Below are 72,089 nucleotides of genomic sequence, written 5' to 3' on the forward strand. Positions count from 1 at the left end.
TCCTTTCCAAAGGAATGCACAAGAAAACAATACAAAAACAAAACTAAAATGGGACTAAACCGATAGTCAATTCAAAATAAAATAAAAAAATCTCACAGGAAAAAAAAATATCCCAAAAAGGTAAACAAAACCACGTACCTGATGACAAAAAAAACGATCCGTGAACAGCCCTGTAGGCCAAAAGTCGCACTCCAAACAAAATCCAATTGGAATCCTTCCCAAAAGCAGCAGCAGCAGTCAAAAGCACACAAAACCTTCAGATGCGCTTGTGCATCCACAATCCAACGGCGAGTTCAACGGCAACAGCAGCAACAAAACGATGATGGCGAATCCAGCTGTAGCACAATCACCACAATCACAATGGCAAATTCTTTTTCTCCTTCGACGAATGGCTCCAGCAGTAGCAGCAGCAGCACAATACACACAATCCCGGTCGGCTGAACACAAAAATCAAACTGGCGACGGCGATTCGATGGTTTTCGGAGGAAACACCCGAGTTCGATGACCTCCGATGCACTTTCGATGCACTTTTTGTTGACACTTTCGCTTTCACCAACCTGCCGACTGGCTCCGTCGTTCGTCGTTCGGGTTGTCGGTATTGGTGTGTTCGGTCCGCTCTGCTTTCCACTCTGCTTCTTCGGACTAGTCAAAAATCAGCTTGAAATTCCCCTTTGCATTCCCGGTCGCTGGGATCTTCTGGGGATCTGGTACGCACACTGAGAAACTTGTTGCTGGTGGTTGTAGTCGTCGATAAAAATTTGCTGCAAATGTGTGAACGAAAAATGGTGTGTGTAGAAAAACTATCGTCGACAAAAATTATCCACGTTTTCACAAAATGGCTTTTCTTCAAATGGCTTTTATTTTACAAGCAGTTTCAATAAAATGTTGTCGCTTCACTGTTTCACCGCCAATAAAAAAGGACAAAGCAAGGTTTTGTTCTGGCTCAAAGGATTTTCACACACAAAAGGACACTCTCAGAACAATGGCAACCAAGCAAAAATTATGGCGAAAAATTCACAAGGAGGAAAAAAAATTACTTACGCCGCTCCTTGGATAAAATTCGTGGCAATTCTTTCCGAATACACTAAAATTGCACTAAATTCACACGCGAAAAAAATTAAACTTTCTAAAAAAATTCTATCCTCGTACGTCACTGATATGTCTAGTGACCGAGAGGTATTCTAGAGTTTTCAGTTATAACGAGATGTAATGAAACACGTCTAGTTTCAGTGGTAGTCACAAAACTTCTGCTCTCTGTATTTCTCCTGTTCCTTACATAGGCTCTGTTTCTCCCTAGTTCCCTTTTTCATTTCTTCTCACTCTCTTTCTAAGGGCGATGACATATTGCAGGAGTAGAGAAGGGATAAAAGGAGAGAAGAGAAAAGAGTCAAAGCTCTCTCAATGCAAACTATATGGAAAACGCGCTTACCTGGTATACTGAAGGCGAAGTGAAGAGGTTCAAAGAGATCTGTGGAAATCATTTGCTGCTTCGACGCGCAAGAACGCTAGTGAACGCTAGAGGAATATGATATGACTGCGCTCGTTCTTGGCGTAAATGGAGCACGGATCAGAACGTTTGCTAGTAAATTAAATCCACAAATAGGGAATTTTCTAATTAAATGAATTAACTTTTGTAACTTATCATAATTACAATCATAATTACAACTGATTATTGATAAACTGTTACCGTGATGAATCAAAATCCGGACAGGACCAATATCCGGACACTCTGGTGAAATTCAATAATTTCAATGTTAAATATCCTTCCTAGTGTGAGAATATTATTCCTACTATTAATGTTAACTATTGCTGACCATTGTAACATGAATCGACATCAAGTTAGTCTTGTAAATCATTAACAAAGACAAAAACAAAAGTCGGTTCCGCTAGGACGCGTTTGCTTTCAAAATTAACGATAACCAAAGAAATTCTACTCAATGCGCCATCGCGTTTCGGCGATTCATCACGCGTTTGTTACGTGCTTATCATATGTGATTTATGTTCTGTAGTGATTTGTTTATATTTTGTTCTCGGTAAAGTCAATAGTTTCGAAGAAATTAATGAAATGCATGTAATTCTGTGCTAGAAAAAGACTGTCCGGATACTTATATGTGTGGTTTTGAATCCTGACACAGTGTGTCAGCATACAATTTTTCAAAGTTCAAAAAGAAATACAACATCATAATTGTTCGAAAACCTGGAAAACTCGTTGAATGTTATACCGTTGTGATTTTAAATAGTATTAACTGAAAATGTTTGTAAATTATGTGTAATTATTGGGGGAACGACGCACATATCACAAGTAACCTACGTTTTATGATGTTTCTGTATAATCCAACAGAGGAACAACATTATTTTTACAAATCCATGAATCTTTGTATCGTGATATCAAGGTATGTTTAATGGTTTTTATTTTTTTTAAGAACAACTGCGATTTTTTGAATGTCCAGATTTTGATTCATGTGTCCGGATTTATGGACACGACATGATGCAGAATTAACTCAATTTTCATTAAATTCATTGTAAATTTGGTGAAAATTATCAAGTTCTAACCTAAAAGCTATCATCCCAAAGTAATACATAATAAAATAACGATTAACCAATAGTATGCAAGCATTTGAATATGTGTATCATCTTAGGTGTCAAGGTTTTGATGCATCACAGTAATCAGTATTTTTGTTTTCTATATTATTTTATTGCTTTCTCCAGTTGATAACTACTTCAGAACATCTTTTATCATTAAATGTGGTGGAAGAATCCCTACTTGGTATTGTTGGCGAAAATGAAAAACTGTTTTCGATCGAAATGGCATTTGAATATAAACAAGAACAGGGGTGAATAATATTTTGCTTGTTCAGCACTAATCTCTCTTTTAAATATCTAGATTTTTCAACATTTTTATTACAATCATGAATAATTATAATTCGTCAATCATATATTCCCTATTTCTATTTGTCTTGTTTCCTGTATACATTTTCCTCATAAATCGAGATAAAAAGATGTCGAGGAATATGATCAGTTGATCATGTAAGCTCAGGCTTTGATTTAAACTTTCATCGGTTTGAATATTCACTCTTGTATAATTTTCAGAGTACTCTTGGCTTTATGTGACTCCATTTTGCTGATTTGAAGAGCAGATTGTTCACTGTTAGATGATTTGACAGCAAATAAACAGAAATACAGAATGATAATACTGACATCTAAATTAGAAAAAAAAATCAGATGGATTTTCCATCGAAAATTGAAATTCAAGGTAAAAGCAATATTCTCCGTCCCAACCTCACCTATCTAAAATAATCTATCCAGCCCAATGTGAAACAAAACCAAAACAACGCCATTATGGGTTCCGGGCAATTCGATCGGATAAACCTTAAGTAACTGTTTGTAAAACGCCTTTAAAAACAGGGAATCTTCCTAGAGTTCTTGATTACGATTCAATATCAAGCACCAGTTCAATAAAATTTTGTGAAATATTGTGTGCAACACTATCATCCAAAGAATTGCTGTTCCATTACTCGATATTTCCATGAGTCGATGGTCCCTCCAATATCGACTCATGGAGGTTTCACTGTATCTAGATATTTTGTGCAACACTATGGCTTACGTAAAACAAACTTGCTCCTTGTGGATCACTTGTCAATACGGTATATAAAAAATCGACAAGGCATGTTTGATAAAATCTCAAACTATATTACTTAGTACAGACAGAAAGCGAGGATGTGAAAGAGGAGCGTACGCGTTGAAGGTCTCTCCATGCATGTTGTATGAAAATCGCGCTTACCTGGCATACTGAAGCGATGCGAAGAGGGATGGAAAGTGTGGTCAAGCGTGAAAGCAGTTCGTGTGGTGCTTCGACGCGCGAAAACGCTTGAAGATAATTTGAACTATTATTGGCAGCACTAATATTGCGCGTGAATTTCGAACTGATGAAAACAGTTGGGAGTAAACTAAATTAACAAACACAAAAGAAAAGTTCTTTTTTATATTTGAAAAAAAAAATGTGTGCTTTGTACCACTGAACTGATCTTATACATTAAATTCCCCAAAGCAAAATTATCACTCGGCCATTCCGTAGAAAAAAAAGGAAAACCACAATGTTCCATGACTTATAAATAAGAGAGTCGATTTGTTATCAATCATTAAAACCATAGCTTTTACTTCAATAAAACGGGAAATTTCTCTCAAATTTGATCGATTATTACCCGTTCGGAAAATCAATATTTACTTAAAAATTAACTGCAATTGGAACCATTCGTGATCTTGTTTATAATATCGATGATTCAAGTTTAGAAAAGATTCCCATAAACCATTTAAAGTACTCGTAGAAAAGGTATGCAATTAACATACTATTTCATTCCATAGATACAAACATGATATTATATCTATAACTAGTGTATTGTTTAAACTTCCAGTCGTCGCGCGGTTCACCACCGTCAAAACCACTACACTGCTGTTGAGGACGAAAAGCGAGTTTTTTTTTTCAAAAGTGTTGTACAAAATACAACAGCGCGACGACTGAAGTGTTAAGTGAATTTGAAGAAATTTTTCGTTCATAACAGCAGAAGTTTAATAATTTAATTTTGATTGGAAAAAGGAATTCAATTTCAAAATTCTCGAAAATTATAACTTTTTTTGAAAAAATATTCGGTAGGCTTGATAGATATCATTTTTTTAATTTCTTTATTTGTATCATTTCAAACATTACATTCATTTCTGTGTGTTCTGTGTTATTAGACAACACTAGCATCCCAATTCTGTAAAACAAATTTAAGATTTTATTAACAACATATTACATTTCATTTGCTGTAGCAGTTCAGATTTTTAACAGGTGAGTTGATTTCACCTGCTTATAAGAGAAAAAACGCATTAATCGTGCCTGAAATTATCAATTATTTTATTTGACATTTGTTCCAATATTTCAAAATTGGATATTTTATGTAACACATTAGTACTATACAAGGGAGGAAGCTTCAGAATCATTTTCAAAATTTCATTTTGAATTCTCTGAAGAGCTTTTTTAAAGACAATTTACACCGTCTTCAGCCATAGGCTGCACAGACTGAACATAACTAACATTAGACAACGGACACACGGAACAACCAGTGGACCAGTGAAGAATTTTTCGTTTGACGAAAAGTTTTCTCCGACTGGGGCGGGAATCGAACCCACACTCCATAGCACAATAGGCCTAAACGACTGACGCCGCTAACCGCACGGCTACGAAGCCCACATTTCCTGGTTACAATCACAACAGCTAGTCCATATTGATACAGCATACAGCATTGTTGGTCTGAAAATTTGTTTGCATATCAAAAGCTTGTTCTTAAGACAAAGTTTTGATTTTCTATCAATAATGGGATAGAGACATTTTACATATTTGTTACATTTGACTTGAATGACCTCAATGTGATTTTTGAAAGTTAAATTCTTATCTTGCATGAGCCCTAGATAATTACCTTCATCTGACAAATTTATTGGAACCCCTCTCATCGTGTCAACATGTCTACTTGAAGGTTTCAAATAAAGAGCTTTTGGTTTACGTGGGAATATTATTAGTTGAGTTTTGGAAGCATAAGGAGAAATCTTCCATTTTTGCAAATATGAAGAAAAAATATCCAAACTTTTTTGCAATCGACTACAGATGACACGCAGGCTTCGTCTTTTGGCGGAGAGGCCTGTGTCATCCGCAAACAAAGATTTTTGACATCCCTGACTCTGGTAAGTCAGATGTGAAAATATTGTATAATATTGGTCCCAAAATGCTGCCTTGGGGAACACCCGCTCTTACAGGAAGTCTTTCAGATCTGGAGTTCTGATAATTAACTTTAAATGTACGGTTTGACAGATAACTTTGAATTATTCTAACAATGTATGTTGGAAAATTATTTTTTTTTTAATTTTACGATCAAGCCTTCAGTGCCAAACACTGTCGAATGCTTTTTCTATATCTAGATATGCAAGACCAGTAGAATAGCCTTCAGATTTTTTGGAATGAATCACTTTTTTTATACACGTAAAAGTTGATGAGTGGTCGAATGTCCATTGCGGAATCCGAACTGTTTATTAACAAAAAATGAATGTTCGTTAATGTGGGCCATCATTCTGTTCAAAATAACTTTTTCAAAAAGTTTACTGATGGAGGAAAGCAAACTGATTGGACGATAGCTAGAAGCTTCTGCAGGATTTGTGTCTGGTTTCAAAATTGGTACAACCCTAGCATTTTTTCATTTGTCAGGAAAATATGCTAATTGAAAACATTTGTTAAAAATATACTTTCGGGAAGTTTCTTGATGAGGATGTAAAAAATTCCATCATCGCCAGGAGCTTTCATATTTTTGAATTTTTCAATAATAGTTCTCATTTCTTCCAAATCAGTATCCCAGGAATTTTCGAAAACGTTCTCTTGATTGAGAATATTTTCGAAGTCCTGAGTAACTTGATTTTCTATTGGACTAGTAAGTCCTTAATTAAAATTGTGCGCGCTTTCAAACTGCATAGAAGTTTTCTTCTTCCAATGCCGGTATTGGCTTCTGAGGTTTTTTTTTTTAATTTTAGATAATTTCCAAAAATGCTTAGAGCCAAGGTACAATTGAGAAATTTTATTTTAAAAATTTTTGTTTCTTAATTGAGAAAAACGTTTCTAGATTTCTTATTTATTCTGTTATATTTTTCTCCAATTTTTATGTTGTTCTGCCCACGCAGTTACGGATCACCCACAGTGACGGATCACTTTGGCGTTCAACATCGAATAACTTGCCCAAAACATAAACGTTTACGTAAAACATGTTTTTCCCATGTTATACTATTTGTCTTCTACCATTTGTAATGTTCAACCGCTAAATAACGGTGTATTTGACAAATGTTTAGTTGGTACCACATAGCTATCATTATATGGTCGTTTTCTGTAAGAAGTGCCGTCAGCATTCATAAGCTCCCACAGGTGGAAAAATTCAAATGTTATAGCATAAAACATGCTCGTTCGCTTCGATTCAGTATGAATTCATCATTGGAAAACATTTTTCTTGATTGTTGATTCTAAATACCAAATATTAGCACTTCTAACTAGTGATCCATAATATGGACCAGGAAATGATTGTTTACTACGGTTATGGATCACATCCAAAGAATGTAGATTTCTTCGCACGCCATCGAGAAGCAGTCTTCCTGCTTGATGAGAAATGATTTTAACAAACTTGATACATTCTACAGAGTCGCCTTTACAGGCCTCTGTTGATGCGAATGGGACATGGGAAAGGAGAAGAAACCGAATAGAGCAGCCGTGCGCGCTCTCTCTCCGGTCGCAGGCAGCATGCTGTTGCCGAAGCACAAAATCAATGAAAACACGGAGCGCATTGAAACTCTTTCGAAACCTCTTCCAGTATGCCATACCATTTTTACCTCTTCTCTTCTCTTTTCGCCAACACTTCACTTCACTTCTCTTCTCTTTCAATATGTCATCGCCCTAACTCTGAGCGAGTTCTCAAGCGTTCGCACTACTACAACTTCCAACCGTAAAAGCAACTCCTTTGTTGTCACTGTGAGCAGCCTTCGCCTTAGCACTTTCTTCTTTTCTGGATTTCGGCGCACTTTCACTTTCTTTCTTCGACGACAAAAACTTTCGGCAGTTGCGTCGAATATGGCCAGGCTTCTTACAGAAGTGGCAAACTTTCTTCTCACTTTGTCCGTATTCCGCGGAACGCATCGCTTTCTCACTTTTCGTAGCACCCCCACCTTCCCTCTCCAGCCGCCGATGGTACTCATCCATCAGCCTGGATTTGACGACATCCATCGAAATGTCATCATCAGAACGACTGTCAAGAGCCGTAACAAGATTGTCGAAAGACGGAGGAAGGCTTCGCAAAAGCATACAAATTTTTGTATCTTTGTCGAGTTCGGTACCGGCGGAATCGAGCCGTTCGAAAAGTTCATCAACTTCGAGCAGATGCTGCTCGAGATCACCACGTTTGGACATATTTATCGCGCACAGTTTCTTTAAGAGGGATACACGAACAGATCGCGTCGTTTTCTGGTGGTACACTTTCAATGCTTCGTATGCGTCACGCGCATGCACACACTTCTTCACCAGTGGCAGCTGGTTGTCTTCCAGCATCAACATAAGCGTAGCTTTGGCACGGCGGTCGGTCGTTTTCCACTTTTCACTTTTCTCTTCCGGAATGTCTTCGGCAATCGTGTGCCACACATCTTCACGGGATAACAGATTCTCAAGGCGGACTTTCCACGTCTGCCAGTTTGTGCCATTCAATAGACCATTTCCGTCAGACCTTACCCCCTATTTTTATATTTTTCTTCGAAAGACGATTATTTTTAATGATTATTGACGCTTTCAGATCTAATTTATATGCACTCCTGATTTTATTGTAAATTTTTGAAAATTCGAGAATTTACCACATTTTGAGTAGTGCGGCACAGTTGTTTCAACCCTGTGGGTAAACAAAGTGGAGATTTTCCCACAACTTTCAAAACCCCTGCGCTGAGTGTTTGTAGATATGACGAAATGTCAATGTCAAATCAAGCACACGAGACGACACGACAAAATGGAGAAATCTGAGGTCCGATGGGCAAGCTTCGTTGTAAATGAAGCCCATCCTTTACTATTGTACTTATAACAAAAACTTTTACCGGAAGACGACTGCTAATAGACCGTTTTAAGCTTAGCAAGTGATGGAATTCTCCTTGGAAGCATTTCTGCAACGCTGCGGAACGTTTTCTACAAGAGGGGCATATTGGCCGGTTTGTTTTGAAACGTCAAGAATTGGACCGTTTGCAGATAACGTCTTGTACTCGCTTTAGAAGCTACCTGGCAAGAGAAAGTTGCATGCAAAGCATGATTAACTAAGTAAATAACACTTTGACACCAAAAACTGTATAAGTAATGGATTTGCCACTGCGATAGAGCAGTTTTTCCTTAGGGGGGCCTATACCTGTTTACCCTACCGTTTGATATCTGCTGCTTATGTCGTCAAGCTGTTCCGGAACCATATGACCAATGGATTATACATACTTCCCCATTTTACCACTCTCGTAGGTCTCCCCGAAAAATCTGCAAACGGTCCAATTCTTGACGTTTCAAAACAAACCGGCCAATATGCCCCTCTTGTAGAAAACGTTCCGCAGCGTTGCAGAAATGCTTCCAAGGAGAATTCCATCACTTGCTAAGCTTAAAACGGTCTATTAGCAGTCGTCTTCCGGTAAAAGTTTTTGTTATAAGTACAATAGTAAAGGATGGGCTTCATTTACAACGAAGCTTGCCCATCGGACCTCAGATTTCTCTCAGATTTCTCCATTTTGTCGTGTCGTCTCGTGTGCTTGATTTGACATTGACATTTCGTCATATCTACAAACACTCAGCGCAGGGGTTTTGAAAGTTGTGGGAAAATCTCCACTTTGTTTACCCACAGGGTTGAAACAACTGTGCCGCACTACTCAAAATGTGGTAAATTCTCGAATTTTCAAAAATTTCGAGACGAACATTTCTAAAGGTCCTAACTAACATTTTTACTCAAATTGAGTTATCACTATTTTCCAAATCCTCAGCATAAAATATAACGATTTTCATTTAAAAGTTAACTTTTTTTTATTTATTAACCTTAAAATTCGAAAAGAACAAAACGACCCAACTGCATTATCGATAATATCGACCAGCTCTGTTGATGGGACTTTTTGCTCGCCGAAGGTCTCATCTGTCATTTTCGATTTTTGTTTTCAAAATTGCACATGGGACCTTTGGCATGCAAGCGAGCTCTCACAGTAATTTTGAAACTATTTTGAGTTAAATTAATAAAAATGGATCCTACACAAGACCAATTCCGGATGTTCATACGTAAGTAAAGTTCAGTGCATTGAATAAGATTAAAATTTAAGGATGAATAATATTTCAGAAGCAGCATCACGTCGAAGCCAAAGATCCGATGGCAGCAGTCACTATGGTAGTCAACCTACACCTCCGCAGATAGATGATTCGTGCGATGAAAAATTCAAGCTACGGGAGAGTTGCAAATGCCGAACCTGCACCTTCAAAGAAGGATAATTCAGTTTTTAAGCTCTCTAAGAGGAAAAGCGCTGAGTCACCACGGAGCTGAAAGAAGCGCACTGGAACTTTTCAAAATGGTACGGAGACTCTACCGAAGCAGCATGCTTGAAATTAACTGCAGGACAGGTCAACAATCCTTGCAAAAACAGCAGCATTCATCGTGTTCCGTTTCATGAGATGAAAATGTCAAGCTACGGGAATGTTGCAAATGCCCGTACAACGGATTGGATTTTGCAACAGAATCACGCAAAGTACGACAGATGTAGGTTAACAGATTTATCCAACACTCGAGTCAAAAGCAGTAAGTAATTTTCCCGATGTACAAATGGCACATAAGTATAACGATTTTCCTTGCTTGGTTGTAGGCAATCTCTCCTCTACAGTAGCCACGCCACCCATATATCGATCTTTGAAGTCTCACTCTGTATCCATCAAAGGACATGATAAATCACTGAGAAAACTGATCAGTGATTCAACGGGTACAGAAGAAATGATCGATCTTGATTCGATTCCCAGTTACTGTAAAGAAAATGTCGTTAAAGCAAGTCATCAGCAGTATCGAAAAAGCGTTATTGAAGAAAGAGAGCAGATCAGCCCAAGCCTGGCTTCTACAAAATGCAAAGAACAAATTATAATTTCATTGGATCATCCATACATTAAGGTGTTCGAACTCTTAGTGCCACCCTCCATCATGTTCAAAGATGCGAGTACAAGTCTAATGTCTTCTGCGAGGTCTGTTGATTGCAATCTTCTTTAAAGTATGCAAAAAAAACTGTATGTTCAGACTTGAAGTAGATTGAATATTATCCCTCAAATGCTTATATTTTGACAGATTCGAGAATTTCGACTACCACCAGTCTTCAACAGTATCGTACACTCATGTGCACTGGATAAGTTCTCCTTTTCAGCAATATCATAGACTGTACACTGCATGCCTTTGATACAAAAGAAAAAAGAAAATCTACCAAAAAATAATTTTTTTTTTGAATACCTCACTATTGCCCAATAATTTAAATAATATTTTACTCTAGTTGACGTAAATTTGATTTGAATCCATTATTCTTTACAAACTTAATCAACATTTACCAGTTTTTATTGAGTTTTACAAATATCCCAAGTAACAAAGGTATTTTCATAAAGACCCATTTGATAGGTCCCAACTGACAATAAAAGTGCAAAAGGTCTCATGTGATAAAAATATCCAAAAATAACGTAAACATGTAGTTTTCCGCAGAATGAACATCATTTTTTAATTTTTGAGCTTTTTTCACGTTTAGAAATGAAGTTCAATGTCTTATTTTATGTTTCTATTCTGATTGGCATTTGATTTTCATCACGATTTTTTCGAAGCTTATTTTCTCCGATAAAGGCAAAAGTCTGATGGGACCTTTTGAAATGTTCGTCTCGATTTACAATAAAATCAGGAGTGCATATAAATTAGATCTGAAAGCGTCAATAATCATTAAAAATAATCGTCTTTCGAAGAAAAATATAAAAATAGGGGGTAAGGTCTGACGGAAATGGTCTGTTTGGCAATCACGAACCGCGGATCCATTTTCACCGACGAAACAGTTCACTTTTCGACCCGATCGAGTTTGTTTACTTTCACACTCAACGATCGTACACCGAGCCGGTCGCGAATATGCTCTTCTTATTCTTCACCTCTTCCTCACTCTCGGAGGGGCCCACGAGGCGGATCACCAAACAAAATGGCTCTTCGACGCCAAATGTTTTCCAACACTTTTTCACTCCGATCCGGCTGGGCACATCACCTGACGGATAGTCACGGCTACGCAGCGGAAAAGTCAGCGAATGGATTCGGGAGAAAAAGTAAATTAAGGCACTCGCGATTACTTTAACGTGAACTTTTATTTAACCAGAGAAATATAAAGATTAAGGAAACGCACGTGTCGGTCGCACCTGAGACGAGACTCGCGAAGACGGTCTTCTTTTTCTGTGATTGCTGAGTTTTTTTCTTATTCCACTTTGTGTTTATACCAATTATGCGCAAGCCGTTCAATCCCTCACATGAGCCTCTTAGCAAAAAATGATTGAGTTTGCATCACATCGAATCATAAATATCCGTTTGAGTGAAATTTCATGCCAGCAAACGTAGCAGGCATTAGAAATAATTAATCTTCTGCTTAGATTTATCAGCAACTTTGGAAAAAACTGCTCCGCTGACTGAGGTTTTTAATAACAGTTAACTTTGAACACAATACTTTTCACTTTTTCAGCCATAAAAACGGTGGGCTGCATTTGACGTTTCGTGAGAGGGGAATCTGGGCTGCATATGACGTTGATATTTTTCCTCTTCGCGAGTCTCTCTCAGGGTCGCACTACGATGGCGGTTTGAATGACGCTGTTCGATCAGCTTCGGTCGATTGCACTGCGCGAGGGATCGGCAGCACACACAGGGTTCGGACGAGTGTGGCAACCAAAGTATATTGATGTGGTAAGGTGTGCATTGTTTCTCTCCACAGTTCTACGGCTGGGTGGTAGAATGGAATTGTCAGAGGAAATACCGTTTGATAAGAAGTTTGCTATCATTCTTCCACGCAAATATCCAACGACAGCTAATGTAATCCAGTTCTACCATGAGAAGTTCGGTCATGCAAACCGAGAGACTGTAACGAACGAGCTTCGCCAGAGATTCTGGATTCCGAATATCCGCACCGCAGTTCGCCAAGCAGTTAATGAGTGTGTTTGGTGCAAAGTGCATCGATGTCGTGCGCAAGCGCCCATGATGGCTCCTCTTCCAGTTTCACGAATGGCGGCGTACATCCGACCTTTCCATTCAGTAGGTATCGACTATCTGGGACCAATAGAAGTTACTGTCGGACGCAGGAAGGAGAAAAGGTGGGTTGCGGTGTTCACGTGCCTTGCTGTTCGAGCCGTACATCTTGAACTCGTTGCGAGCTTGTCGACTCAATCCTGCCTAATGGCCATTCGACGATTCAGCTGCCGACGAGGTGTGCCGAGTGAAATATTTTCAGACAACGCAACATGTTTCAAAGGGGCTAACAATGAAATGCAGAGAATTCACTGTGAATGCGCAGATGAATTGGTAAGTGCTACGACAGCGTGGCACTTCAATCCACCAGCTACGCCGCATATGGGCGGCATTTGGGAACGGATTGTGAGGTCCGTAAAGGAGTCAATGAAGGCGTTAGATGACGGGAGAACTTTGTCAGATGAAGTACTGTTCACAACCATTGCTGAAGCGGAAGATATGATTAACGCTCGTCCGTTAACATACATGCCACAAGAAGCGGCCTACGAAGAAGCAATCACTCCAAACCACTTCCTTCGCGGAACAGTGGTCAATGCCGATTTGATAGTAGACGGGACGGTGGATACGGCAGCATCTTTGCGGGATGCCTACAAGCGTTCTCAACAACTAGCAAACCAAATGTGGGAGCGATGGTTGAAGGAGTATTTGCCGACGATTAACAGACGTACCAAGTGGTTTGAAGAAAAGAAGCAGTTACAAGTGAACGATCTAGTGTTTTTGGTGGACGGAAAAAATCGAAAGAACTGGAGCAGAGGAATCGTGGAAGAAGTGTTGCCTGGACCCGATGGACGAGTTAGACAGGCGATTATACGAACAGCTCATGGTGTATACAGGCGTGCGGTGGCAAACGTAGCGGTGTTGGAAATTTGAAGGTAAAACCAGAAGTTCCGAGGAACAACAGGATGTTACGGGCTGGGGCGTGTTAACACCGCGCGTTGCCAAGTGTAGCTGACCAATACCACAAAAAGCAGAAACGCGATTTGGGCATACCTTTCTGTTATTAGCGAATTGCATCGTTCGCCTTCTAAGGCTGAATGGGGAAGGAGAGATAGTAGTGATAAGAAAAGGATGGATTGAAGACTATTGTAAATAAGAGTAGGACAAACGGCCATTGGGAAATACCCGTAGAAGTTGGTTGCTCCGGCTAATTAAATTTAAAGCATATTTGGTAGTGAATTTCGTAAATTGAAGTAGTTTCGGACACAGTAATTGATGAGCTAGATGAAACAGGTATAGTTTATTAACATTGTTTCAATTCGTTGAAGGTTTCCAAATCGTTGTATCCAGTACCCAGTTCGCATCGACGGTATCCTAGAAGGGAAGAAAATTGAAGTAAATTACTCTGTGGTAGTCGTAAGTAAACTTATAGATAGAACTAAGGAAAATATTAAACATGAATTTGATGTATTAGGAGCGAAAGTAGGCGAAGAAGTTGGAAAGTTGGAAGTGAAGATAAGCTGTACGGAAGTGGTCTAGGGCGTAAAGGAGAAACCAAATATTGTAAGTAAGATTGGAAAAGAGTTTGGTGAAATAACTAATAAAATTATACTTTTAGTTTGAGCTGCCACTAAATAAAGGTGTTTGCTACAAGGAATTGGTTCTAATCCGAACAACTATAATAGAAATGGGTACGAGAATACCCATTAATGAATACTTGAGAGTTGCGTGCACCTTGTTTTTTGCCAGCTTTTAAAACAACTGGACCACTGTGCGCATCTAACTTTCAGTGGGGCAAAAACTGTCAACCACTGTTTTCGTCTTCTTCGTTTTCTGCTGTTTTGACGTTTCTTTTCTTTCGTTTCGTCCGCGTGACTGACAGCTCGAGAATCGATTTCCCGAACGTTGCCGAACAGTCTAGAATCATTCCTTGTCGAGGACAGCGGTGTTTTTCTTCCCTTCGTTCGATCGTCACAAAGTGCAGTCATTTTTTGAAGAAAAATCCATTGAGCAAATATCGTCATTTAAAATACGTTACAAAACCGAAAAGTGAACACATTCGGGTGCAGTTCTGAAAAAGGTACAGTAGAAATAGAGATTTAATTGGATTTCTTGCAGTAAGTAGCAAAAAAGAGCCTCAGCCTGCGACGAAGACTAACCTCAAAAATTGATACACTTTTTTTTCTGGAAAGTTGCGTCTGGTGAGTGTTTGAATTCCTCTCGAAAAAATGGCCAAATGGGGTGAAGGAGACCCTCGCTGGATCGTGGAGGAGCGACCCGATGCCACAAATGTAAACAACTGGCACTGGACGGAGAAAAACGCCACCCCATGGTCCAAGGATAAGCTGAAAGCTCTGCTGCAGGATTTTGTCATCAGTGGCTCCGGACAGGAGTGCAAAATTGTAGAAATTGAAAAAATGGATGGCGAAGCCACTGCCAACAATCGGAAAGGGAAGCTCATATTCTTTTACGAGTGGAACATTGTCCTCAAATGGAAGGGAACGGTGGACAACGAAGACGTAACCGGAAAGGTGTCCATTCCGAATCTTTCGGAGGAAAACGACGTAGACGAAGTGGAACTGACCGTTTCCGTGGACGAATCGAACAATGCCTCGGAGAAGCTGAAAGTGTTCATGTACAATGTCGGGCGTGACAAATTGCGAAAACAGCTCGACACGTACATCAAAGAGCTGAAGAAGGACTTTGCCAAAGGACTGATCCTGCCAAAGAAGGGCACAGAACAGGACGAGGTCAAGGTAAAGCCAGACAAGGAAACCGTTTACGCCAGTGGTTTCAACAAGCAAAAAATTGAACTGCAAACTGTGATTAGCGAACCGAAGAACGTTGGCTGCAAGCTGGACGTGAAAACGCTGGAAACCGTTGAGCGGTTTCAGTGCCAGGCCAATGAGCTGTACGAGGCCCTCACCCGGACGGACATGGTGACCGCTTTCACGCGAGGGCACGTCAAGCTCGATCTGTTCAAGGGCGGAGAGTAAGTTTTGATGCGCGATGATCCTAAAGGCAATGAATTGTTTCAAATTGATTTACTGTTTTATTTTCAGATTCGTACTGTTCGGAGGAAACGTATGCGGAAAGTATGACGAAATTATTCCAAACAAGAAGATTACTCAAACGTGGCGGTTGAAGCAGTGGCCTGCCGGACATTACTCTAACGTTGTGATGGAGTTGGTTCAAAAGGTAAGTCGATCAAAGGGATGCTGTTTGGGTTTGGAGATAGCAGTCGGATAGTTGAACGTTCTAACAGGCTTGGGTGTCGGCCAAGACGCATCACGCGAAGCGAAAATCCTTTGTAGTTTTCATTATTAATAATTTTTATTCGTTCCCATACAATTTTCACTTCGCGTTTTGCGTTTACCCTGGCCGCGCTCTTACTATTTGATTATTATTATGATTTTAGTGTGATGCCTAACTGTGACTTGACCCGAATATTCAAGCTAACTAATGTTGCATGTATAATTTGAATCAAGCATGGCGTCTACTACAGGTCGGACTCGATTATCCAAGATTCGATTATCCGGAGTATTGGGTGCAGAGCTACTTGGGCACTTCCATGATTCAGTTTGGCATGGGGGGTTTTTCACGGCCGAATTGTCTGAAGTTTTGCAATAAGAAACGCTATAGTGCGACGCATATTGTGGCCAAATTTGAGCGCTGTAGCCTTCAAAACACCCCACTGCCGAAGTGAATCAAAAGTGTTAAGAATAGGATCCGGCTCCCTATTTTTTAATATTCTTGTTTTTCAGTATTTTTGCATACATTTGAGATAATTTAGTATTGCAACACATGTGATGGAGCGCATGAGTCCGCATTGAGACACATCTCAAGAAAAATGAGTCGCACCAAAAAAGGTCTCACAATGTACAGCGCACCCGTGCGCTAGCAAGCAATGAGCCTCCTACATCTAAGGCTACAGCACGTGCACAGTAACTCTACATTTATGTGCTCCTGAGAAATATGCAACTCTATAGTAAACTATTGACGTTGGATAACGTCCTTCGGCAACATATGGGGGTACAATTTCAAAAAACGAAAAATTGAGCATGTAACGAAAAGTGGTCAGGTTTTGACCGCTAATAACTCAGCCATTTATCGATAGATTTTCAATATTTATACATCAATCGATCGGAAATTTATCTACGCGTCGATTCAAATGGAGGACACTATTGATTATTGGCAACAAACTATTGAAAAATCGTAAAATGATGACTCCTTTCTTATCTAACCAATCACGTTCAAGCACATTTTTGGGTTCCGCTTCCCCCTATAAAAGCGCACCGGTCCTGCTTCTTCCCTCAGTCTTCTTTTTGCGGTCGGACTGTTCACACGGTCGGGCGAGTCATTTTCGCTTTGCGTTTGCTCCTGCCGTCACAGTTCAATTTGTGTCGTCGGAAGAGGAAGACGCAAGATTGATTTGCGGCGGCGATGACGATGGCTTGGGCGCTTGTCCGAGCGGCGAACTACTGTCGCTCGGAAAAGCGTCCAACCCGTCGTCATCGCCGCCGCAAATTTATCCGCTCTTGCAGATTTCGACTTTGAATTCAGCATCGGTGGTCAAGAAGCAAGCCCACTAGGAACGAAATACCACAGGCCCTCTGAGTTGCTGATCCGAGGAGCTGCTTCTAATTGAGAGTCGGACTTGTGAAATCGCTCAAGATTTTAAGAGTGAGCATCGTTTGCAAATTTCAACTTATGCCCGGTAATCAACAACCCGTTTCTCTTGTGCGCCATCCACGTCACGTCATTTAGCTGGTTCGTCGTATAGGCAAATCGGCGCTTTTCAGGGCCATCAAATGTGTTGAAAAGAGTTGAAAGAATAATATTTTCGACCTTATTACATCTTATATTTCTCAATCAATCTCACAGCTTCATACACAATTTAATTTGTCATGAATAATTGATGGCACGACAATTTGATACTGTATTCACGGACGCTGCTGCAGTGCCGTCACAACATTTCACAACGATTGTAAAACAGAGTGGCATTTCTAACAGCTTCTTAGACTTGCCATATTTTATGAGAACATATGAAACAAAATTGCGACATATTTAGAATGCTTCTGAAAAGAAATTCTCATTGAACAATTCTCATCATTTTGGCACCCATGGATCAGAAATTTTCCTTCATACAAAAGAAAACTATTGATTATCAATAGCGAACCATTGACCAACTATTGATTTTCATGAATAAACTTGAAAAATCGATAAATATCAAGGCATGTCTTATTTTCCATAGAAAAGCACATTTTTCTTGTGTATTCCTAGCACAGACATCATTGCTCGATATCTTAGCCACTTTCGTCATGCAAAGAGAAACGCCCCTTTCGGTCTTCTTCTTACTTAAGAGTTAGTGTTCAGTCGAAGCCAACCAAGCTTCAATGAGCCCCGCGTACATCAGTCAATCGTCGACCAGTAATTGGAGAAGGACTCCTATCGGAATAAATTTTACACATTCGTCGCTGCCGCTGCTTCTGCTCTTGTTTATTCCCAACCCAAGCTAAATGCTGCGGGTTCCGTGAAATCGCTCATCATGGCCATGGGCATCCAGCTAGACCATCAAATTCGTGGAGAACTCGTCTAGAAACCTTGAAAATTGCCGTCGGAGGAGTGAGCAAACCAACGAAAACAACGAAGCACAAAATTACAGACCGCATTTCGATCGTCTTCGGTAATCTTTTGGTGTGTTTCTGTCTAACAATGGATTGACAACCCAGTTCGATCGACTGTGACTAGCCCCAACCGTCCTTTTCAGGACGACCATTTCATTTTGAAAGAGTTGTGAGAATTTTCCACCGTGAAGAGCGACATTACTGGTGATTGGATGTGATTGATTCAGATTTTGGTCAGTAATTTGCATGCAATCATTTATCACGGCTAAATAATGCTTCTCGAGGATCACAGTGTCAAGAAATAAAATTCCCATTGTGCGCGCGCGGTCAGGTAAATCGCGAACGGCACTTGAATTAAGAATCCATCACGGTTTGCCTCGCAATTAGTGATGATTGAATGATGCCGTTGTCGTCGTCGCATGCTAGAGCGATCAGTATCAATTTGGCGAACAAAGAGCTAAAACTTATCAGCAACAGCTTTGTTGACGTTTTGATTTGGTAAGAAATGGTCGATCGAAACGAAATACACACACAGAGAAGACTGCAAAAATGCTACCGCCGCCCGACCCGAGCGACGGGAACCTAGATAAAACTTTGTTTGCCATTTATCTCCGTTGAAAACTTATCATTCGAAATTACAATCGATAACTAAATATTAATTTTTCAATTGTGGCCCTGTAAAGGGTTGTTGTTTGAAATTGTGCTTCAATGCAATTTAAGCGCCTTCGCCACGGATACGACGAGCCAGCTGGATGTACTTCGGTGACGGTCGTGCTCTGAAATCACAGATCGGTCTTAAGCTGACACGGGAGACCGTGTTATATAAGCCATTTTATGAGACGTTTCGAATCATATGGTTTCCTTTTGTTTACCAGATTTGAAAGTTTCAGGCGGGCCGATTTATTTACGTTTCTTCTAGCGCTACATTTGAAAGGAGCATATTCATCAATGGCGCTGGTGGCAATGAAACAAAGTTTTTGATTTTCGCATGTAAAATTTAAATCAGTGGGCAGGGAAGATATTTTTCATCTACGTTACCTGTAATTCATGTAAACCGGGTAGAAACAGGTAGAAACATGCGCTGAAAGAGACGGGGACGTCATCGCCAACAAAAATGTGACCAGCGCCATTCAGATATCATGCTAGTTTTTTGGACAACAACAATGAGCGGCCCGCCAGGAAACGTCACTAGAACATCTCGTAAAATGGCTTATTCCCTATCTTTTGTCTCACTCTAACAATTATCATCAAAACTTTGCAGACAAATCTCTAGTTTTAGTGAACCGATTAAACTGAAAATTTAATGGGTTGTGCACTACATATATATAATGCTAGTGATACATTTCTCGCATCGATATATTGAGTGGTACTTGAGATTAACTTTTCAAATGGAGAGGGTGATTAAACCCGTGGCCTTAATCAAGAAGTCCTGATCGATTTCACCGCCAGCAACAACGATTGCTGTGGCGCACAAGATTCGCAAACTCTGCACCTGTTATGATGTGGAGCTGGGCTTGTCAAATGATTATGGTGATATTTGCGCTGCCGAGATCACTATAATGAATTGTCGGGCACTACTGGTTTGCTTCTACATTTCTCCGGATACCACAATGAAGCAGAAGAAGTTCTTTATGGCGCGGTGTTGAAGTGTTAACCGAACCAACCAAATAATAACACACAATGTCCATAATATATCAGAATTGACATGCAACAAATAGTTTGAAAATTGATTAGATTTTTGTCAGTACCTAGAAATCTTTCATATGTTCGTGACGGTCCTAAATCAGGAAATAGAAGAAGCTAACGTTATCCAACGTCAACTTGGCGGTCGTATCTCGGAAACAACCTCTTACTTTTTTGAGTGTAATATTTACATAGGATTGCATAAAAATTAAAAATTGTATCGTTTTCTAAAAACTATTATGGATCAAATTGTGACATATTACGGATCAGTGCGCAAAATCAAGAGATTTTCAACTAAATGCAACTGTATTGCATAATTTGGCGAAAGTTAACAATGCGTCACATATTACTGTAAAAAATAGTAGTGTTAGAGCTAGAAACAAGGGTAAAATCCCTTTTTTTTGATACTGCATTGTAGTAACTGATACATGAACTGTTTTCACTCCACACCAAGTTTTCCACCCATTTTTGTCTGATAAAAAATAAAAATTTACAAACCTTGATGTTTTATAAGTTTTATCCTTAATGCTATTGTCTGAAAATGTCGAATCCAATGCTTAAAATGTGCAGAAATCTACAATCTTTGGAAGTGATCCATAACCGTGGTAAACAATCATTCCCTGGCCCATATTATGGATTACTAGTTAGAAGTGCTAATATTCGGTATTTAGAATCAACAATCAAGAAAAATGTTTTCTGAGTCATCGATAGGTGTGTGGTGTACGCACGGGCCTATCAATCGTAAGGTTTTACCCTGCCCTTCGGTCAGAAAGGGGTATGGGCGATCACATAATGCAAGTCACAATTCTTCAAACAAATCAAGCATTTAAGATGGCTAATATATCGACTTTCGACGTGTTTGTGACTTGTCAAAATTAATGCAGAAGTTCAATCCTTTAAAACCTCATGAGTCCTTAACACCCCATTTTACGGTACTTTGAAAAATCATTTGAATTTTTTTTCTTTCGTTCCAGGAGGACCACACCGAGCTCAAACTCACCCAAACACTCATCCCATCGGCCGAGTTCGAGGCTACGAGGGCCAACTGGAACCGTTACTACTGGGACAGTATTCGATCCGCCTTCGGATTCGGAAGTTTTCTGTACTAACACCGAGTGCCGCCCGAAGTGCGCGTTGGCAGGCTGAGTGTGAGCTGAGCAAAAAACGAATGTCGGTGATCGAGTGAGTGAAGGCCATTCACGCGGATTAACAATACACAATTGTTTTACACTAAACAAAGCATCAAAGTTAGGTCTACCAGCTTGTTCTGGACCGTTGGAAAATAGAGAGTTTCATAATTGGGAAAAAAAGATTGCTGTTCTTTGGAATGATTCTAAACGCGTTGGCGCTTCGAGGTTAGGATGGTTGTTCTATTATCATGGTTTGACTTTCCCAGCTTTTTCAATTTCGGTACTTCAGCACGAATTGGCACAACACGAACTTGATTAGTAGATTATTTTCCGTTTATTGTATAGTATACGTTAATTTATGACATGGTAGCGAAGCAGTAAATACTACTTTTGGCCAGGAAAGTAATGCTTAGAGTTTTTTTTTGTCTTGCTGGTACAAAAGGTTGCGATACTAATTCAGCGTTATTGCGTTTTATTAGTAAAGTGAGACATTTAAATTCTTAGAATAATAACCAAACCTTAAGCGCTACTGTATTGCCGCTTCCTTGCAAAAAGAAAGTGAGATAAAAATATTCGAAAACCAGAAACTATTGTTCTTTAGATAACAAAGAAATCTCCCTAGTCACAAAAAAACATCCGAAACGGGAATTACAAGTACTAACAAATAACGTGCAGATAAGCTTTTACGTTTGGCCGAACTAGGTATTCCTTCTTCATTCTTTCTTTCCCACAATTTTGATCGACTATTTCTTTAGGATAATTGTGTTTATTCTGCGCGGCTGTGAGTCGAGACTAGTGGCTCTCACCAGGAGTGAGGTGAGACGACTAATGTTAATTTTTGCTTCGCTGACCCTGACACCTTCTCCCCTTCTCAAAGCTAACTCCTGCGTACGCTTATGATATGAATAAATGGTCCAAAATGCCTCAATAATGATTTGTACCGTTTTCGCGTAATAAGATTGACATTTTAATTGGGTTTATTCTACGACTGGCGTGAGGTGACAATTGTCGGTCTCGTATAGCGAGGTGACAATTCTCGACTCGAGTGAAGTGACTCTCCATTTGATTTGCACGGCGAGTCACTTCACTCGGGTCGAGAATTGTCACCTCGCTATACGACACCGACAATTGTCACCTCACGCCAGTCGTAGAATAAACCCAAGTATTTATGCAATACCGTGACATGCTCTATTACCGTGAGGTTAAAAAAAACTCAAGTTTCAATCGATCAGATAAAAATAACGTATGATTATTTTCAAGTCTTTCATGTTTTATATTGTAGACCGTTTTATATACTTTGCATAAAAAATATGATTTGAACCATTTTGAAAATTTTAACCATAGTTACAGTTGATGTTATTAAACATACCAGTGTTCCAAATACCGTTCATCTGACCCCTACTGCTGGGTCACATTTTGAAACATCTCTCAATTAAACAAACGAAGCACATCAAAAATAAAACTTTTGTATCAAACAACGTATTAAGGTTTGCATGATTGATTCGGGAAATAACATACACTGAGAAAAATCTACACGTCAAGGTCGTGTGTTTTACTTATAGATTTGCGCAATGAGGAAAACCACATGATTTGAGTGTGGTAGCCATATGGATTTCATCATTGATTTCACGGTATAATAACATGTGTATCAACATTAGGTTGTCATGTGAAACAAACATGAATTTCCAAATATTAAATCATGAAAACCAACTGATTTGCTTATTGAATTCGAATGTAGTAGCTTTAGATAGTCATGTGTGATAAAACATAAATGTCATGGGACTGAAAGAAGAAATTTGGTAGAAGAACTTTTGCTCCCCAAAATATGGATCCGAGGCTCCTCTACTTGTCGCAAGCTCTCTTGATTTTTTTTCAAACCCGTGAGCCAGCAATAAGCGGGGCGCCGCAAATCCATAATTTGGGAAGCCAGGGATAAGCATATTTCATTTTTTTCGAAACTGAAAGCCAGGAAAATCTGTTAGTGGAATTCGATTTTTCTACTAAACTATACATTATAATCAATGTTTTCTTATAGAAAGTTAGAATTCTCGTACATCGGTCAACTTCACTAATAAAAGAAAAATCGAATCCACAAATTTTCATCTAACACTTTCAGCTTCAAAATTTACTTCTTCTCTTTGGAAGCATGATGATGACTGTCGTTCGACACGAAGTCCAACCGCAATTCAGTTCACTATGCATCCCATGTTGTTCACAAACAATTTAGAAGCTTTGAACATGGAAATCGATAGCATAGCTCATGGATTTCATCATAACAATCTCATTGCGCATATCAATGAATCGACCAACATGAACATGATGATTATGACACAAGATAACCATAAGCAAAACACACTGAATTCGTGTTGGAGTGATGATCTATGCGTCACAGGAACAAAGGAATTTAATGTGTAACACACACGAAGTTTGCAAGAAAATCATAGCAAATCGATATGGACGTTCATGAATCGATCCATAATTTTAAACAAACAGATCGAGCGTGTGGATTTTTATCAGTGTACCCACATTTGCGTGCAATCGTTCGCCTGAAGAGTCGACAAATGTGAGAAACCATGCGCCTCCATCGGTTGATTCGCTAAGAAAAGCATGTTATGTTGAAGCAAACATTTTATGACCAAATGCTCCAGTAATGTAATGCTGGCAATGCTTGCTTATTCAATCATCAGAAATGGAAAATAGTTCGTATCAACATGAGACAAGCTTATCAAAGTCAAAGATCCCAAGGTATTTCTCTTCCTGCTACCTATAGGTATAAGCATAAAGGTAAAACGGGAGACCCATGGGTTTATTCTACGACTGGCGTGAGGTGACAATTGTCGGTGTCGTATAGCGAGGTGACAATTCTCGACTCGAGTGAAGTGACTCGCCGTGTAAATCAAATGGAGAGTCACTCCACTCGAGTCGAGAATTGTCACCTTGCTATACGAGAACGACAATTGTCACCTCACGCCAGTCGTAGAATAAACCTGCCAATCTCGAGTTTTAGTGAACCGATGAAGCTGAAAATTTATTGGGTTGTGCACTACATATATAGAATCATAGTGATACATTTTTGCATCGATATATGGAGTGGTTCTTGCGATTTGCTTCTTGAAATGGATAGGGTGATTATGGGCCCTATTTTATAAGTTGAGTTGATCAAAATGACTCGACTGGAGTCACTTGGGTTGATTCTACGACTGGCGTGAAGTGACAATTGTCGGTGTCGTATAGCGAGGTGACAATTCTCGACTCGAGTGAAGTGACTCTCCATTTAATTTACACGGCGAGTCACTTCACTCGAGTCGAGAATTGTCACCTCGCTATACGACACCGACAATTGTCACCTCACGTCAGTCGTAGAATAAACCCAACTGTCGACCAAAACTACCGCTCGACATGGCTCTGTCACCCGAGTTTTTCGACAGTTGTCACTCTATGTGACTGGATTATTATGGCAGTCGACGGGTGACATCTGAAATATGCATGCTTACTTTGATCGACAGTGATTACAGGCGAGTCACATGAATCTGATGACGTCCCGTTCGGCCTTTCAAACATCTCTCACAAAGTTAACGCGTGTTAGCGCGAGGTTAAGGACTCATGCTCAAATTATGACCCCCAGGACATGGAAAGTGGGGCAAACTTTATAGAGGTCCCCAAGCAAACTGCCACGAACACCAACGCACAATCAATCTTACACAAGTCGATTTCCTCAGAATGAAAACGTATCGATGTTTGTTTGACGTCACTGAGCTTTCGGTAAACGGCAGGCCAACAAGGAAGTGGTTGTTTTGCAGCAATTCTGTTTATATTTGGATTCTCACAGCAAACAAAAGCAATGTTGTGACAGTTCTCACAGCAAACAAAGAAAATTTTGTCAACATTGCACTACTACGCAGGCAACTGGATTGGTCTATACAATTTTCGGATTACATAATTTGTGTATCATCCCTAAGTTGAAAGATTTTCTGACGCTTTCTTTGTTCAAGTAATAAACGTGGATGAATGAAAACGTTTATGCATGTCTTTCAAAAGTATAGCATAAAATTGGTACATTTCTATTGAGGAGTTCCTCAACTAAGTTTATTTAATTTTACAGAAAACCACTTTTCCGCCAACAGTCCGCGTCGGTATGAACTGCAAACATTTCATTACCAACTTATCTAATAAGTCAGACGATCCCAGACGGTCTTCTTTCCACGTTTTCCGTCTGCTTGAAGTGCTCGCATCCGCAAACCAAATCCCAACTCATCGCCCAAACTCATCTATCTTGGGGTATACTCGAGTGTTATAGATGTGTAGACAGACACTCAAGATCCCATCCTGCGGGTAATGTGGACGGAATGCACCCAACCCACCCCGTCATCATCACTAGGGCACTTTCTCTCTCTATCTCTGAAGATTTCCTTTCCGTTTGCTTTAACGATGTAATAAGTAAAGATTTCCTTCTCACCTGGCAAAAGGCGGTATGGTATGTCAATCTGCCCCCCACACCAAAGCCCAATCCACGCCCGAGCAAACTGTGCAGTTAGGGTGGCCCATCATGATCAACTGCACAAATCTTAAGTTACACCCTCCAAATTTGTTTATTTGGACCATCAGAAGTTACTGTGCAATTTTGAACGAAACGTATAAAGGCTAATTGGGGAGTCTAAACTGGATTAAAAATGGTACCGTAAAATGGGGCAAATGATTCTTATTGCAATTTTAAATCGATTCAGGTGAAGATGAATCGAAGCCAGAGATCAAATTTTCAAGAGCACGGATCTGGAGAACCAAACATCCGTTTAAGCTGAAAACTTAATCGATTGGTCACCACCAGCTAGTGACCAATCGATTAAGTTTTCAGCTTAAAAACGGATGTTTGGTTCTCCAGATCCGTGCTCTTGAAAATTTGATCTCTGGCTTCAATTCATCTTCACCTTAAAACCGTTGATGATCTTGTTTAGACCCATCCCCCTCTAATAATTTATGGATTTCACTTAAAATTTAGCAGTAGCTTTCGGGGGTTCATATGAACACATCTGAGGGTGTAACTTTATATGTTTACTGCTTGATTTTTTTCCATTTAAAAATGGGCCACCTTAGTGTGCAGTGCAGACCCGCAAGACGCTCATCGCTCTTCAGGATCCTCTTTCGCACGATTTGGTGTGTTTCTCTCCCGTAGCTTTAATGTATTTAGCAGTGCTTACCCAGCATCACCTGGCGCAGAAAAGTTTATATAAAGATATAGAACATGGACATCTGGCTGCATCAAGCGTGTCACCCGGTTATACGAAGGGATAAGATGGGTTGAAGATGAAACGGCAAGCGACCTCGTTGTGATGCATAATTTTTGAATAAAGTCCTTTTTGCACCCCCACCGATTCCTCAGCACCCCCCACTTTCTTTCCATACCAGTTTGTTTTTCTCGAGCTGGTGTTTCGCCATCATCTTTCTTACTATGATCATCATCGCGTGGGTGGAAATGGGGAAGGAAAACCACCTCATGCCTCATTGCCAGCAAAACCTGTCGCTTGGAGGTGAGTTAGTTTTAAATGAAATAAACAAGTTTCTCTTTGCTACACAACATGTTTGTTATATTCATGGGGTGTATTGTTTCCTTTTTGATGATACAGTGTTTATGATGTTTGAACAGAATGCGTAGGTAATTGCTGTCCTTATTTAAGGGGATATTGGACATACAACCGTAAAATTGAAATTTCGACCGTCAGGATGTTTATCTGGTAAAATTGGTACAACCTTAGAATTTTTCTTTTTGTTAGGAAAATATGAAAATTGAAAACATTTGTTAAATATATCAACTAAGAATGATAAGCTACTTTCTGGAAGTTTCTTGATGAGGATGTAGAAAATTCCATCAACGCCAGGAGCTTTCATATTTTTGATTTTTTTTAATAATAGTTCCGACTTCTTCCAAATCAGTCTCCCAGTAATTTTTGCAAACGTTCTCTTGATTGAGAATGTTTTCAAAGTCCAGAGTAACTTGATTTTCTATTGGACTAGTAGGTCCTACATTAAAATTGTGCGCGCTTTCAAACTGCATAGCAAGTCTGTGAGCTTTTTCGCAATTAGTTAGTAATTATTAGTTTTTCTCTTTCAAGCCGGTATTGGCTTCTGAGTTTTTTTTTTTCAAAATTTTAGATAATTTCCAAAAGGGCTTAGAGCCAGGGTCCGATTGAGAAATTTTATTTTCAATTTTGTTTTCTTCATTGTGAAAATCATTTTTGCAGATCCTGCCATATAATTTTCATAGCAGGATCGCAAGTGCGTTGAAATTGGCTTCTCATCACGCTTTTAAGACGGATCAAGAGTTTAAGATCATCATCTATAATCACGGATTCAAATTTCAAATTGCAATGCCCCTGGCTTCAACAATGGAATTTGTTAAAGTTTCATGAGCGTTGTCAATATCAAGTTTTGTTTGTAAAGAAATGTTAACATCAAGATTACTATCGATATATGTTTCATATATATATATATGTAACAGGGACGTGATCAGAATCAGAATCAGCATGAGTAACTAATTGGCTACAACAATGACTGGAGTCTGTTAAGACCAAATCAATCGTAGATGGATTTCTAGAAGAGGAAAAGCACGTAGGGCTATCAGGGTATTCAATTGAGAAATATCCTGAAGAGCACTCATCAAATAAAATTCTGCCGTTGGAATTATTTTGCGAATTATTCCATGACCGATGTTTGACATTAAAGTCATCAATGACAAAAATGTTGACCCTTCCTTTTGTTAGTAGTTGCTACCATTCATTTACTTAGTTAACATCTAGACAGACAACACTGAATCAACAATTTCACGCCACAATACTCGGTTCGTGGCCGCATCTATCTATCCTCGGTTCTGCCTCACGCTCGCCAAATCGATACACACTTGATCCACCCACCTAGCTCGCTGCGCTCCACGCCATTTTGTATCAACCGGATCCGAAGCGAACACCATATTTGCAGGGTTGCTGTCCGGCATTCTTGCAACATGCCCTGCCCATCGTATCCTTCCAGCTTTGGCCACCTTCTGAATACTGGGTTCGCCGTAGAGTTGGGCGAGCCCGTGGTTCATCCTTCGCCGCCACACACCGTTTTCCTGCACACCGTCGAAGATCGCCCTAAGCACCCGACGTTCGAAGACACCAAGTGCTTGCAGGTCCCTTACTCCGGCTCTTGAGCCCGGCTCTCCGCATAACACCATCTAGCGCAATTTTGAACAAAAGTCACGAAAGTCCATCACCTTTCCAGCGGGATGCAAACGAACTGGAGTGTTCGCCTGAAACCTTCAAACAATTTTGCACACCCTCCATCGTCGCTCTTATCAGTCTCGTGAGCTCCCCGGGAAAGCTGTTCTCGTCCATGATTTTCCATAGCTCTACGAGGTCGATACTATCGTATGCCGCCTTGAAATCGATGAAAAGGTTATGCGTCTGCTAAAGATTGAAATTCAAAATTTGTTCTTTTTTTATTATTTTTTTTTTACTTTTGTTATCTGCAAAGGCATACGTCATTTTATCCGACTAATCAGTGAGTTTGATGAACGATTATATGAATGAATTGACACTGTCACAGCAACCTGGTTTACACGCTAAACTATCGGAATTAACATTCTGTAAACCGGGTGTATCTTTGGATAACTTAAGGCCCAAACGCAATGATAGCGGAACGGCAACGGAATGCGGAACCGGTTCGCCAGCATGAATCACACCATCTCGACTGAGCTGACAACGAATGAAATTGAACCAACACTGAGTCGACAAGCTTGCTGTAGTTCATGCTGGCGAACCGGTTCCGCTTTCCGTTGCCGTTCCGCTATCATTGCGTTTGGGCCTTTAGTGTATGTGATCATGTCAATCCGTTTTCCTCTATAGTTCAAATATTTCAGAACACACAAGCGCTGTTCGCATGTCTAACCAGTGTATTATTAGGTAAAGAATGCATATCATGAAAAATGCATTTTCTTCATATTTGCGCGTACCTCGAACGGACAAGCATGCTACAGTGGCACAACTGTGAAACATTCCTGACGAAAAGTTTCAATGGCTGAAGCGGGAATCGAACCCGCACCCTATGACGGTACAATTTTGTGCTACACGGTGCGAAAATCTGCAGTGGGACTAACATGCGCTAACTTTTCATCATGGGACAATTCGATTTGGTGTTTTTTTTTCTTAATTTCACCGAACAAATAGTGTTGTCACATTAGTGCAGCTGAAAGATCATTAAGAGCTGAGAGAGAGGAGACAGCTCACTGACAACTGGCTTGTTTTCTTGGCTTCTTTGATTTCTTTTTCTCATGTTTGGGTTGTGTACAATGGTTCGAAAAGCACAAACTGGGTCAAAACCATTATCACATTCCATTTGTTATCAAAAAAAAATTTAAAAAAATCCATAGCAATCGACAATATTTAAATAATCAACGATTTTATTTGCGAGAGCATAGGAAAACAACCTGAATTTTCAATCATTCTTTAGTTATAGTTTGGCCAAATTTTGACGGTTTTTCATGATCTGCCCTTCGAATGTGCGGTTTTCCAGTGACAACTGATGACAGGTTCCCTCGACTTTTGTGAGCTCGCAATCTAAGCCAGCTGTCTCCTCTCTCTCAGATTAAGAGTTATGTTGAAAACTGATGTCAACTGAGTTCTGATGTCAACTGAACTGAACTGATGTCAACTGAGTTTGTATACACAGAGTTGCGTAAAGAGATTTCTTTGTATAGTTGGGCGTTTCAGAAATTGACAAGAAAATGCTGCGTCATTTATGGATGCTTACTAATGAGTATTTTTTGTCTACTCATATAAATCACCAAATCTGCATTATCTTTTCTGACCCTGTACATCCGCTGTCAATTATAACTAGAAAGAATAGCCTTCTTTTAAAAGAAGGAAAAAACACTGATTGATGTGTTAGCCATTTAAAAAAATAGTTTGTATTTTGCATCTAAAATAGTCAAATGTCATTTCCATTTGATTAACCCCTCTATCGACAGCTTCATTTTTTACTGCTAAAAAAAATCAAATCGCGATAACTTTTTGTTTCTTGTTATTTTTGCACCATTTATTCACAATATCTCAAAAAACTAGTTTAGGAATCCCTGTCGATATTAATCATTGGTGAACTAGGGGCCCAGTTAGCCGTAGCGGTAAACGCGCAGCTAATCAGCAAGACCAAGCTGAGGGTCGTGGGTTCGAATCCCACCGGTCGAGGATCTTTTCGGGTTGGAAATTTTCTCGACTTCCCAGGGCATAAAGTATCTTCGTACCTGCCACACGATATACGCATGCAAAAATGGTCATTGACACAGTAAGCTCTCAGTTAATAACTGTGGAGCTGAGAAGCAGGCTCTGTTCCAGTGGGTACGTAATGCCAGAAAGAAGAAGAAGAAGAACTAGTTTAAAAAATATTCCGATGTTCCTTGGGAGACCATATTCTTCATATGAAATGTCTTTGCCAGCCATTTTGATTTTGGTCAATTTATCAAAAAAAATAATATGTGTACTATACAATGCGAATTAGGTTCAGTATTCTTAGAGAAATCTGAAAATTACGATATGATGTTTTTAAGGGTTTTCAAGATTTTTATTTGTCCAGCGTGGTATCAGAAACATAAATGCTCATTACTCAAAGACGACTGCACCAAATTGCTTCATTTTTTCACAACATAATCGCATTAATGTTTCACTTCGTGGAGTGAAAATCAAATAACGGGAAAAAAATTGTAGCCTGAGATAGCTTTCGGCCTAACGACCCTTTCGGCCTAACGACCTTTTCGGCCTAACGGCATTCGGCCTAATGGCCTTCGGCCTAACGACGTTCGGCCTAACGACTTTCGGCCTAACGGCCTGCTCCCAAAACAAATAGACGTCATTTCGTCTACGCAAATTATTTGGAATCCCTAACATCTAGTCTAGTAACCTTAGATAATGGGCATATCGACTTACGGGGAGAAACTCGGGAATAAGAAACAGATCGAGATAGGGAGGTATCGAGATAAGGAGGATATCTAGATATGGAGAGTGAAAATGTACGCAGAATGAAGGGACCGTGATAACCATCGACAAAGAGAGAGATATCGAGATGTAGAACATCGAGATGTGGAGAGTCGGCTGTGTGCACTTTGATAATAAGCAGAAAATGGATCGAAGTGCAATACTTACAAGTAACGCTCAATCATGAGTAGAAACCATTAACATGTATATTCATTAAGGTGATTCAAAATATCGTTTTTGCTCCACACCGCTCATTCGATTTCAGATCAAATTCTGAGTATCCTCCCAAAATTTGAGCTCATTTGAATGAAAGCTGAGACTGCACAAGCCCTTCAAAGTTTGTATGGGAATGACTATGGGAAATGCAAGCAATTCATTCAACCGGTCATAGTGTTTGCCCATTGGCTCTTGAGAGTTGGAGCTACGCTGATATTGTTAAATACATTCGTCAGCTACAACTTTGCCGAAGATCGTATTCAAATCAGTTTTCTTCCAAATGAGCTCAAATTTTGGGAGGACACTCAGAATTTGATCTGAAATCGAATGAGCGGTGTGGAGCAAAAACGATTTTTTGAACCACCCAAATATTCATTCAATTCTATGCTATTTTTTTTTCTCTGTTCGGATGCGCCACTGCGACCAGTATTTAGATCTATTGTGGCATTACCCGTATCCTTAGTGTATAGTGCATGTCGCATTACTCCATTTCCATTGATAGGTAATGAAGCATCGATTTCTGTACAGTTCTTGTTTTAATTCCTCAGATATTGATGAACTATGATGAAAAGGTCCCGCTATTTACACCCTTCATAGAAATTTACATCTCAGCGAAGGCGCGCCCCTTAGCAAACATAATCGATTAAATTTCTGAGAAACCAAATCGGTAGGGTCGGTGTTCCCTTAGTGGACAGTCCCCTATAGTCGCAAAAGGTGACTTTTCACGGCCGTTTTGCTATAAATCTTTTCAAAACATTTTTTGACATGAAGGTCAGGACCTATTTATCTAAGTACCATTGATTTACATCTTGATTTTGCTCAAAAAATGATCGAAAAAAATATTTTTGCTTAAAATTTGAGCTCCCTTGCGCCTATAGTAAACCTATTGTTTCTATAGTAGCACAACTGAGAGAAACTATTTTTTATTATACGAAATAATTGATTAAATTATAACTTTTTTACATCAAACGAAAGCTTAAGATCCACATTTTGTAGGAAAAATATAAAAGTTTTGTAAAAATACGGTTTTGATAAGTATTTTTCCGACGCCGTGATGCTAGTGCTACTATAGGAACAGAAATTAGAAATAGTGCTACTATAGGCACATGTATTCCTATAGTGGCACACGCGATAATAAATACAAACATTTGAGTTTTCGTATGTTTTATATTTTTCCCACAAAACCAAGATAAAAATCTATCAGATGATGAAAAATTAAGGACGCTAGCATTATTTTTCGATTTTATACGAATTTTTGTTCTTAGCTATGCGGCTATTGGTACATCGACCCTACTACTGATATTTGACCATGCAACGGAACTCTAGTTCCATCCTTGTTTCGCTTTTAGCAGTAAAGTAGCAGTAAAACCGAATCAAGCTAGAAAATGTGTTTAGTAATCAGAATTCACGTGAGTCCTTGAATTACCAGTACATACAGTCCTTGTTGAGTTAATACTCATGATTGTTATCCTGGCTTCAAGTGTAGTCTCGGGACTGACCAACTCCGAGTCTTTAACCATCTGCTAGGTAAAATAGATTAATTTTCAGAAACTGTTGCCAGTAACAAGGACTTTGTACCGAAAAGCCTTGAATTACCGATGAAAACCATGGTTTCACCGAAAACACCAAAACCGACACGTACCAGAACCTCTCTCCCGAGTGAAAGTGAAATAACCAGCGACCAAGTCACACCTTCAGTGAAACGTCCAATCAGTGCCGTCTCCCGAACGGAATCGTTATTCCAACTACAGAAAAAGACGAAAAAGAAGGCCTCCGAAGGTCTTGGGACCATTCCCAAGAAGCGGTAAGTCCATCAACCTTTTTCTCTATTTTCTCACCGCCACCCCAACCCCCCAAACCTGACACCCCCGAAAGAGCCTTCCTCAATGGTACCGTAAATAGCAGCATACAGCCCAACACCGATTTCATGGCTTCTGATCGTCGGAGCACCGGCGAACTGGAAGTCTTGCCCCAACCAGCATCGCCGGATCGACTCCGGCATCATGCCCAACGTATCAGTCCTGTCACCTCTCTTGACAGTCGGGGCGCCAATGTACCGGACGCTCTACACCAACCGGAATCGTTGGGTCGACCTCGGCGTCTTGAAGGAGAAATGGACGATGAGCTCCTGCTTCTTTCTGTTCGTTGCCCAGCTAAAACTCCCGGTAGCCAGAGCCCCGTCGGTGCGGTCGTTTCCCACTTCGGAACTGGCGGACAACCTCTGGCGTTGGGAGAAGATCTGGAAGAGGGAAATCAAGCTTCTGAGCCATTTTTCCTGGACGACGTGGGAGGTGAAGGTTTTGAAGTAATCGGGACGCGTCGGGCTCTACCCGCTACCCCAATGGACAACGTGGGAAGTCAAGCCCTCTTTCTTCAAACGAATGCCAAATCAACCAAGACCAGCAATTTTGAAGCCTTATTACCCTCCAGTATCCCTGCCGGCTCTTTCGCGATGCAGCCTGGGCACCCCAACCCGGGTGGTAAGTCCCACCCCGTCAATAGCTCTTCCGGTACTCTCAGCTCGCCCAACTCCATGGTACCTGGAGTGCCTGTTAGACATCACATGCAACGCTACCCAAATCCCGTCGAAACTTCACCGTCACCGAATGCTCCTTCAATACCATCGTCAGGGTTTTCCGAAACATCCCTCTCGGACAACCGGTCCCAGCGGATAGACTCCCCCTCTGGGCTCCACGGGCACTTCAACCCGTGTGATAAGTCCCCCTCCGTCATTAGCGGTTTGACAACCAGGCCTTCCAAAACTGCCAGCTTGACCACCAATGTTGCAGCGGCAGCTCATTCTCAGCACATCAACCTGGGCGGCAGATCCTTTCTACGGCAAACTTCTCAGAACTCCAGCGGAACCTCATCGATTTCCCGAACTTCTTTTCCCACGCCAACTCTGCCAAAACCAATTACCATTCTCCTTCAATGGAACATGATTGGTTTCTATAATAACCTCGCAAACCTCGAACTTCTAGTTCATGACACTACACCGTGGTGCTTAGCTCTGCAGGAAGTGAACAGGGTATCGCTCGCTTCGTGGCCAATATCGTTGGACTATGCTCCGTGGCAGTAACTTGAGACACTCAGTCGCCCTGGGTGTATTAACGTCGATCCCTTTTGAGGTCCTCAGGCTCGACTCAGACCTACCCGTTGTCGGAATACGCCTTAACGGGCCTATCAGGGTTTCCGTTTTAAACGTCTATCTCCCCTGCGGAACCTTACCCAACCTGCGTGAGCGGATTGATCGAATCCTTGAGGTGATACCCGGACCCACCCTTTTCGTTGGCGACATGAACGCTCATCACCCTATTTGGGTCGGGCACCGCTCTGATGCCAGAGGAATCGCCCTACAAAATATTTTCGAGGAACATGACCTTATTGTCCTTAACAACGGTGCAAATACCTTCTTTAACGGGCATACCTCCTCAGCCATCGACGTAGCTGCAGTAAGTCGCTCCTTCGTTAACCGTTTTCAGTGGAGTGTGGACTCCGATATGTACGGTAGCGATCACCATCCTATTCGAATAGGCTCATGTGCCTCCCCGCCGGCTTTGGCCCGTCGGCCTAGATGGATGTACGAGAAGGCAGACTGGAACGAATACACTGAAAGCTTTCGCTATCTTTCCCGAAATCATGCACCCACCAACTTAACCGATTTGGCCAAAGTGATCCACAATGCCGCGGAATCATCTATACCTAGTACTAGCAATCGACCGGGCAGGAAGGCTCTACACTGGTGGACGGATGACACCAGAAAAGCAGTCAAATCTAGGAGGAAAGCACTACGCACGGTCAAGCGTATTCCCATTGGCCACCCTAACAAGGAGAATGCAATTAACCTATATCGGCGGCGACACATGGAATGCAAAAGGATAATCGCGGACGAAAAGCGTGCCAGCTGGGAAAATTTTTTAGACAGCATCAATCCAACACAAACTTCCTTTGACCTCTGGAACAAGATAAATGTTCTCAGTGGAAAGCGTAAAGCAACACCACTTACACTTCAAATTCAAGGCTCTGATGTTTCGGAACCTCCAGCAGTAGCAATGGCTCTAGGCGAATATTTCGCAAAGCTAGCAGCCATCGATAGCTACAGCGATTTCTTTAAACGCCGTATTCAACCAACTCTCAGTTCTGTGGCTGATTTTTCCGTTCCTGATGATCATGATAACGCGCCAATCAACAATCCATTCACTCTCAGTGAACTAATATTCGCAATCAAATGTAGTACCGGTAAATCTGTTGGCCCAGATGGCATCGGTTATCCTCTCATAAAAAATCTTCCTCCTTCCGGCAAACTACAACTCCTGGATCTCATCAACAAAACATGGCTCACGGACAGTTTTCCGTCAGAATGGAGCGAAAGCCTTATCATCCCCATACCGAAGACTAACAGTGACTCTCGTGGCCCATCCAAATTCCGGCCAGTTGCACTCACGTGCTGTATGTCAAAGGTGATGGAGCGGATGGTGAACCGTCGACTGAAACAGTTTCTGGAATCTCATGACCTCTTGGACCATAGACAACATGCCTTTAGAGCAGGGCACGGGACTTCAACCTATTTTTCCCAACTCGGTGATGTCCTACATACGGCTTACTCCAGTGGCTTGCATACCGAGATCGTTTCCCTAGATCTATCGAAGGCGTTCAACCGGACATGGGGTCCATTAGTTCTCCGTCAACTAGTTGAATGGAATCTATCAGGGCACATCATGCGTTTCGTGCAGAATTTTTTACAACAGCGTTCCTTCCGAGTCCTTGTTGGTGACTTCCTATCCGACTCATATCGGGAAGAGGCCGGCGTTCCACAGGGATCCGTGATAGCAGTCACCTTATTTCTGGTGGCAATGAACGGAGTGTTTAGCTACCTTCCCAGTGGCATATATGTATTTGTATACGCTGACGATATCCTTCTTGTCGTTAGCGGTAAAACACCAGTTCGTGTCAGAATTAAAACCCAAGCAGCTGTCAACGCGGTATATAAGTGGGCCTCTGCAGTCGGCTTCGAGCTGTCCGCATCGAAAAGCGTTAGATGTCATGTGTGTCCATCTAATCATCGTAACCCCGTCCCAATTATGGTCAATGGGGCAGTTATTCCTAACAAAAAAACCGTCAAGGTGCTTGGGGTCACTGTGGACCATGGGCTCACCTTCCGGCATCACTTTGACTCGGTGAAGCAGAGTTGTCAAACCCGCCTAAATATAATCCGGACGATCTCACGCCCCCACCGAACGAACAATCGGGCAGTGCGCTTCCGGGTTGCGCAAGCCATAATCGATAGCAGGCTAACATACGGGTTAGAACTCACTTGTATAGCGTTAGACCGACTCGTTAGCACTCTCGCTCCCGTATACCACGGGTATATACGCATAATATCAGGGTTGCTTCCTTCAACTCCGGCGGACTCAAGCTGCGTCGAAGCAGGTCTTCTCCCCTTCCGTTTTTTCATTTACACGGCTGTCTGCAGAAAAGCTGCCGCTATTACCGAAAAAACATCCGGAGACGACAGGATTTTTATCCTATCTGAAGCGTGCAGAATCCTCCAGTCGGCCGCCAACGTGGACCTCCCCCCAGTGGCCAAGGTTCACTGGTACGGAGATATTTGTTGGCACTCATCGAAACCAAACATAGACAACGCAATTGCAAATCAGTTTCGCGCAGGTGACAATTCATCGTTTCTTAGAGCTACCGTCCTCGATTGGCTACATAACAAGTATCCCAGTCACGAAAAACGCTACACCGATGGGTCACTCTCGAACCTTGGCGTCGGTTTGGGAGTTTCGGCCTCCGACATTTCACTAAGCCTTAGTCTTCCTCCTATATGCTCCGTTTTTTCCGCGGAAGCCGTTGCTATTTTCATAGCAGCCACCATACCATCCGACCGACCAGTATTAATCCTTACAGATTCAGCAAGCGTGGTTTCTGCCTTGCAATCTGAAAGGCCCACACATCCATGGATTCAGGGGACGCTAGAGAATGCTATGCCGAACACAACCTACGCATGGATTCCCGGACATTGTGGGATACCCGGAAATGTAGCTGACGATAACCTCGCCGGGACTGGCCATTCTTCTCCTCGTTTCGAAGAAACGGTTCCTTTCGATGACGTCAAAAGATGGATTTCGAAAACTTTCAAGAACGTATGGGGTACTGAATGGGCTCAGCCTTACTCTCCGCACCTGCGAAAAATCAAACTCTCAACCGAAAACTGGGTTGATTGTCCTCTTCTCCACGATCAACGAGTCATCTCCCGCTTAAGAACCGGGCATACGCGGGTTTCTCATAACATGGATGGACGTGGTCCTTTCAGACGGATGTGCTCAATCTGCGGCGTTCAGAACTCCATCGAGCACTTTATATGTACATGTCCGCAATACGAATCAGCCCAGAGATCCTTCGGAATTTCGGGAAGTATCCGCAGCTCCCTAGGAAACGACGCGGCCACCGTGTCAACTTTAATAGAGTTCCTAAAAGCTATCAACCTGTACGGACAAATATGACCCAACACTACAAGCCAGCTTAGTCCGGCTAAGCAGATGTCCACCGCCAAAGTCGGCGGCTATACGCAATTAGGTTATCAAATTTTTCAAAAACAAGGAAGTTTCGCATTATGCGGTGCGCATTCACAATTAGGATATTTCAATTAAAGACTGTCGGTGGATGTTACACGTAAAACAACGACAGGTCGACTCTCCAGTGAGTCAGCTAAAATAGCGTTACTCTGTGTTTGTCGAGACCCCTTGGTTGGGCTCGAAAGAGGCACCCCTTAAGGGTCCTTCTTTTTTGAGGCACCATTTCGGTGACCTCTTCTGACGAGTGTTGAACTAGCTTTATGTTAAAAAACACTAAAATAAAGAAAAAAAAAAAAACTTGAATTACCAAAACATATTACCCTAGCCCGACAAACAAGATGAGACTAGGGTTCAAGTTGGTAGATCTTACCCAGTAACGCACCACGAAAAGGTGATCTACTCGCGTTACGGGTAATTCTATGTTATACTATGCTTATTAGACTGGCCTTTAAACAAAAAAGTTGAAAAACTCTACGGAGCACCCCTTAGGTATGTGCCTTAGAGTAAGAAAAAAGCTCTCTCAAAATTTCAACTCATTTGGTTGTTCCTCCAGCTGGCGCATTCAATTCGAAGTTTGTATGGAATATTTGTTTCAAATATATTGAAAATTGTCCCTATGCCACTATTTCGTTCCGTAGACTAGTAAATCACGTTCAATTGAACCCAGAATGATAAATTCACTAGTCGATACCCTAATGAACATAGTTGCAGAAGGTTGTGTCTGGTTTTAAGCTCATTTTAATTAACCTTTCAGCAGTGCTGTAAAACGGTGAACAGAGTCTGTTCATGCACACCAGAAAAATGCTACCGCATCGGTTGTTCATTTTGTGCGATCGCGTTCTTGCTTTCTTTGCTCACGATCGCCCGAACACATATACTGTAAAAGCCATCGCATCATTTCATTTTGACATGCAATCACGCGTCCGATTCCCTGTGATATTTCTACAATAACACCACATATCGGTCAATTTTCTCAATACTGTCGTACATTAGTTTGTAATCGATCTATTATAATCATAATCCATCCAATTATTCACATAAATAGCTAGGAACGGAAAAAAGAACGGCTGTGAGCAGACTCTGCTCATCCAGCAATTTCGCTCTTTTTACATTTGTTTTGTTCTGGTTCTCCGATTCAAGAATCTGTGACCAAATCGGTCGCTGTTGGTTCGTGAGCGCGTGAGCGTGGATCCTGCTTAATATTGGTTCATTTTGCGTAAACGACATGATTCTTTCCACCACTGCCTTTCAGTAGCTGAAAGTTAGGCTTAGATCAGCACTCCCGTACAATCACATATATGCATGCACCTTGTACCGCAACTCGCCCAGCGTTATAGGTGGCTATGATGCGCTTAATAGCTACCACCCAGCTATGTTGAAGAAACACCAAGCATTATTGCAAATCTACTTCAGATAGTTAAAAAACCAACTTTCTCAATTTTAATCATCATACAACCTTCTAAAATATTGTTCGCTATGGTATCAAGTAGTGTTTTTGACATTCTGGGTTCAATTGAACGCGATCAACAATTTTCCTGACCCAAACAGGAGATTATGTGCAGTTTCCCATATGTGTGAACTGAAAATCCCATATTAACTTCAATTCAATTGCGCCAGCTCATGGAACGACCAAATGATCTGAAATTTTCAGGAAGTCTTCCTCTAACCCTAAGAAATAATCATAGGGGGTGCCCCGTGGAATTATACAACTTTATTTTTCTCCCATACTGAGCTGGGCATTGCTTATGATGATAGTGTTTTCCAACAGAGAAACTCTCGATAAAAGTAATGGATTTAATGTTTGTAATGATAAACAAATAAACACTTGAGGCCAACAAAGACTTCATATGCATCTGATTGGCATAAATTGGATGATATTTGTGTCACTTTTAATTTCTTCGCAAAGTCTAACTGTTAGCTGTTGGGTGTACCAATAAAAATGTTGATAAAATCTGTTTTAGTATTGTTTTTACGTAAAAGTATCGAACAACATTTTGATTCAAATGCCTAACACTGTGTTCATTCTGTCTCATATTCCGAACACCTTGATTCAAATTCCGAACAGCACGCATAAATTGTATTTAAATGAATTATTTCGCAAATAAATTTAACTGAGCTTGTTCATATGGTCTCAAAAGTAGAAGCATTAACCTAATAATGCTAATGTTGCTGCTGTTCGTGTTACCAACATCTAGTTTGCCACGAACTGACAGCGTGAGTACCGGGCATCAAAGTGTCGAATTAATTATAAAAACCAAAACGACGACATGGTATTGAACAAACAATGAAAAACCATAATTTAAGGTAATAATAATTAAAATCAGTTTTGTGCGAACAGCGCTTCTAGCGTTCTATTACTGATATTTCTATTGTCTCAAACTAGAGAATCATCACCACTCCCACGGTAAAAATATATTGGAGACGTTAAAATTGAATCGCAATTGACTGCCATTTCCTTGTTATTTGGTTACATATTTCAGCGAAATATTTCAACCAGATCGCCATACAAAAACCGAGTGTTTGGAATATGAGTCTGTTCGGAATTTGAGACAAAACGGTAGATGAACGAAACAAAAACTAAGGTGGTGTTTATAAACTATAAGTAAGCGCTGTCTCAGAAGAAATGTGATACCAAAAATGGACTTCATAATATTAATCACATTAAGGTCAAAGCTCCCAATATGTATAGAGGGGTCCAGATAGTCGTGGCGGTAAACGCGCAGCTATTCGGCAAGACCAAGCAGAGGGTCGTGGGTTTGAATTCCACCAGTCAACTATCTTTTCGGGTTGGAAATTTTCTCGATTTCCAATTTCATAAAGTAAATATCTTAGTTCCTACCACACGATATACGAATGCAAAAAGGGTCGATTAGCATGCAAAGCTCGCAGTTAATAACCGTTGAAGTACTAATAAGAACACTATGCAGAGAAACGGGTTTTGTCCCAGTTAGGACGTAACGCAAGAAAGATGGAGAAGATGAATTTTTAACCATCATCGCTCATCTTCCATTGCAATCCCATGGAGAAGCGTGGTTGTTTAATTTAGAGAAGGCTAGCATAACTTAGTACTCGAAGGTGAGAGGCGGAAGAAGCTTGTCGTTAAAGTGCCCTCCAAAGTCAGCATACGAGCGGAAAGGGCTGAGACGTAAATGAAGCGTTAAATCTCGTATGTGGCATCGAGTGGGCCTACATGGAGATGGCGAAAGCACCCTGCGGTGCTGTTTGAGTGCTAGATACGACCAGTTACAAGGAAATGTATGTAACTGGAAACCTATACACATGCCTAGCTAGATACCTGTCGGCTCGGCAGCAAAGTGAATGGACGAGTATAAAATCTTATGGCTGTTTTCTCACTGTGAGCTAAGGAAGCACAGTTGGTAAATAGTTGCTTGTAGGGTCCTACGATGGGGTGGAGGTTTATGGCGGGGATCATAAATATGGCTTCGACTAGCAAGCAGAACGCGAAAATTTGTTACGACGGCGGGTGGCACTCAATGCTTGGAATCCCTTAAAGGTATTTGGACGAGGTTGAAGGCATTCCTTTTCGATGTCATGTTTTTTTTTATCAGAAGATTATGTTTTATGTGCGGATTATCGGGTAACACACATTGAACACGAAATCCAGAGTCTTTTACACACTGTTAGCATGATGAGGATTTGTTGAATTGGGAACATTTTTCGACCTCCTTTATAATATCGTACATTTATTATGCTCTATGTTTTCCGCGTTGTTTGCAATGGAAAATGAAGAATCATTTCTATATTTTATATTTCAAAACGAAGTGATTAATAATCAAACCATTTGTTCACTTGCTCAACATGATGACAAATTCTTCATAGTTGATCTTTCCGTCTCCATCGATGTCGGCTTCCTCCAGCAGATCTGCTAGTTCGTCATCGGTCAATCTCTCGCCAAAGTTCTTCATAACAGCCGACAACTCGTCAACCGTGAGAAATCCATCTCCATCCTTGTCAAAAATTTTGAACGCATCCCGTAGCTCTTCCTGTGTGGAACCCTCCCGTGACTTACGTGCCATCAGTATGAGAAATTCGTTCAACTCAATCGACCCACTTCCGTCCAAATCGACCTCGTGGATCATTTGCTCGATTTCCGCAATGGAGGGATTCATACCCAAGGCCCGAACGACCGATCCCAGTTCCGATGTGCTGATCGAACCGTCGCCATTTTTGTCGAACATCTCGAACATCTGACGGAACTGGCGCTCTTGTTCCTCTGTTAGACTATGGGCGGACATTCTTGTTTTTTTTTGAGTTTATTGAATTACAATTTCGAGAACGAAAATTTTGATAAGTGTTTCTGAAATGATGTCTAATTCTAATAAAAAAATATGACTTTTAAAAGCATGGCTTGCTAGAATTTTTGATTTGTATTGCGGATCTTTTGGGAAATTTCCGTCTTGCGGTAGCCATAAAAATGTCTTTGGTTCTACCGCAGCTGTCAAAAGTTCTACCGCAGGTTTGAGAATTATTTTATCAATGTATTAAACCATTCAATCATGATATGCTTGTAGAGCACAAAGCTTATGAAAACAGCAGAAAACAAAAGACATTAACGTGGTTTCCATGGTATTATTGCAGTCATTGCATGCAGCAAATAAAATATATAATACGACTTTTTTATGTAAAGGCGTAACTAAGCATATCGTAAAGGTGTATTATTTTAAATGCTTGAAAATCATTTGTTCCCATAATGGGGAATAAGACTACAGTTCGAGCAATATAGGTATTATCTCACGCAAAATCTAGTGATTAGCATCGAATTTTTATGTTATCTTTAAACTTGGCGAAATATATTGAGCAAATTGCTCTGCGAAACATTTATTTTATCCCAAGTATCACCAAAAATATTGTCATTTTCGAAAGTATAATAGAACGTCAAGTTTCTGAGATATTAGCAGTTTGTTTATATAGATTCCAATCATCTTGCGCGTAAATTTTCCATCTTGTACGGCGATTTATTTACTTAATTGATCACAGAAATACATTTTTTATGTGTCAATGTATACTAATTAACAAAGTTCATAATAATTATGCTTCAGAAAAATATTGCATTTTGCCATATAAAAGAATCCTACAGCTTTGTATGGAGACTGCAAGCAAATTGAACAAATCTATTAACAATGCAATCGTGGACAGGCCTGGTGTAGTGGTAAGAACGTACGCTTCTCACGTCGAGGACCAGGGATGGGATTCTATCTCCGACGTAATGACGTAAAGTTATGACGTAGAGATTATAGCGCAGAAAAAGAGACGTAACATTTAGTATAAATCGCGAACAAAATCATAGTCGCAAGAAAATGCTATTGAAACGGCTTATTAGCATTACATCAGTATTATATTATTGGCATTATATAACCATAGTTATCCCATAGCCTCACTTTTAGTTGTAGTTTCATGAGTGATGGAAAAGTATAGATTTGAAATATTGTTGACAAATATTACAGAACATCTATAGGTCACACTAGTTTATACATCCATCAAAGACGTAATTTTGACAAAACGTTCGAAATTTTTCAAATCGTCCTTGAATTCGGGTCATAATGATCTACCGAGTCTACTGTCTATATTGCACTAGTCTAGACCCGTCCAATTCTCGAAGAACATTTTAATTCCTATCCATAAAGCATCATATGATATAATAATAAAGGCTTTCATGAAAATTGAAAATCTAAAGGTCTTCAGAACACAGTTGTAAGAAACAATTTATGTCTGCAGCATGATTTATTATTCAAACCAAATGTTATGAATATATCCTTTTTTTTTTACTTATTCGTTTATTTGATAGGCTCAAGCGCCGTCAGGCATAACGGAGCCGAATTCATTTGATTTGGTTTACAAAATCTTGTTTGCTTCTTAAATATCTATGTTAGTTTTGGGGAACCGAAAAACTCGCGGTTTGGTCGAGGTTAGGGAATACAATTATTTTTTGGGTAAGGATGGGATTTAAAGGTTTGATTGATCACAGTTAGCAGCAAAGTGGCGGTATGGTGCTGTTCGTCAATCATGGGGCGGACTTAAACGACCTGTAACGATACAACAAAACGGTTTCAAGGAAAGCAAGGTGGACAAACGGAACGACAGACATGGGTGATCAAACAAAAACGTCAATATCCTTCAAAAATTTGAAGAGGAGGAACATGTAATCGAAGTCTAGCCTACCCAAAACATCTCTAATGTCTTCCTTATCTGGTTTTCCTTGGGCCCTGAGGGATGCACATAAATTGGTTCTGGCAATTTCGTATTCGGGACAATACCACACGACATGATTGATGTCTTGGTAACCTGCGCCGCAACCACATCGATTGCTGTCTGCGAGGCCTATTCGATAAAAGTGTGAGCCCAGGGAGTAGTGATTGGACATCAGACGACACATTACCTTGATAAAATCTCGGCTCATGTCCAACCCCTTAAACCACGGTCTATTCGATACCTGTGGGAGAATAGAATGTAACCACCTGCCCAGATCCCCTTCATTCCATTTTTGTTGCCAACTGATCATGGCTTGCTGGCGAGCAATTGTGAAAAATTCATTGAAGGTAATACGCCGTTCGTAAATATTACCTTCCATAGCGCCCACCTTGGCGAGTGAGTCCGCTTTCTCATTGCCCGGAATCGAGCAATGAGAAGGGACCCAAACCAAGGTGATGTTGTGATTCGATAGAGCACTCAAAATAGATCGTATTTCTCGTAAGAAATACGACGAGTGCTTTACCGGCCTCATTGAACGAATAGCCTCTATGGAGCTGAGACTATCCGTGAAAATGAAGTATTGATCAGAGGGAAGAGAGGCTATTCGCTCTAATGCGTAGTGTATCGCCGCTAATTCAGCGACATATACGGAACAAGGATTTTGAAGTTTATGGGCGGCGCTATGAAATTCATTAAATACACCAAAACCAGTGGAATCATTTATTTTTGACCCGTCTGTGTAAAACGTTCTGTCGCTGCTGACTTGGCCGAACTTGTCTGCGAAAATTAATGGTATATACTCCGAACGGAGTGGTTCTGGAATTCCATGGATTTCACGCTTCATGGTCAGATCAAAAGCTACAGTTGAATTGGAGAAGACTGGGAAGCGACAACCGTGGGGTAAATTCGAGGAAGGGTTAATCTCCAGAGTCATGTACCAGTAGTACAGTGTCATGAATTTTGTTTGAGGATTTCGTTCGATTAGCTTTTCAAAATTTTCAATTACCAATGGGTTTAACACCTCACAGCGGATGAGGAACCGGAGCGACAATTCCGCAAAACGGTCTGATAAAGGAAGAACTCCTGCTAATACTTCTAAACTCATAGTATGAGTCGAGTTCATGCATCCTAAAGCGATTCGAATACAGCGATACTGAATACGCTGCAGCTTCAAGATGTGAGTTTTCGCCGCGGATTGGAAACAAAAGCTACCGTATTCGAGGACCGAAAGTATTGTTGTACGATATAACTTTATCAGATCTTCCGGGTGAGCTCCCCACCATGTTCCTGTGAGTGTACGCATAAAGTTGATTCGTTGCTGGCACTTCTGATGCAGATACTTGATGTGCTTTCCCCAGGTGCATTTAGAGTCGAACCAGATCCCTAGATACATGTGCGAAAGGCCTTGAGTTAGTTCCTTACCCATGAATTGAAGCTTGATCTCTACTGGGTCACGCTTCCTAGAAAAGACAACTAACTCAGTTTTCTCCGGAGAGAATTCGATACCCAGCTTTACAGCCCACGTAGACAAATTGTCTAAAGTATCTTGCAACGGTCTTTGCAGATCATCCGCCCCTGGTCCTATTACAGAAACAACGGCATCATCTGCAAGCTGTCTTAGCGAGCAATTTTCCACGAGACAATTATCAATATCTCTTACATAAAAATTATAAAGCAGGGGGCTCAAGCATGAGCCCTGGGGGAGACCCATGTAGCTAATTCGTGAAGTTGTTGAGGTTCCGTGAGAAAAGCTCATACGTTTCTCAGACAACAAGTTATGCAAGTAGTTATTCAAAATTGGGGAAAGACCACATTCGTGGAGTTTGTCTGAAAGGACATCTATACATACTGAATCGAAAGCCCCTTTAATATCCAAGAAGACTGAACCCATTTGTTCCTTTTGAGCATAGGCCAGTTGAATTTCTGAAGAAAGCAACGCAAGACAGTCGTTCGTTCCTTTACCTCTGCGGAAACCAAATTGCGTATCTGATAGAAGGCCGTTCGATTCAACCCACTTGTCAAGCCGAAAGAGAATCATTTTCTCCAACAGCTTTCGAATGCATGATAACATCGCGATAGGTCGATACGAGTTATAATCCGACGCGGGTTTTCCGGGTTTTTTGATGGCTATCACTCTCACTTGTCTCCAGTCATCCGGAACAATGTTGCCCTCCAAAATTCGATTGAAAAGATTCAACATGCGCCTCTTAATGACGTCTGGGAGGTTTTTAAGCATGCTAAATTTTATTCCATCCATGCCTGGGGCAGAGTTGTTGCATGAGAGGAGAGCAAGTGAGAATTCAACCATCGTAAACGGTTCGTCCATGTCGTTTCTGTCGGTATGAACGTCTCTAATAGGTCGTTGCGTTGGAACGGAATCCGGGCAAACCTTCTTGGCGAAGTCGAAGATCCACCGAGGAGAGCTTTCGCGATCCTCATTGACCGTAGAAGCGTTCCGCATTCTTTTCCCGACGGTCCAAAGTGTTCTCATTGACGTTTCGCGCGATAACCCGTTAACAAAATTACGCCAATATCCGCGTTTTTTTGCCTTTACGAGGCTTTTAAATTTTCGCTCGAGTTTAGTAAACCGCTCGTAATTTTCTAGTGTACCGCGTTTGCGAAAGTTTTTGAACGCGGCGGATTTATCGCGATAGACCTTCGTACACTCGTCGTCCCACCAAAGAGTGGGTGGCCGGCTTCGTACTGAAGATCCTGGAAAAGGGCGACGCTGGGCTTGAAGAGCACTCTGAATAATTAACGCGGAGAGAAATTGACATTCTTCCAACGGAGGAAGAACATCAACTAGCTGTTCGCCCTCGTAAACCCCCTTGGCGTACTTTTCCCAGTCAATGTGCTTGGTGAGATCATACGCGAGGTTTATCTGATGAATTGGATTCGAATTATTGGTAACTGAAATTCTGATAGGCAGGTGATCACTACCATGGGGATCTTGAATTACTTTCCACGTGCAATCCAATGATAGTGAACTCGAACAGATTGAGAGGTCTAAAATGCTTGGAGGATCTGGAGGTTTTATTCGTGTTGCTTCCCCAGTGTTCAAAATTGTCAAGTTGAAGTAGTCACAAAGATCATATATCATGGAAGCGCGGTTGTCATCCCTCGGTGACCCCCAGGCTGTACCGTGAGAATTGAAATCTCCTAGAATCAACCATGGCGCAGGCATAGCACAGCATACGGCCGAAAGATCTCTGCGGGATACTCTGGCATTGGGCGGTATGTACACGCTGGCTATGCTGAAACTTTTACCTCGTATAGTAACATGACAAGCAACTACTTCAGTGCCTACCATCGGGGGGAAATCAATTCTATAAAAGGAGTGGAGCTTATTGATCCCCAAAAGCACTCCTCCATACCCATTCCCTCGATCCAGACGAATAATATTAAAATCGTGGAATGGGACATCTTTTTCAGAAGTTAGCCATGTTTCACAAAGAGCAAATATGTCACAGCGCGTACTGTGAACTAAAAATTTGAACGCGTCTATGTTTTTAATAATGCTTCTACAATTCCACTGTAGCACTTCGATCATATCCCCGACCTCGTTGGTTAAATTAGCCATCGAAGGATATGAACGAATCAAGAATCGGCCAATTTGAAGCCAGTCGCTTCAGAAGGGGTTTTACCAAAGGAAGAATCATACTGATAAGGCTTTTTATAGCGGGTGAGACTTCTAACGTTTCGAAGATGATATCCACTATCCCAGAAAGAGTCATTTTTCCAGAAGCATCGACATATTGTTTTCGATTTTCCTGGCTTTCTGAGTGAAAAATTGGGACATCTGGGGTTTTAGATGTTCCCGGAAGTGACGGAAAGTCTCCAGCTGATAATCTAAAACCAGGAGGTTGAACTTTAGCGGGGCTTCTGTCCCTTCTTGATTTTTCCAGGGATGGTTGGAGAACCTGTCTAACAGCTTCGTTTGGAGAAGCTTGCTGGCGTTGCTTGAGCCGTTTTGCAATGGCTCGCTTCCTCTTGGTTCCTGTATTAATGACAGTATACTCTTCCCCATCCTCAGAGCCAGAGCCCTGATCATCAATAGGCAGGGAAGTGAAGAGGTTATTGCTGTTAATGGATTGGGCTGGTGGATCAATGGCCGGAGCGATCTTCTTCAGTATTTCTGCGTAAGATCGCTTTGACCGCTGTTGCAAGGAGCGAATTGTGTGTTTCTCCCGCTCTATGAACTTCGGGCATGCGACTAGTTCATGTGGAGCTTGTCCACAACAGGTACATTTTGGTTCCTTTGGACAAGGGCCCTCCACATGCTGCTCTCCGCACGTGATGCAACGAGGTTTGTTACAGCAGTACGTTGCGGTGTGCCCTAATTGCTGGCATTTTTCGCAATGCATAACCGTCGGTTTATAGAGACGGACAGGTAAACGAAGAAGCCCAATCACGAGGACGTCCGGAAGGGCTGACCCAGAAAAAGTCACTCGAAACGAATTTGAAGGACTTTTGGTGCCATCAGATGACACGTGGTTCATTTGTTTGACATCAATTATCTGTACTGGAGGAACGGCACGATTTTTAAAACCTCCAGTACCAGATCTGATGTCTGCACATGTCAAAAACGGCTCGGTGACTACTCCTGAGCACTCGACCTCTAGACTAGGGACATAGACATGGTACTCCCTTAAAAAAAGCTCGTAGGCAGCAATTCTGTTGGCTTGTTCGCGGTCACTGACGGTGACTCGCAGTTTATTACGGCTGGGCGAAGACACCTCGACAATGTCTCGAAACGACTTTGCCAGATCCTTCTGAATTTGAATTTTGTTTAACGGTTTGCCTTTGGGCCGAAAAAAAACCAGAAAGGGACCCTTAGATCCGGGTGGATAGGCTTTTGGGCGGGGGGTCACAGTGGAAAGAGTGATAGAAGAGTCATTTGTCTGGGAATGTGGAGGATTGACTATGGGGTGTGTTGTAAAACCAGTATTGTTTGCCCCTGAGGTGGAGGGAAGCAATGCGGTGTCATTAACGGAAGTATCCATCGATTCTTGAAGCTTCCCAGGGATGGTTGGACTTAATTCTTCAAACGAGGGAGATTCTATTGATTCAACATCATCATCGGAGATATCGGATCTTTTCGGCCCCCCGCCGTCATCTGTTACGTCCATTGCAATGGATCAGTACGTAGTGGACCACAGAAGCCAAAAATAATGCTAATAATAATACAACAACTAACCTAATATGTACAAAAAAAAAAAAAAAAAGAAAGGGTTGATGATTATTACTAGAGAATTAATCCAAACAATAATAATAATAATAAAGAAAAATAATAATAAAAAAAATAATAAAAAAAAAAAAAACTTTTAAGCTAATTCAAGTGGGCCGTGGGCCGCAAGTTGGCAACCACTGATATGGACCCGAAAACAACTAGCACGTGATAGATGGTGGATAGGAAAAACAAGGCGAAAGACAATGAATAGCGAAGGCTACTTATCCGTCCGGAGTAGGTAGGTTTTGTTGATGCACAAATCACTACAACAGCCGATGCGCCTTTGTCGCCGTTGTCGTCGTCGTTGTTATTGGCGACCAAATGATGACGATGATTGATTTCGATGATCGTCTTGGGTTAAAGATGAACGATGCTGCAATGGCATCGCCAAAGCCAGCTCGCTTCCCGTCGTCGGCAGGAATCACCTTGCGGCAGATACTTCTCACAAGCAGGAATGGCAAATGATATAAAAAAAAACACCCTCGGCGTGAGGAATGAAAAAATAAAACTCCACTTGTTTGAGACTCGCGTGATGATGAACGGAACAATGCGTCCGACTCGTCCAAAAGCTCGACAGGGAATGAATATATCCTTACTTGATCACAAAACTCTGGTTTGTACTACAAATTTCAAATCATTCTGATAGGAAAATTTACAATATCCACTGGATCGACTGGCAGTGCATATTAGGTCATATCGCAAAAATAAGAGGAAAAATGTAGGGTGCAGAGCTACTTGAGCACTTCCCAGCCCTGTCGTTGTAAAATTTGAGCTACTTAGTCATCACCTGGGGGCTGCGAACTAAACATGAACAAGCAGCCAGGTTGCTGACAAACTAAAATTATAGTAAAAATTAAGTCACCCCGTATAGGTACCGTTTTGTCTCAAATTCCGAACAGACTCATATTCCGCACACTCGGTTTTCGTATGGCGATTTGGTTGAAATGGTTCGCTGAAATATTTCACTAAATTACACAGCGCAACAAAAATGACATTTTTGCGTGTCTCAAGGATCAAATTAGGTGTCTCTAGTAGAATTGGGGTTGCTGAATCTGATGCCGTTCTCAGAAATTTCCCAGCACGTCACAATTTTTGGCTGCAGGTCGCCAAAGTTGTATAAAACATTGGTTTTATTGATTTTTACCCAAAATTTGAAGTATATTTTATCAAACTTTTTTGTGATTTTATCCACCAAGCATGCAAAAGAGGACTTAAACTTTCGTTTTAGATATATTTTGGTTGAAATTCCACGATTAAATTTAGGTTAAACCGATTTTTTTCAACATGCTTGCAGTCTCCATACAAAAATTTTCGTTTCTCTTATATGGCAAAACACAATACTTTTCTAAACCATCAAAAAATGGCTTTTGCGCATCAAAAGCATTATGAACATCGATTAATTGTTTGTTATACACATAAAGTTTGAATTCTGTGGCAAATTAAGCAAATAAAGTACCTTATAAGCTGGCAAACTTGCATGCAAGTTGGCTGAAATAGTCATTTTTTGCATTTTCAACAGTAAATATCTCAAAAACTAGACGTGCTATGATATTTCTGTAAACGGCAATTGATTCAGCAACCCTTAATTAAGTAAATGTGGGTCACAGTCGAGGATGGAGAGAAGCGGCCATGAACCGAGGGAATTGGCGAAATATTGTTGGCGAGGCTTTATCAAGATAATTGATGTAAAGCCAAATAAGTAAGTAAGTAAGTAGTATTAAGTAAATAGAGGTATTTTGATGCTGGAGACAAAAACGTGTTCCGCAGTGTTACCGGGAAATGGCAGTCATTTGCAATTCAATTTGACCGTCTCCCAATCTATTTTTTACTTTGGGAGTAGCTATTATTCTGTAGTTCGAGGCCAGATAAACTAGCTCAGATAAATTTATTTGCGAAATTGTTAATTTAAATACGATTTATTCATGTTGTTCGGAATTTGAATCAAGGTGTTCGGAATATGAGACAGAATGAATACAGTGTTCGGCATTTGAATCATAATGTTGTTTCAAACTTTTGCGTAAAAACAATACTAAACCAGTTAAAATAAGCATTTTTATCGGTACACCCAAAAGCTAACCCAGCTAACATTAGTAATTGAATAATAGTTTGTTAAGCTGATATTAGCTTAAGAGTGATTTGTTCAACTCTTATTCAGCTAAAATGTTTGTTGGGAATCGTTAGACTTTGAGAAGAAATTAAAGTTTAATCAAATATCAGCTGATTTATGTCTATCTGCATTCTTAGTTATAAAAACGCCATGCAGAGTATTACTATTGTAAATTAAATCTATATCATGTTTTCTGGCCACGATTTTGAACCTCCACCAAGTATCAGTTTTCAAGGCATTTAAAAGAATTATGTTTAATGTGTAAACATATTTCGTTCGACTAGTATTGTAGAATATTGTGATAATAAAAATTCTCTAAAATAGTTAAATTTCACACGAATATGGAACAACGATTAAAACGATCGATTTTAAAAGGTTATCAAAATCAATGATTGTCAATCAGAAGTCTGATGGGAAAAATCAAGTTATTTTTGGAGCAACAATTTTACAGATGTAATAAACTAATTTTTCCCTTATATTTTTTAGAGAATTATATTTTAAATTTGAAGGGATTTGATATGAGTAGATTTTTTTGGTTAAAAGTAAGTGCTAATATAGTATCAATATGAAATATTACTTATCAGGTATCAGAAGGCCGGCTCCAAAGGCACGTTCCCCACCAGTTGGGAGATTTGTGCCATCGCCATATTTGAGCCTATTTCATCATCTACCCGATGGGAGAGGAAAGGGAAGGGAAAGATGGGAGGAAATAGGAGTGGGGTCCCTTGAAGAGGGAAGATCGCATTAGCGAAATGAGAGCATGTAGCTCCATACCACAATGGGTTCGAACAGCGCCCTAAAAAGGGCACTGCAAAACGCATGAGCGTAAAGAGAGCCTATAGCTCATTACCACAGCGGGTTAAGAATAACAGAATGTCCTGAAGATTCAGGCGTCTGAATTCAGTTTCACTTAATAAGTGTTTGCCAAGTAATTGGAATCGCATTTGCGTAAAAACTGGACAGTTACATATCAGGTGATACGAAGTTCCATAATCGGAGTCACAACTATCACACACAAATGAGTCTTCTTCTTCTTTTCTGGCGTTACGTCCCCACTGGGACAGAGCCTGCTTCTCAGCTTAGTGTTCTTATGAGCACTTCCACAGTTATTAACTGAGAGCTTACTATGCCAATGACCATTTTTGCATGCGTATATCGTGTGGCAGGTACGAAGATACTCTATGCCCTGGGAAGTCGAGAAAATTTCCAACCCGAAAAGATCCTCGACCGGTGGGATTCGAACCCACGACCCTCAGCTTGGTCTTGCTGAATAGCTGCGCGTTTACCGCTACGGCTATTTGGGCCCCTATCTCACAAATGAGTCAGCACGCTGAATATTTGCCATGTGATAGTTGAGTCGACAGTGGCCTGTCAACGCTCTGACCAAGAGACTGCAATTCTGCTTTGACAGATTTGTTAAATACTTCGCCACCCTTGGAGATGGCTCAGTAATGTACAATTTTGTTTGACGACACGACTCCAAACTATTCCAATATTGCTTGTGCTGAGTTGCCGCCCAAGAGTTTATCTTAAGCTGCACCCAGCACTTCGAAATTGGAATAGCTGGCTCAGGACCAATGAAGTCATGCGATGCTCCATCGCGAGCTAGCTCATCAGCCAATTCATTTCCAGCGATGGAAGAATGGCCAGGTACCCATACAAGGTTTACAGAGTTGACTGAATTCAGTTCCTCAATTTGAGTTCGACATGCGATAACAAGCTTCGGCCTTGAGTTGGCCGAAGCGAGAGCTTTTATAGCAGCTTGACTATCTGAACAGAAGTATATGACTTTACCCATCGCGCTGTTGAAGTGCTGATTGCACTCCACACATAAGGGCAAATATTTCCGCCTGAAAAACGGTGCAGTTTCTATCAAGTGAGTAAAACTGATTCAGCCATAGCTCACGAGAATATACTCCTGAACCAGCTCTACCTTCAAGAAGGGAGCCATCAGTGTAACATACTATATTGTTTGATATACTTCTTTCCAAATAGCCAGACGTCCACTCTTCCCGTGAAGGGAATTGTGTGATAAATGTCATGTAAGGAAAGTGACAAGCAACTGTGAGATCACTTGGAGCAAGGACAATTTTGTCCCAATTCACCAAAAGTGGAAACAACGAAGTGTGTGTAGATCTGCGATTCACTGGATTTTTCTCCAGTAGATCCAGTACCCATAAACGGTAAGAGCAAGAAAGTGCTTCTTGTTTAAGATATATGTGTAGTGGCGCAACGTCGAAAAGGGCCTCGAGCGCTGCTGTGGGAGTTGTAGAGAACGCACCAGACATCGCCATCAAGCACATCCTTTGGAGATGGCCCAATTTTGATTGGATTGTTCTCACTTCGCCCTTTTGCCACCACACAAGACATCCATATGCCAATATTGGTCGAACAACTGTTGTGTAAATCCATTTGATATATTTGGGTTTGAGGCCCCAAGTTTTACCAAAGGTTCGCCGGCATTGACCGAAGGCCATGCAAGCTTTTTTGACTCTGAAATCAATGTGGGGTGTCCATGAAAGTTTGGAATCTAGAATGACTCCGACATACTTTACTTGATCAGTCACATTAATTTCAGTGCCAAAAAGACGTAAAGGTCGAATTCCATCGCGGTTTCGTCTTTCCGTAAACAGAACAATAGATGTTTTATTCGGGTTAACCGAAAGGCCATATTGGCGACACCAACTCTCGACTACCTGAAGAGCACTTTGCATCAGGTCGAATAGGGTGCTTATGCACATACCAACTATCAGAGCTAGATAGTCGTCGGCAAATCCATGTGTTGGAAAACCGCTATTATTGAGTTGCCTCAATAGCGTATCTGCTACGAGATTCCACAAAAGTGGTGACAAGACTCCCCCTTGGGGGCATCCGCAAACACTCAATTTTCGAATCGCTTCTTCTTCTTCTTGGCATTAACGTCCCCACTGGGACAGAGCCTGCTTCTCAGCTTAGTGTTCTTATGAGCACTTCCACAGTTATTAACTGAGAGCTTTCTATGCCAAAGTTGCCATTTTCGCATTCGTATATCGTGTGGCAGGTACGATTATACTCTATGCCCAGGGAAGTCAAGGAAATTTCCATTACGAAAAGATCCTGGACCGACCGGGAATTGAACCCAGACACCTTCAGCATGGCTTTGCTTTGTAGCCGCGGACTCTAACCACTCGGCTAAGGAAGGCCGCTGCTTGACGCAATGTCGAGAAGAGATGTCGGTTTTTGAGCATTTGATGAATCCAATTGGTAATCATTGTAGGTAGCCCATGGTTTCGTGCGGCTTCCAATATGGCATCGAAAGACACGTTATCAAAGGCACCCTCAATATCCAAGAAAACACCCAAGCAGGATTGCTTCTGAGCGAATGCTTTCTCGATATCGTATACAACTTTGTGTAAAAGAGTCACAGTGGACTTTCCAGATTGGTAAGCATGTTGATTCACATGAAGAGGCATGTTTGCCAAATAAACATCACGGATGTGATGATCGATAATGCGTTCCAGACATTTCAGAAGAAAAGAGGTCAGGCTGATTGGTCTAAAACTCTTCGCTTCTTCATACGACGCACGTCCTCCTTTCGGGATAAACTTTTCAGTAATATCACGCCAGGATCTGGGAATATACCCGGTAGCAAAACTGCTTACAAGTAGCTTTTTCAAAACATGTTTGATAAACTCAAACCCCTTTTGGAGCAGAGCAGGATAAATCCCATCCGCTCCTGGAGATTTGAAAGGAGCAAAACTATTAAGTGCCCATTGAATCGATTCAGTAGTTACGATACTGCGAGCCGAGGCCAGAGACTCGTAACTACATGAACAGACATTTGGTTCATCCGTAGATGCTATGTCCACACATCCGGGGAAGTGTGTATTGAATAGACATTCTAAAACTTCTTCATCGGAAGAAGTAAAGTTACCATTAGGTAAGCGAATTTCGTTCACTTGGAAATCCTTAGATTTTGCAAGGATTTTGTTCAGCCGACTAACTTCACTCAAACTGGAAACATTTGTACAAAGGTTTTTCCAGCCGGATCGTTCAGCAGAACGAAGAGCCTTCTTGTAAGCCTTGCGAGCCGACTTGAACGACTCTGATCCAGCTGAACGGCGTCTGTTCCAACTCCTTCTACATTGTTTCCTGAGTCTAGTCAGATCGGAATTCCACCATGGGGTCCCTCTTGTAGTCTTTACAGACCGCAGAGGACATGCTTCTTCAAAAGCTTCCATAATGTAGGATGTTGTAGTATCAACGGCATCATCCAGATCACTTGGATTTTCAATGGACGGAGAATATCCATGAAATTTGGTCGCAACCAATTCAATATAGAGTTCCCAGTTTGTTGACCGGGGATTCCTAAAACGCAAAGTCTGCGCAGTTACATCTGAATGTTCAAAGAAGATGTAGCGATGATCAGATAATGATTCCTCATCTGATACATGCCAATTCGTCAACTCGTGACTGATTCTATTCGAGCAGAGCGTTATGTCTAACACTTCTTCTCTATTAGAAACCATGAAGGTTGGGCGATTGCCTATGTTAAGTAATCCAAGGTCTGTACTACTTAAGTATTCCATCAGACTGGAGCCTCTCAAATTGATATCTGAGCTGCCCCAGATGATGTGATGAGCATTGGCATCACTGCCCACAATCAGCGGAAGGCCTTTTGTTACGCAGTGTACGACAACTCGTTTGAAGTCATCCGTTGGGGATGGTTCATCATGTGGTAAATATACCGAACAATAGACGTATTTCCTATTGAGGTCACCAACAGAAACATCAATTGTGACAGCACATACATCTCTGGTCGTCAACTCAGAAATGAGTGTAGCAACGATTGCTTTATTTACGAGCACGCATGCGCGCGGCATGGAGCGCGAGTTTGCCATTTCAAGTTTGCTGAAAGTAGCAAAAACTGGGTCCACAAGGTTACCCAGATAGAAATTTCCTCTACGAAAGTAGGGTTCTTGAACTAGCGCCACTTGGGCTGCACCATTTTGCATGAGTCTGCAAAGATTGATCGTTGCTGTTCTTTTATGCTGAAGATTGATCTGAGCTAACCTAACCGTAGCCACTACCCAAACTAGGCAGGATTAAGCTTTTTACAATCTCAGCACGAAAAAGACCAGCAACGAAAAAACCAGATCGGTATCTATTTGAAGTCGCCAAAGGCGAAAGAGCACAGAATACACTGTGTAAAACGCAAAATGCGAATCCATATAGGTGATAATTTAAATTAAATGTCAACATATTCATAATCCCACCCTTATTAAGCCTCAGGATAGAGACTGAAGAAGGGCAGCCGATTATCTCGGAGAAACACAAGGTCACCTGCACCATTGCTCCGGGTAGCACAGGAAGGACTCAATACTGTGGAGGGCGCCCTGGTACCCCACAGGCTCCGTTTGCGGTTAGGTTTTATTTAGACCCCCCTAACCATTCATTCCTAGGCACGGTACGCATCACACCATAAATTAGGGGTCACCTGTGAGGTGGACTTTTGTCCACCGGAACAGGCAGTCCGTAGTGTTAATTCTTAGCCAGTTGAAACAACCGCTACCGACACTACGCCGCTATCTAGGCTGCTCGGGAAAAGGAGGTTAATATTGATGATTAACTCCTGAAGTGCCCAAGCAGCCGACTAGTATTGTAGAATATTGTGATAATAAAAATTCTCTAAAATAGTTAAATTTCACACGAATACGGAACAACGATTAAAACGGTCGATTTTTAGAGGTTATCAAAATCAATGATTGTCAATCAGAAGTCTGATGGGAAAAATCAAGTTATTTTTGGAGCAACAATTTTACAGATGTAATAAAATAATTTTTCCCTTATATTTTTTAGAGAATTATATTTTAAATTTGAAGGGATTTGATATGAGTAGAATTTTTTGGTTAAAAGTAAGTGCTAATATAGTATCAATATGAAATATTACTTACGCCTTCATAGAGTTACTTATTTAGTCCCCACGTCACATTTAAAGCACAATAGAAACACAATTGCTTTATTTTTAGAAGAGCTTTCAAAGTACATTGACAATCATCAAAATTGGTAACACTGCTGTAATAAAATCGATTTTATTTTACACATATTATTTTCATAATATGTTATTCTGAGATTACCAATTGAAATATTCGGAAAAAAACCGTTCACAAATTGCTGTAGATCGATAAATATGCGTACATGATTTTAAAAGTATGAAAATTTTCAGTAAAACTACCATAAACTGTGAAATTTATTCTTAAGATTGTGGTTTAAACTCACGATTTTGCTCTCGATTATACAAATATAGTTTCTTTAATAATCCAAACTAGTTTTGAACACGCTTTTTACTGTTCTCTTTTGCTGAAATTGAAAGGTGTATCAGCAAATTTGGCCATAAATGGGTAAATCACTAAAGTTACCTAATGTCAGAGAATTGTCGAATATGATTGATTTTTTAAAGCTTTACCTTTAGTAGGATAGTAAAGGATACAGACATACAATTCGTTCATAAAAACTAAGATTTTTGTTTTGCGAAAAATAGTGTAAACTTTGACGAACAGCTTTTCTTAGGAGTTTTGGAAAAAATATTTAGCTCTTCAACCAAAAGCATTTTCTAAGATATATTTTCATAGCAGTGTAGAATAATAGTTGAACGATTACGATTTTATCAATAAATAAAAAAAGATATAGCATAAACAAAGTGTCCACTTTATAAAATGAACAGTCCTTAATACCGATTAATAACAAGTTTTCTTTTGATATTTGAGTTTTATAGTGAAATTTGTTTGTAAATTACAATTTATTGCAAGTCACCCCGTTTGATGGTATTGAACTTTTGGATGGTTGCAGTAGATCGTTTTGTATGTATTATCTATAATTTTTTTTCAGAAACTTACAAATATCACTAAAATTGCTCAGAAAAACCTATTAAAAACTTTTCCTGCAATATAACCACTAATTCTGTCAGAATTTTTTTCAGTTCCTCCTCTAAGGGTTCTTACAAAAGTTTCTCATAAGATCCTACAATGATTTGTTTAATCACGCTTCAAAAAAATAGGTACAATTATTTCAGTAAATCATCCAAAAAATCCCCAGGAATTCCTACAAGAATTTTTTTTCTAGCTTTATTAACGAGATTTTTAGCCCTGGGCTAGTTCATCTCGGAACCAGCGGCTTTACTTCCCGGAAGTCGTCACTATAATTTTTTATTTTGTCATAAGTGACTATATCGGGGATGTGATTTGATCCCATGTTCTTGGCGCGAGAGGCGTGTGTTCTAACCACTACACCAGGTCCGTTCCCCTCTCCTACAAGAACTCATTTAAAGATTCTTCCAGGAGTATTCAAACAACTCATCCTTATGCTTCTTAAGAGATTCCGTAATCTTACAGGGCTTTACCATATCTAGCTCTGTCTATAAATATTGAAAACAAATGATTAAGTGTTACTAGCTGTTTCTCCAAACATCCTTCCGGAAGTTTTCACAGAGTTCGCCTAAAATTTCGCCCTAGAATTGTGTGAAATCTACAAGTGGTTCATTTAACCCGTATAGGCCTGAGTGAAAAAAAAACAACTAAAACTCTCGATGGGCTTACCTAGCAAAGAAACAATTGCTGCAGGATTTTTTTTACGAATGTTGGTATCTAAAATAATTTTAAAAGGAATTTCCAAAAGAAATTCACTAGAAGAATTTCGAGGAGTTTTTTTTAATGTTAGTTCTGGAAAAGTACATCAATTTCTAGAGTATTAGTAATGATATTTTTTGGAAGATCTTCTATGTATCCACAAATGTTTGTATTATCTTCAAACAATATAATTCGAAGTGATAATCACGTAAAAACACAATTCAAATCTTTAATAAAACGGAAACGCCATATAAGGGCCACAGTACTACTTAGGCTTACGAAACTAGTATCTTCGACCAAGTTAATCAAAATTAATCAAAGAACAACTTTCTAGAATACTTCAAATCATTAGCTTGAAAAGCAAGAAAGTTAAAAAAATCACATTGTATGTAACATAATGTCAAAATGTGATGACTATATCATACTGTCAACTCTCCCTTACTCGATATTGAAGGCAGGGACGAAAATACTCAATCTACCATCGCCTACATTGATACTTGCTGGGTAGAACTTCGTTGATTTTTATTTGTTTTTATCCTCACCTTGACAACACAACAAAGATTGGCAAAGCGCTTGCGCAAGATTGTCAGTTTCCTTTTAACCTGCTGCTACTCAATCGCTTTTTGATAATCGGAAACAAAAAATTATATTCATTCTAACCAGCTTGACTTTTTTACATTCCGCTTCGGGAAGTTGTAATTTTTGCACGAGGCACACTAAAGACGCGTCAATATAATCCATTCCGTGCATCGGATCCTTCATTACTCATATAGCAGCATATTTTTTAATTAATTTGAACCTCATTGATAATCAATTTTCTAAAACTGACACTCTTCTGCTTCTGATATTCAAAAACACCAACGACATACGGGCATCGTTGTTTGTTTTGCCCATCTACTTTTGTGCCATCTTCATTGGTACAATCATATTGGTGGTGGTGCGGTTACTTTGATGGTGGCATAAATTCAGTGAATTGAGTATAGTGAGCATGATTTTTTTCGTCCCTGATTGAAGGGATCATCGAGTTTGAGAGGTATATATCTAGATACAGAACACATATTTTTCAAATTTTAAACTTTTCATTATTTTGACAAAATACATTTAAAATAGTTATTGTTACGTGAACAATAATAAAAAAAACAATGCAAAAAAAATAAAGTCATATCATCCAGAAATAGGCAGTAAACCTTACAGGGTGATTACTATGTCCTGTCAGTAAAATTAATGAAAATAGAAAAAAGATGCATGTTTTAATTTTTATTTCCAGTTTACAACCAGTTTTGTACATCTATAACATTTGTCTTGACTATGCATAGATAACATAATTCATTCTTTTTCCTAATTTCATTCCACATCCTTCGTTTTGAAAGCATAACAGTTGGCATAAACGTTATCCAAAAGCAAATATTTTATTCAAACTAGGAATATTATTTTTGCCAAAATTTCCCATAATTAGTCTCTTGCTATTCCCTAGTCAATTTAAAAGATTTAATTTAACCACAAATGCTGTTTGAATCGGGGAAATTTTAGAGCGATATTCGATTAAAAATACATATCTGTGGAAAACGTGCGTGCCAGCTTTAGGTATATGAAGAAAAAATTAATCTATACTTCTTGGATACAAACTTTATAGATGTACAAAATAGGATGTATATTGGAAATTGAAATGTATACATGAATGATTTTTCTAAATAAATAGTAATCACCCTGTAATTTTAACTCTTTTAAATGTAGCAGAATCTCAATAGAGAAACAAAAAAGTATATTTTAGTACCTTGACACTAAAGAGATGTACAAAATAGGATGTAGGGTAGGTGTACCAATTATGGATGCAATATGTCAACAGTAGTGATAAAAATCAAGTTGTAACCGCGTTTCTAAAACGCAAGCATGACTTGTTGGTGTCATTTACTAGTTTAAAGCCTTGCGAATCTGTTGATTTAAACAGTTTTAGTACTAAATTGACTTTAAGCTTCTAAAAATGGATTTTAAAAAGCGTTGTCTTTGTACCAATTATGGCAATAGCGTTCCTAGCATTCGACATAAAAGTGTACCAATTATGGACTATCGAATATTTGCACGAAATGAACTCAAACGCCATGAAGAGCGAATGATAATGCAACGCTAATATGTAATAAAGATACCGCTCATAAAATTTTCCAAAAATTTTGGGTTAAATAGATGTTAAATCATTTTTTTGCAATGGGTTCATGGGAGAAAATTAATTTTCGAAAATGAAGTCAAAATGTAGTGTAAATGCAAATTATGATACAAAACAGCATCAATGATCTCACATTACCTTTCCAGTGCCAATTTTTATCAAAAAAGAGGGAAAATTCAAAAATCGAGTGTCGCTGAAAACCCCTCTCTACCATGAAATTAGCATCTTCCGCTCGCGAACGTTTTCGAACGTGTGATTGAAAAATCTTAGTAATTGAGTACAAAACATGAAGATAATGCCTTACCGAACCGTCCCGTCGTGGAAGTCACCCGTAAAATAGCTTTACTTCTTTTATTTCACTGATCAAAAAATGTAAACAAACCGCCACCAGAGTATTGCCATAATTGGGCTCTCATACACTCTTTGTACCAGTTATCGACATAGTGGAAATAACACGATTTCCAACTTTAAACAGTAGAATTGATTGCATACCAACTAAATTTATTCATTTGTTCTCACTAGGCAACATACATTCATCGGTTGAAACAGTTTATCAGGATGAAAACATACATTTCGTAACGGAGGTCCCTTAGCCAACTGCTAAGAAGGTGACATATATGTGAGGCAAAATTTTCAAATGTTCATTTTTCGAAGTTTATTGCACGAATGTTCTTTTCAAGGTTTAGTTACCATCAAAAACAAATAGTTTAATCATTCCTGTGAATATAAGCCATTATAGTCTAGTGAAACAATAAGAAAAATCTCTTTTTGTTCCCACTATTGCCATAATTGGTACTATAGCCATAATTGGTACTTCTACCCTATATTGGAAAATGAAATGTATACATTCATGATTTTTCTAAATAAATAGTAATCACCCTGTAATTTTAACTCTTTTAAGTGTAGCAAAATCTCAATAGAGAAACAAAAAAGTATATTTTAGTACCTTGTACCTCGTAACCACTACGTGGATACAAGTAACTGACACTAAAGAGGACTACAAATAGTACTCGAAATACGGGTATCTGTCAAAGATAAGCAATTTGGGCGGAATTGAAAGGTACATGGTACTAAAATTTACTTTTTTGTTTCTCTTAGTTTTAATATAAATTTAATCATAATATTCAAATTCATAAAATTTATTAACATTTACAGAACATTTGTAACTTTTCATGAAAATATCGAGTTAGAGAGGTGAACTCTGAAACTGAAACAAATAGCATCGAGTTAGGGAACATCAAGTTAGGGAGGTATCGATTTACAGAGGCATCAAAGCAAGGTAGACAGAAGGGACCGCGCAAATAATAGAGTAAAGTGGGGCAAAAGTTCGAGTGGAGTAAGAGTTTCTTTTTAAGATTTCTAGCTCAATTCAAAACAAATCTTATAAATGTCATGGTGGTACAAATGCTATTCAAGTAAGAGACTTTCAATCCAAATATCATAAAAATCGATTGAGATTTGGAAAAGTTATGGCTGTTTGTTGTTTTTCAACGTGAATATTGTAATTTTTGGTCAAACTTTCGTTGCATGGAACCAATTGAAGATAAAATCTTTTTCAATATTTGATGTAAGGGCGTTTCTAGACCTATCATAAGGTTGCTTTGAGGTGTATTAGTTTTTGCATATATGCTTGAAAACAATTTTTGGCCCATAGTGGGGCAAAAGTTCGAATCAGCGGGGCAAAAGTTCGACCCATGTATAAACTCACGGAAAAATTTGCAAATTGCCTAAAATCCACATATTATCTTCAAATTTAGTTAAATTTGTCTGATCGTGTGAAAACTATCACCAAAATTTTACATTTTCACTTTGTTTTGCGAAAAACTGCTATTTTTGAGTATATTACAATCAACCCGGTTTTGGGCAATTTTTTGATGAAAATTTAGTGTGTATTTTTCGTCAAACTTAAGTTTACGGCTGATGAAAAGTATGCCTGTCATAAAAGGATCTATATTTTGTGTTTCAGCTAGTGAACTTTTGCCACACACTAGATTCGAACTCTTGCCCCACCGGTGGGGCAAAAGTTCGAATAAGACAATCAATTTTGAAACTGTTATAACTAAAAATGGGTAAATATTTTGACACAAGTTTGTTCAGCAAAATTATAGCCAATATGTTGAAGGTTCACTGTATGGTATTTGTTTTGTTTTAACTGCTGTTGTTTTCCTGGAAACTTTGATTATACCACTAAGGTCGAACTTTTGCTCTATATGACAAAAAGTTGAAGGGTCGAAAGGATAAAAGATCGAAGAACAAAAAAGGAACAAATTGTTAAACAACTTTTTAAAAGAAGGAACCGTTCCGACCTTTTGTCCTTTCGACCTTCTGTATTTCGATATTTTGTCCTTTCGATGTTTGTCTTTCGATCTTTTGTCAACAAACCGGTAGTACTCTAGGTTAAACTTATATTTCTAAATCCCCTGGTCTACCTTATCACAAATCTTATCACAAATGACCCGTGATTTATTATCTTTTTGTACGAAAACATTTAGTTTCCCAACGATAAAACAGTTTCGCAAGGTAATTTATGTGATTTTTACTTTTGGCTAAACTTGTCCTCATTTTTCAAAGTGAGAAAATATTTTGTTTGCAGAATATCATGTAAAAAGGGCGGAAAAAATGTTTTGCCTTCCCCTGTCAATCACAAGCATATATCAAATATTTCGTGTAAACTGAGTTCACTGATAGATTGAGGGGATCCGAATCTATCCAAGAATGGTAGATTTTTTCATGAATTTGTTTGAATAGTAAAAAGCTTGTTCCGTCCTTTTTACATGTTCGTCCAGATTTTACATCCGAGAGAGAGTCTCCTAACATTTTCGATGAAACGTCTTCATCTTTCTGATTGAATGTCAATTCTTGTTCTATTCAATAACATTTGGGCTTATTCTGCGCGTCGTGTGAGGTGAGACGAGTCGAGTGAGGTGAAAATTGTCGACTCGCACCCATTTGATTAACATTAGTTGTTTCACGTCACTCGAGGTGAGAGCGACTCGTCTCGACTCACAATTTTTATTTTTTTATTTCTATTTTTAAAACAAATACTGGCATCCTAGCTATCGACTGCAGTTGATAGATTTCCGAAAGAATTATTTTGAATGGATATATAATTTTTCATATAATCGAAAATCAATTTTCTGTTTTGGGGTAACTTTCATAATGGAGCATAAACCAAACAAAATTGAATAAATTACGAACATTTATAGGGCATTGCACACCTCTAAGCGTTTATGGTTATATGGAAAAATGGTAAAAGTTTGTAAAAATGGTTCTCGCTGAAAAAAAAATAAAAAAATATGAGAAAAATTCAGGGTCGCCTATTTTTCCGGAAAAGTTTTCATATGAAAATTTAAGCAAATTTTCTCAAAAATCAAAAAAAAAATGAAATGGAAAAAGTTTTCCACAAAATTTACCACCATAGGGAAAATTTGTAAAGAAAAGCCAGAAAAATTATACCCGAACTCGTGGAAAATTTTCAAAAAAATATTTTCGAGAAGGTAATTTTATAAGCTTTAATCACTGAAATTTTTGGAATGCATTTTTTTTCGTTTTTGAGTTATGGCCAATTTTGTGAAAAATGTCCAGATGTGCCATATAAGACTGTTCTTTGAAAAATCATAACTCAAGAACTAAACATTGTAGAAACAAAGTTTTTATATGAAAATTTAAGCAAATTTTCTCAGAAATTCAAAAAAAATATGAACTGGAAAAAGTTTTCCACAAAATTTTCCACCGTTAGGGAAATTCATAAAGAAAAGCTGGAAAATCTATGCCCGAACTCGCGGAAAATTTTTATTGAAATATTTTTGAGAAGGAAACTTTATAAACTTCAATTCTAGTAACTTTTAGGATGTACTTTTTTTTTGTTCCTGAGTTATGGTCAATTTTGTGAAAAATGACCATATTAGCCTTTTCTTTGAAAACCCATATTTCAATCAAAGCATCAGAAAAACAAGGTTTTTTTATCAAAGCAATTGCAAATTTTCTAAAAGATCTGAAAGAAACGATATGGGATTGGTTTTAATGAAGTATAAGTCGGATTGGATTATATTTTTCATGAAATATTACACCGCTAAGCAAAGCTGAAAAAACTGTTTCTTTTCCATTCCAAGGGATTCTTTCTTTTCTATGGAACAAATAAGATTCTTTTTATATTTTTCTTTAATTTTATTTATTCAATTATTCAGTACATAACTTACAAAACTATCTATTTTTTCAACCGGGAAGATTGCCTTTGGTTGCTACCACCAGAAGATTTTCGTTTCTTTGTAGTATTAAGAACAAAGCATGCTGTGTTTTCTTGGCTTTCATGTGCATCTGAGAATTCACTCGCAAAAATGCTTCGTTCGTCTTTTGGAATAAATGAATGATATTTTTTTGTTCCAGGAATTGGAACAAGGTTAGAGAATCTCTCCTGAAGTAATTTTTCAGCCTCTGAATAGTCATTTTCAGTTGTATAGATGAATTACCAATCTTTTTTAAATTGGTCTTTCACCTTTTGCGACACAGCCCAGTCAAAAAATTGTTTGGCGTTATTAATTTCCGCTGACTTTCTTTTTTTTTTAGGGGCCCAGATAGCCGTAGCGGTAAACGCGCAGCTATTCAGCAAGACCAAGCTGAGGGTCGTGGGTTCGAATCCCACCGGTCGAGGGTCTTTTCGGGTTGGAAATTTTCTCGACTTCCCAGGGCATAGAGTATTTCGTACCTGCCACACGATATACGCATGCAAAAATAGTCATTGGCATAGTAAGCTCTCAGTTAACCCTCAAAGCCCCGGGATAGACCTTTTATTTTCAATCGACTGGTGCTCAGAAACAAAAAAGTTTAACGAAATGCGGTTTTCACTATGATCGATAGGATGAGTTAGACTTCCTGCGAGTGGGGTTTTCAAACCGGAAGTTCATGTCTGGACATGTTTTTCAACCGGAAATAAGTGTTCCCTAGTCACATATTTTACAACTTCTACAACGAAAAAAATGTCAAACAATATGTTTTAGACATTTTTAGATATTATGTATCAGACCAAGGCAAGAATACATCATTTGGTTTATTTTCTTGTATGGGACGAAAGCCGGAACCTGGTTCCGGAAGTACTTTACGGGTTGTTGCCGTGGTCAAGAAACACATGTAAATTTGTCCCAAAGCGACAATGCGGCTACTTGAACCTCAAGAAATCATCTCAGAAAACCAATGCACGACATCAACTCTCAATATTGTCAATTTTACCATATGGCCAAGGCTTGGTTGTAGGGTCACTTCCGGTGAACCGAGGGGGCAAACATGGATGAAGCTCAAAACTAAGCATGCGACTTCTCAAACTTCATGAAATAGTCTAAACGTTGCGGTAAGAATATGATTCTTGCCTATATGGACACTTCGGCCAGATTGTCAAACATTGACCGGATTCCGAGGTCACTTCCGGCGAATCTGGAGATACATAAATAACAGGTTAAACTAGACATGCGACCGCTCAAACTTCCTGAAAAAAACTCAGCCTTGCTGTTAGGTCACGATAGACGGGGATACGTTCGAGGTGGTCGACGAGTTCGTCTACCTTGGATCCTTGCTGACGGCTGACAATAACGTTAGCCGTGAAATACGGAGGCGCATCATCAGTGGAAGTCGGGCCTACTATGGCCTCCAGAAGAAGCTGCGGTCAAAAAAGATTCACGCCCGCACCAAATGTACCATGTACAAAACGCTCATAAGGCCGGTAGTCCTCTACGGGCATGAAACGTGGACGATGCTCGAGGAGGACCTGCAAGCACTTGGAGTCTTCGAACGTCGTGTGCTTAGGACGATCTTCGGCGGTGTGCAGGAGAACGGTGTGTGGCGGCGAAGGATGAACCACGAGCTCGCCCAACTCTACGGCGAACCCAGTATCCAGAAGGTGGCCAAAGCTGGAAGGATACGATGGGCAGGGCATGTTGCAAGAATGCCGGACAGCAACCCTGCAAAGATGGTGTTCGCTTCGGATCCGGTTGGTACAAGAAGGCGTGGAGCGCAGCGAGCTAGGTGGGCGGATCAAGTGCGTATCGATTTGGCGAGCGTGGGGCAGAACCGAGGATGGAGAGATGCGGCCACGAATCGAGTATTGTGGCGTGAAATTGTTGATTCAGTGTTATCTGTGTAGATGTTAACTAAATAAATGAATAAATGAATGCTGTTAGGTCACGATTTTTGTCTGTATGGACACTTTGGCCAGATGAACAGAGAATGACCGGATTTCGAGGTCACTTCCGGTGAATCAGGAACAAACATAGATAATTGAAAAAAAAACAGGCATGCGACCGTTCAGGCATCAGGATATAATCTCAGCGTTGCTGTAAGAACATGCTTTTTTACGTATTGATGCTTCGGTCAGATGAGCAAACAATGGTCGGATTCTGAAGTCATTTCCGGTGATTCAGTGAACAAACATGCGACTACTCAAACTTCATAAAACAACCTAGCGGAATTTGGGGCAAGTGTGCCACCCCTTATTTTTATAAAAACTACAAAATATATTTTTTCTTTGAGCTTATCTATATGTTCCCTAATAGTTCATAAAACGATGATCAAAATTTGACGAAAATTGCTCTATTTTTCATGTATTTACATAGACTTGTGTAAGAACAATCAGATTTCAATGAATTTTTATAAGATTTCGTTGTTTCTAAATAGCATGTTGAGAGGTAAATTAATAACAGATTTTTCAAACGTATTGTACATCGTGAAGCTATACAAAAGTGTAAGTTATTGTAGCATTTGGACGAAAAAAAATATTTAGTTTCACATACGAAATCCATTTTGGTTGAAATCTATACTTTTTGGGGCAAGTATATCCAGTCACAAATTCTTCAACAGAGCTTATTTCATTTCTGAACAGGCAACATTGCTGCATCTGGCGCGAAAGATAGCACGCACAAATCATGGCTACTATGTTTTACTGCATATATCCAGTGATGCCTGCAGAATTGCCCAATTATTATAGCCAAAGTTTTACAACTCATACAAAAATCAATAACTAATTACTGGGGCGTCCAATTTAAAAATGGTCTTCGGCAAAGTTGTAGCTGATGAATGTATCTCACAGTATCAACGTAGCACTAATCCTTAAGAGCACATGGGCAAACACTATGACCGATTGAATGAATTGCTTGCTTTTCCCATAGTAATTCCCATATAAACTTTATAGGGCTTGTGCAGTCTCAGTTTTCATCCGAATGAGCTCAAATTTTGGGAGGACACTCAGAATTTGATCTAGAATCGAATGAGCGATGTGGAGCAAAAACGATTTTTTGAACCACTCTAGTGCCACCTATTTGGTAAACAAAATTGGTTGGAGTGAAATTCATAAAAATGTAAACATCATCCACATAATCATAATAATGAACCAAAATGAGGCACCAGTAGTGGTTTCTGAAGTGTAGAACGGGAATAGCGAGCAATTTTGCGTCCAAAGTGATTTTTTCTCCAAATATTCGATAATAACATGGTTTTAGGCGTTTAAGAACTGATTTACTTATATTAATCAATATTTTACCGTTTTCAATGCTGATCTAGTGTAATATTATACAGATCCTCCGTAATAAAAGATTAATTCATACATCGTATTGAATGAAGACAAAAATAACCATTTGAGTTATTCGAATTGACTAGTAGAGAGTTCCGCATGTAATGACCCTTGTTATAAAGCATCCCCTTATGACGGTAAACTTAAAAATATATTTTAAATTATCAATAAGTCTCTGCTTTGTAAGTAATATCAATATGAAATAAAGAAATTTTTATTACAAGTAGAATTACATGTGATGTTCATTCGGTGGCCGTCTTGCCCCATATGGGTGGCACACTTGCCCCATAGTGTTGAAAATTAGGTAATTTTGGATGATTTTTGAGGAGCTCCAAAACTAATACTTTTTGAAATTATTTTCATTTTAAATGGCATAGTGCTTATGAAAAGATGTGAAACTAACATCGTGAGGCTAAATTGGTGGGTTTTTTAAGCTTTAGACAAAGTTAGAGAACAATTTGCTTAAGGTGGCACACTTGCCCCAAATCCCGCTAAGTGTTACTGTATGTACATGCTTTTCACATGTATCGATACTTCGACCATATAACCAGACAATAACCAGATTCTGAGTTCACTTCCGGTGAACCAAGAGACAAACACAAATAAGGTAAAACTGGACATGTGACTGTCATGTCTACCTATCTCTAGTGATATTCATTATTGTACCTTATGACTTTGGTACCTTTTACTTGTTCGTACCTATGGATTTCGGAGCTATAAATACTGGCTGCCATAAGCGCAGAAAGAGAGATTTCCCGGACTGTGGACAGATTAACATATTATTTTATTCTTTATTTGCAGGATATAAAAGTGGCGACGAGGATCATGGAAACGTGTGTTGGCGATTATCGTTTTTCTTTGAGGTGGCGAGTTTGCCAATTTTATTTATTTGAGTGTGGTGAAATTGCCAATTTGAGTTGAATTGTTCTTTAGAGCTGACGAAATTGTCGTATATTGTGAACATAGTTGTTCTTTTATGAAGGGAGATATTATATTGAGATGAACAAAATTGTTCTTTAGTGTTGACGAAGTTGTCAAATGTAATGTTGAGCAATATGAATCAAATGAGATGAATGTTTTGTTGTAGTCATGAAATAAGTAGAATGTTTTAGATATATTCTCGATTGTTCGTTGTTATAACGTGAAGGTGGCTTTTCAAAGAGTTATTAGAAAGTTTCTAAAGGGGAAAGGACTGTCATGTCTACCTATCTCTAGTGATATTCATTATTGTACCTTATGACTTTGGTACCTTTTACTTGTTCGTACCTATGGATTTCGGAGCTATAAATACTGGCTGCCATAAGCGCAGAAAGAGAAATTTCCCGGACTGTGGACAGATTAACATATTATTTTATTCTTTATTTGCAGGATATAAAAGTGACTACTCAAACTTCATGAATTATCCTCATCGTTTCTGTGAGAACATGTTTCTTGCATGTATCAACACTTCAGCCAAATGTGGTTCATCGAAAGTGGCCTCAAATTCGGTCATTGTATGGTCGTCTCTCCGAAGTGTCTCTACAGGTAAGGGCCATATTTTTAAAGCAATGTTGAGGTTATTTCAAAAAGTTTGAGCGGTCGCAAGCCTAGTTTTGAGCTTCTCCATGTTTGTTTCCTCATTCACCGGAAGTGGTCTCAGAATCCGGTCTTTGCCTGCCCAACTTTACGAAAAGTCAATAATTATAGCAAGTTCCAGCCGCTACTCTGAGATTATTTCATGAAGTTTGATCAGTCGCACGTGTGGTCTTATATATTATATATGTTTATCTCCTGGTTCATCTGAAGTGACCTAAAAATCCGCTCATATTCTGGTCATCTGGCTGAAGAATTGATTGATGCAAGACGTATGTTCTTACCACAACGTTGAGTTTATTTCATGACCTTTCAGAAGTCGCATTTCAAGTTTTATCTATTATTCATGTATGTTCCCGGAAGTAAGCACAGAAACCGGCCATTGTCTGTTCATCAGGCCGAAGTATACAAGAAGTTATGAATGAAGTTATTTCTTGAAATTTGAGCGGTCACATGCCTAGTTTTGCCAATTATATATGTTTGTTTCTGATTCACCGTGACCTCAAAATCTCGGTCATTGTCTGATCATCTGGCCGAAGTGTCCATATAGGCAAGAAGCATTTTCTTACAGCTACGCTGGACTTCTTTCATGAAGTCTGAACGATCGCTTGTCTAGCTTTACCTGTTATATATGTTTATCTCCACATTCGCCGGAAGTGACCTCAGAATCCGGTCAATGTTTGACAATCTGGCCGAAGTGTCCATATAGGCAAGAATCATATTTTTACAGCAACCTTCAGACTATTTCATGAAGTTTGAGCAGTCGCATGCTTAGTTTTGAGCTTAATCCATGTTTGCCCCCTCGGTTCAGCGGAAGTGACCCTACAACCCAGCCTTGGCCATATGGTAAAATTGACAATATTGAGAGTTGATGTCGTGCATTGGTTTTCTGAGATGATTTCATGAGGTTCAAGTAGCCGCATTGTCGCTTTGGGACAAATTTACATGTGTTTCTTGACCACGGCAACAACCCGTATAGTACTTACGGAACCAGGTTCCGGCTTTCGTCCCATGCAAGAAAATAAACCAAATGATGTATTCTTGCTTTGGTCCGATACATAATATCTAAAAATAGCTAAAACCTATTGTTTGACATTTGTTTCGTTGTAGAAGTTGTAAAATATGTGACTAGGGAACACTTATTTCTGGTTGAAAAACATGTCCTGACCTGAACTTCCGGTTTGAAAACCCCACTCGCAGGAAGGCTAACTCATCCCATCGATCATAGTGAAAACCGCATTTCGTTAAACTTATTTGTTTCTGAGCACCAGTCGATTGAAAATAAAAGGTCTGTCCCGGGGCTTTGAGGGTTAATAACTGTGGAAGTGCTCATAAGAACACTAAGCTGAGAAGCAGGCTCTGTCCCAGTGGGGACGTAACGCCAGAAAGAAGAAGAAGACTTTCTAATACTAGCATCTCTAGCCATTCGCATAATTTTGCCACCGATACCATCACATGGACCTTTTCCATGTGAGGTTGGGAAAAAGTGCCATTCTGCTCTAATTTTAAAATCATTTTGATGGTTGCATACATTTTTGAAATTTGATTTATTTTTGTACTGCTCTCCGCAACCATCAGAAAGATGAATGATTTTTTCAAGCTCAGGAAATTTATTTTTCAATCTTGAAATTAGTTT

The 72,089-nt window shown here is 39.8% G+C and overlaps 2 protein-coding genes and 1 long non-coding RNA gene across 5 annotated transcripts; 2 read left to right on the forward strand and 1 right to left on the reverse strand.

Moving 5' to 3' along the window:
• Positions 1–9,503: 9,503 nt before the first annotated feature.
• Positions 9,504–11,904, forward strand: LOC5567132. 2 transcript variants are annotated; one of them, XR_002502056.1, is made up of 4 exons: positions 9,504–9,841; positions 9,900–10,352; positions 10,417–10,825; positions 10,884–11,904. It is a non-coding gene; the product is annotated as an uncharacterized LOC5567132 (long non-coding RNA). The 2 variants fall into 2 exon arrangements; XR_002502055.1 differs by having other exon boundaries at positions 9,506–9,841; positions 10,417–11,904.
• Positions 11,905–14,683: 2,779 nt separating this feature from the next.
• Positions 14,684–21,809, forward strand: LOC5567131 (activator of 90 kDa heat shock protein ATPase homolog 1). 2 transcript variants are annotated; one of them, XM_001651506.2, is made up of 4 exons: positions 14,684–14,899; positions 14,975–15,774; positions 15,845–15,980; positions 21,067–21,809. In XM_001651506.2, exons 2-4 carry the CDS (start codon positions 15,011–15,013, stop codon positions 21,199–21,201), a joined length of 1,035 nt encoding a protein of 344 aa, XP_001651556.2. In that variant the 5' UTR covers positions 14,684–14,899; positions 14,975–15,010; the 3' UTR covers positions 21,202–21,809. The 2 variants fall into 2 exon arrangements, with proteins under 2 accessions (XP_001651556.2, XP_001651557.2); XM_001651507.2 differs by having other exon boundaries at positions 14,684–14,862.
• Positions 21,810–41,697: 19,888 nt separating this feature from the next.
• LOC110679323 (calmodulin-beta-like) lies at positions 41,698–42,356 on the reverse strand. Its single transcript, XM_021853693.1, has one exon. It carries the CDS (start codon positions 42,268–42,270, stop codon positions 41,821–41,823), a length of 450 nt encoding a protein of 149 aa, XP_021709385.1. The 5' UTR covers positions 42,271–42,356; the 3' UTR covers positions 41,698–41,820.
• Between the last annotated feature and the right edge of the window lie 29,733 nt (positions 42,357–72,089).

This window comes from Aedes aegypti, chromosome 3 (assembly GCF_002204515.2).
Source record: "Aedes aegypti strain LVP_AGWG chromosome 3, AaegL5.0 Primary Assembly, whole genome shotgun sequence".
Classification (NCBI taxonomy): domain Eukaryota; kingdom Metazoa; phylum Arthropoda; class Insecta; order Diptera; family Culicidae; genus Aedes; species Aedes aegypti.

Coding starts and splice junctions, on each gene's coding strand:
- LOC5567131 (XM_001651506.2), top strand. CDS start 15,011: ATGGCCAAATGGGGTGAAGGAGACCCTCGCTGGATCGTGGAGGAGCGA. Junction 15,775..15,844: donor GATCTGTTCAAGGGCGGAGA/GTAAGTTTTGAT, acceptor TTTTATTTTCAG/ATTCGTACTGTTCGGAGGAA. Junction 15,981..21,066: donor TGATGGAGTTGGTTCAAAAG/GTAAGTCGATCA, acceptor CTTTCGTTCCAG/GAGGACCACACCGAGCTCAA.
- LOC110679323 (XM_021853693.1), bottom strand. CDS start 42,270: ATGTCCGCCCATAGTCTAACAGAGGAACAAGAGCGCCAGTTCCGTCAG.